This window comes from Suricata suricatta, chromosome 9, assembly GCF_006229205.1.
Source record: "Suricata suricatta isolate VVHF042 chromosome 9, meerkat_22Aug2017_6uvM2_HiC, whole genome shotgun sequence".
NCBI classification, from domain to species: Eukaryota; Metazoa; Chordata; class Mammalia; order Carnivora; family Herpestidae; genus Suricata; species Suricata suricatta.
In genome coordinates, this window is record NC_043708.1 from 130,317,727 (window position 1) to 130,387,901 (window position 70,175).

Sequence of the window (70,175 nt, forward strand, 5' to 3'; positions counted from 1 at the left end):
TAATGGAAATATGTGACCTCTCTGTCATTTGGACAGCAGGCAGCATTTAAAAATTAGCAAGGTTTCTTTGTGTCCAAGAAGAGATTTGATTACTTTGGGATTTTTCTAAATTCGGGTTGCTTGCTCCTTCATAAAAATCGGGGAGGGGAGCTTGGGGCTAGACTTTTTTTTCCCTCAGGCCTGGTTAGTTGATGAACTCAATTTGAAATCTTCAGGCTAGATTCACAAACATGATCTAAAGGTGAGAATATATTAGCAAAAATGGAACAACGAGGAGATTAATTCTTTTGTAACTTTCTCCTTGATAAAAGAAAAATACAGTTAACAAGGAAAGCACAATTGTCCATTTCTGTGATCCTTGTGCTTTTATACTTTTTTTTAAATTTTTTAATGTTTTATTTATTTTTGATACAGAGAGAGAGCATGAGAGGGGGTGGGGCAGAGAGAGAAGGAGACACAGAACAGGCAGCAGGCTCCAGGCCCTGAGCTAGCTGTCAGCACAGAGCCTGACGCGGGGCTCGAACCCATGAACACATGAGATCTGACCTGAGCCGAAGCCGGAGGCTTAACCGACTGAGCCACCCAGGTGCCCCAGTATAATTTTTTAAGTTTATTGGTTTATTTTGAGGGATGGTGCGGGGAGGGCCAGACGGAGGGAGAGAGAATCCCAAGCAGGCTCCATGTTGTCAGCATGGACCCCAACTGGGGGCTTCATCTCACAAACTGGGAGATCATGACTTAAGCTAAAATCAAGAGTCGGATGCTTACCGACTGAGCCGCCCAGGTGCTTCTGGGAACCTTGAACTTTTAATGTGAAAGGGACCCTTTAAATTCAAACCTCTTGGTATATATTATGATGTCTCTTGACTGCAGATACAAAATGCAAGTGTGTCTCAGGTTGCTTCATGCAGCAGGTTTTCAGAGTACAAGGCAATTCATGGGTATCTTACAGCCCCCGCTTCTCTTCTCTACAGAAGTGGCAATTATCTGCTAGCTATTTAAGAATCCTATTATATTTTATTGATTTGAATTCAATTATATTCAATTATATTGTAAACTCAAAGAAGACAGAAATTGGCGAAATCAATTGCTTTCCAAAAATTAGTTAGAAAATGTAATGTACTAAGATCCCATGATAATAGCAAATTATAAAGTACTTACAAAAAGCTTGAGGAAAATAACGTAGATCTATGTGAGGAAAATGATAAAGCTCTACTTACTGCAGTCATAAAACAACATCCGAAAAATGATGCAAATTGCATTTCTGGATGGGAATACTCAAAATTCAAAGATACACAGTTATCTCAAATTGATCTATAAATTCAGTGCAATTCTAATAACAATCTCAATGGGATATTACATAAATTTAAGTTAATTCTACATTTATCTGGAAGAGTCAATGCATAGAATTAGCCAACATATTTTTTAAATAAATTTCCATGATTAATAAAACCACAATACTGATGAAACAATGTAGACAAACAAATAAATAGACCAAGCTACAAATTCCAGAAAGAGACCCATGTCTCATTTGAAACTTAGTGTAAGATAAAGATGACAATTCAGTTTCAGTGCAAAGATGGATAACTTATTGAATAAATTGTATTAAAGTAACTTACTGTATCAATTATTAGATTGGCATAAGGCTACATTCTTATCTTACCATGCATTTAACTAAATACTAGGTAGAATGAAAATGTAATGTTTACAAATGTGTTAGGAAAATAGGAACTTATTTTCCTAATCTTGGAATAACAAAGGCCTATTGTAAACATTACCTAAACCTGAGAAACAGTAAAAAAAAAAAATTGACATATTTAGTTATCTTAATAAAAAATTAATAAGTTAATTTAGCAAGGTTGCAAGATACAGGGTTAATCCAAAGTATATCTATATACTCTTAGCAAACAATTGGAAATTTAAAGTTTAGCAAATTCACTCACAATACTGTCAAAAAAATAAAATACTTTACTTGGGGAAAGCTAAAAGATATTAGCAGTACCCTGTACACTGTTAACCACATAACACTGCTGAAAAAATGAAAGAAGAAAAGGTAGAGAGACATACCGTATTCATGGATTGGGAGACTGAATATGATTATGCTGTCTACTTGCAGAACACATTTGGAGGACTTAAAGTACCCAGCTTTAAGACTTACTATAAAGCTGTAGTAATTAAGATGGTGACAAAGTTTGACAAATAGATAAATAAAATAAAATATTTAATTTTGACAAATCAACCAAAGCAATCCAATTCGGGAAGGAAATCTTGCTAGTAAATATGTGGTGAAATAACTGATATCCATGTGTAAAATAAATGAATTTCAACCCCTATCTCATGTTGTACATCAAAATCAATGAGAAATGCATCAGAGACCTAAATGTAAACCTAAAACTTGATTAAAGATTTGATTAAAATTACTAACATGCCATCAACCAAAAGAAAATATTCGCAAAACATATTCCTTATAAATTACTATGATCCAAGATAATGAAACATCAACATCAAACAATTCTCTAAAAATATATTGGGAGAAATACATATTTTTTAATTTTATGTTTATTTATTTTTGAAGGAGAGAGATGGAGGATGAGTGGGGAAGGGGCAGAGAGAGAGAGAGGGAGACACAGAATCCAAAGCAGGCTCCAGGCTCTGAGCTGCCAGCACAGAGCCCAATGTGGGGCTTGAACTCACAATCCGTGACATCATGACCTGAGCAGAAATCAGACACCCAACCAACTGAGGGGCCCCAACAAAGGGGAAAATATAAATGGACAACAAGTATCTGAAGGTTTTCATCATGGTTATTCGTGAGGAAAATGCAAACCATACCATCCTGAACTATCACTCCACATCTACCAGAATGGCTAACATTAAAACAAACACCAGATATGAGCAAAGATGTGGAGTAACTGGAATTTTCATACGATATTGGTGGAAATGTAAAGTGATATAATCACTTTGGAAATAAATTGAATTTCTCCTAAAATTAAACACATACCTCTATTTGACCCATCCATTCCTTTCACATGATATCTACTCAAAAGATTTGGAAACACATCTCTACAAAAGTACAGATACAAAACTGTTTATGGTAACTTTTGTTCATCATATCCCCAAGATGGAATCACCTGTCCATCCTCAGGAGAATGAATAGAGAAAAACTTACAGTATATACTCATATAATGAGCATCCTGCTGTTGCATAAAAAGCAACAAACTATTGATACATGCAATGTCAGGGGTGAACCTCCAAAACATTATGCTACTCAGCAGCAATTTTACACAAAAAAGTACATCCTGTGTGGTTCCATTTATATGAACTTCTAAAACAGGCAAAACTAATCTATGGTGGAAAAAAATCAGAATAGTGGTTACTTCTTGGGAGTAAGGACTAGGGGTGGGTGTTGACTAAGAATGGACATGGGGTCATTACAATATTTTATATTTTGGTAAGGGTTTAAGTTACATAGATTATGCATTTCTCAAAATCATGGAATTAAAATTTGTGCATTTGGGAGTGTGTTAATTTTTTAAATTACTGTGAGAGGAAACAAACAAATAATGGATTCTAGTTAACGAAATACAAGTTAAAGAACTCATCGGGAAATGCACTGGTGTCTGAAACCTGCTGTGAAATGCATCCGAAAATAAAATTTATTGAAGATGGATGAAAGGACAGTTATGTAATCGAGTATATATTGTAAAATGTCAATTGTAGAATCCACGCAGGAGATAATGTGTTTCTTCTTCACTGTAAAATTCTTCCAACTTTTCGGCATCCACAAAAATTTTCATAATACAATGTTGAAAGAAAACTCCACTGAAAATAATAAAGAGAAAGAAATAGAAAAATAAATATTTTTGACCTCAATAAAACAAGGAAAGAAGGACAACCACAAACACAAGTATGAAACATGATTGAATCTGTGGATCGAAAGGGCAAAAACTTTCCCAAAAACTGATACCAAAAAAAAAAAAAATACTGAGACATAGCTTCTTGAATTTCTGAACATCAAGGATACAAAACCAATCTTATGGTCAACAGGGTAGAAAAATCCTGTCACATCAAGGAGGAAAAAATTCAAGTTGACCTCATACTTCTTCACCAAAACAGCTCATGCCAGAAAACAGTGCAGTGATGTTTAACGTGGCCCAATTAAACTTTCAGGAAAACAGACCAGACCAAAATGAACAACACAGACATTCCCAAGCAAATAAGAACTTACTGTTTACTAGACTCCTGGGCTCTTAAACTGATTGAATCTGGATAACAAAGAGAAATCAAAACATGGATGGAAAATAAAATCTCAATAAGGAAGAGGAAATGGTACAAGAACTGGTGGAAATCTTGAATGTATTATGATATGAAACCAAAAGAAATAAAAAGTAGTGCTTGAGAGCACCTAACCTGACTAGCTTATTCAGATTTAGAATTTTACTTCATTTTTTCGGTATTGAATAATAAATACAGTCATGAGGGATAAAAATCAAAATTGTATCAAAGTATCTATTAATTTTTGCTTCTCTCACTTTCTTCATCAATCCTACCCTGATTCACTTAGAAAAATCACTTGTGTTAGTCTTTATCTTTCCAACATTTTTTTGTATAAAAATTGGAAATGCAAAACAAAGATTATTTTTACTTTATCATTTTTAGTCATGAAATAAGGATACACCTATGAAATCATCACCACAGTAAATGCCATAGATGTATCCATCACCTCCAAAAGTCTCTTCCTGACCCTTTTGGTTTTTGTATCTTTTTAGGTTTACTTTTGTGTGTGTGTGTGTCAAAAGCACTTCACATTAAGATCTAGCTTCTCAGTAAATTTTTAGGTATACAAAACAGAATTGTTAATCATAGTCCGTGTCATACAGTAGATCTCCAGAACTTATTTATCTTGCATACTGAAACTTTCTACCCTTTAACCATCACCTCCCCTCTACTCTTTGCTTCTATTAGTCTCTTTTCAATTCTTCATATAAGTGATATATTGTGGTATTTGTCTTTCTATTGCTCATTTCCTTTAGCATAATGTCTTCCAGGTCCAGCGATGCTGTTGCAAATGACAGAATTTCTTTCTTTTTTAAGGTTGAATGACATCTCATTATAGGTATACACCACATTTAAAAAATCCATTCCTCCATCAAGGAACATTTTAGATTATTTCCTTGGCTTGGCTATTATGAATAATGCTGCAATGAACCAGGGAGTGCAGATTCAGATTTCAATTCAGTACAGATTTCTGATTTCAATATATATCCAGAATTGGGATTGCTATATCAACTGGTAGTTCTATTTTAATTTTTTTCTGGAAAAGAATCTTTGAATTGTTTTCCTTTTAGCTGTACCACCAATGTACATTCCCACCAACATTTCACAAAGCGTTTCTTTTCCTCCACCCTCCAGCCAACATTTGTCTCTTTATTTCTTTGATAATTGTCCTTCTAATACATGTGAGGTGATCTCTGTGGTTTTGATTTGCATTTCCCCATCGATAAGTGATACTGAGCACCTTTTCATATTCTGTCGGATTTTCCTGTATTTTTGGAGAAATATCTATTCAGATCCTCTGCCCCTCTCGTAATCTGGCTATTTGGGATTTTTGCTCTTGAGTGGTAGGAGTTTCTCACATGTTTTGGATAATTAACCCCTTATCAGATAAATGGTCTGTAAATGTTTTATCCATTCCATAAGTTGCCTTTTCAGACAGTTTATTGAAGCAACTGACCTTTGCCCCTGTGTACCTTTTGCACGCTTGTTGAATATCAGTTGACCATGTATGTGTGGGATTATTACTGGGGTCTCTATTTTGCTCCATTAGTGTCTGTGTCTATTTTGAATGCCACTGCCATACCATTTTATTGCTTTAGCTTTGTAATATGTTTTGAACTCAGAGTGTGATGCCTTCAGCTTTGTTCTTCTTGCTCAAAATTTCTTTGGCTCCTTTAGGGCTTTGTGATTCAAAATAAATTTTAGTGTTGTTTTTTCACTTCTATACAAAACACCATTGGGGTTTTAGTAATGATTGCATTGACTCTGTAGATCACTTTGGAAGTATGGAATGATTATAATCCTACATTTGATGAGACTTGTTTTGTGACCTACCATGCGATCTATCTTAGAGAATGTTCAGTGTGAACCTCAGACACACTTTATGAATCACTCCAGATCCTCTTAGCCTCATTCGTCTCTAGGACTGTTATCCATTTTTTCCAGGCTCACAATTTTGATAATTAGTTGTCATACAATCAAGTTCACAAGTGCACAACTTAGAGATGCCTTGCCTACAACCTTCTATGATGCTTCCTGCCCCCAGTCCTCCATGTTAGCTGGGGCTGGGTTGCTGCAAGAGAGGTGGGTGCCCAGGGATGCACAGCCTGTAAATGCCTGGAATTAAACCCTGTTGCATGAACGTTTGCCCAGTGGGTGACAGGAGTCTATGGATTGAGTCTTCTTACTTTCTCTTTCACTTATTCCCCTGGAACTGACCTAAGATGCAGGCATCATTGTTGAATTACAGAATTATATTGGCCTTACAGGACCCAGCATCAAGAAAACACTCTTGACGTCAAGTGATGCTGGTTTCATTAAGCTCCTTCATTTGGAATCTATCTTCTTTGCCTCACTTCACATTTTTGCAGCAGGTTTCACTCTCTGGAGAACTCAGTCAAAGATTAATAATTTATTTAACTAATGATTTATTTAACCATTTATCTGGGCTGCCCCTGGCCACACATGACTATTCAATGCTTGAAGTCTGGCTAGTCTGGATTGAGATGTCTGTTGTGTGTAACAGACATTGGATTTGGAGAACTCAGTATGAAAAGAAATAATGAAAAATATCTCATTGATAATTTTTTAAATCAATTGCATGTCAAAGTGAAAATATTTTGTCTCTATTGGGCTAATATATTATTGAAATAAAGTACCTGATTACTTTTATTTTTTATTTTGAATGTAGACACTGGAAAAGTAAAAATTACAAACTGACTCACATTTTCATTGGACAGCACTGAGCGAACATTTGATAAGACTTGCACCCTTGCTAATTTTTTGCTGTAACAAAAAATGTGTATGAAAGAAATTCCCAGAATTAAAATTTCTGAGTCAGTATTATCTATCCTGAAACTTTTCTCCACAGGAGTAATACCATTTTTGACTCACTCCCTCCTTGTATGTTGGAGCCTGTTTACCCACAGCCAATCAACAGAATGTGTTATCAAAGTGTTGGATTTTGTCTGTCTAATTGGTAAAAAAAATGGTATCTCTTATTTGCTTTTTTCTTGGGCTTGGTTATCTTGAGCATTTTTTTGTGTGTTTAGGGACCATTTTTGTCTCTTTTTCTGTGAATCGTCTGTGCACATCTTCTGTCTGTCTTTTCATGGGGAAGAATAGGCTTTTGTCTTTGATATGAATTGCATGTTTTCCCCCTGATTTGTCATTTTTCTTTTGACTCTGCTTATGGTGTTTATATGTACTTTATGTGGGAGGATTTATCATATTTTTAAAAATGACTTTTGGATTTTGGAAAGGTGAGACGGTACACAACAAAGGGACTTTTCATGTTAGATCTTCACCAATACACAGTTTATCTGTATGGTTTAGAAAAAGCAATTACAGTGGGTTTTGTGGGGTTTTTAAAGAACACACAGAAATCTCTTACTACCGGGTGGGAAATTAACAAGCAGTGCCCCATCCAGAGACAGGTTTCTTTTTTTTTTTTAATGTTTTATTTATTTTTGATACAGAGAGAGACAGGCTCCAGGCTCTGTGCTAGCTGTCAGCACAGAGCCTGACGCGGGGCTCGAACCCACGAACGTGAGATCTGACCTGAGCCGAAGCCGGAGGCTTAACCGACTGAGCCACCCAGGCGCCCCCAGAGACAGGTTTCAAGTGCCATGGAGCTTGCAGCTGCCAATAGATTCAAAGCCTCTTGGGATTGGGCACCTGTGCAGTGTGAACCATATTCTTCATATATTTGAACTAGGAACTTTGTACCATGTACATGCCAGAATAGCTCATCTTACCCAAATCTCTTCTTTTAAATTGTTCACAAACTTTTGGAGGTGAGACTTTTCCTTGGGTCCTTTGCCCAGGGAGTAGAAAGAGGCACTCTCTAGAGCAGGAGTCCCGAAATCTACTAGTAGTGACCCCCTTGGTGACATCTTGTTGATCTCCTTGACATCTTTATGGAATTATGAGCAAGAGCCACCTGAGGCCAGTCTTGGAATATTCATCTTACTGAAACTAGGAGAAGCCAAATAGCTGTACAAGACAGATTTCCAGTCGTTCTCATGCATGTACTTACAGAATAGAACATTAATGTTTGGAACCTTGAAAACATAAGAGAAAAAAAAGTAAGTGAGAAGAAATGTACAGGTACAAATTATTTCATCTTTCATTATAGCGAGAAGGTAGATACGACCTAAGATAAAAATGTTCTTTCAATGTATTTATTTCTCTTTATAGGTTTACCATAGATGTTGATTTCCCAAATAATGATTTTGTTGGTTTTGCAAATGTTTCAACTTCCTGTAATTATATGTGTTGTGGTACTCCATTATTCTTCAGTCACTTGGCTTTTTCACTAAATTGTGAAATTTTCTATAAGCCCATTAATTAAGCATGTTAATGTGTTGATCAAAACTTTTAGTCTTCACTGATTTTTTTAAATGTTTGTTTATTTTTGAGAGAGAGAGAGAGACAGAATGTGAGTGGGGAACGGGCAAAGAGAGAGGGAGACACTGCATCTGGAACAGGCTCCAGTTTCGAAGCTGTAAACAGAGCCAACATGGGACTCAGACCCATGAACCGGAAGATCATGACCTGAGCTGAAGTCAGACACTTAAGTGACTGAACTATCCAGGTGCCTCTTCACTAAATTTTCTTTAGTTGATCTACCAGTTACTAACAGGGTAGCCTAGTTTTGACAATTCTCCTCATAGTTCTTTCAATATTCTCTTTTGTATATATTTTGAAGTTAAATTGTGGGGTTCATACTACTTTATATTTTAAATATCTTTTCAGGAATTCAACCTTCGATATTTTGTAATTGTCAGAGGTTTTTGTTCTGTTTTGTTTTTTCAGTAGGCTTCATGCCCAGTGCAGAGCCCAACATGGGGCTCGAACCCACAACCATAAGCCCAAGACCTAAGACATGAGTCAGAATTACTCGACTGAGCTATTCAGGTTCTCCCTTAAATTTTATTTTATTTTTTCAAGTAGGCTTCAGAGCCCAATGTGAGGCTTGAACTCATGACCCTGAGATCAAGACGTAAGCTGAGATCAAGAGTTGGACACTTAACCAGCTGTCACCCAGGGGCCCTGAAACTGTCAGTTTTATTTACATGAATGCCGCTGCCTTAAATCCACCTTACGCTGCTATTGGTAGAGGTCAATTGCTTCCTATTGTTTAGTACTTAACTAATTCTTTTTAAAAAAATTTTACTGACTTAGAATATGTATTTGAAAAATTAGATGAATCTAATGAATACTGATATTTGTTGGCTGCCTGACTGAACAGAACTTTTTTTTAAAGTTTTTATTTTAATTTCAGTTAGTTAACATACAGCGCAATATTAGTTGTAGGTATATACAATATCGTGACTCAACACCTCTGTACATCACCTGGTGCTCATCCCAAGTGCACTCCTGAATTCCCATCACCTGTTTCCCCCATCCCACCACTCACTTCCCCTCAGGTAACAGCAGTGTTTTCTCTGTAGTTAAGAGTCTGTTTCTTGGTTTTCTTCTCTCTTTCCCTCCCATGATAGTTTATTTTGTTTCTCAGGTCCCATATAGAAGTGAAATCATATGGTATTTGTTTTTCTCAGACTGACTTATTTCACTTAGTGTAGTACTCTCTAGCTCCATTCACACTGTTGCAAGATTTTCTTCTTTTTTATGGCCAGCGTGTGTTTTTTATTTCAGTGTGTGTGTGTGTGTGTGTGTGTGTGTGTGTGTGTGTGTGCACAGCCACATCCTTATTTATTCGTCAGTCGATGGACACTTGGGCTTGCGCTTTTTCCATAATTTGGCAATTGTCAATAATGCTTCTATAAACATCGGGGTGCATGTGCCCCTTCAAATTAGTATTTTCATATTCTTTGGATAAATACCTAGTAGTGCAATTCCTGGATCATAAGTAGTTCTGTTTCTAACTTTTTGAGGAACCTCCACACTGTTTTCCAGAGTGGCTACACCAGTTTGCTTTCTCCTTTAACTTCAACTTCTCAGAATTTTTATGTTCTATTTCTTGTTTAAACAACATTTAACTATATGATTTTGTTTTTACTTTTTCTCAATCTTCTTAAACTAGGGAGGGATTTGTTGTCATTATATCAATTATAATCACTGATAAATTTAGATTTATTTTTAGCCATGTTATTTTGCACTTTTCATTTGGCCCAGCTCTTGAATGTTCATTTTCTTTTCCTTTCTGGATTTCAATTAGACTGATGGGTATTTCCTCTCATGCCATGTTTTCCCTTTACTTGTTGGACGTTATATACTTGCTTTATATTTTAGAAATGTTGTGTGCACACTATGTTAAAGAATACTTCAGAGCAGTTGAGTGGCCTCAATTGGTTGAACATGGGCTTTGGCTTAGGTCATAATCTCATGGTTCGTGGATTTGAGCCCTGTGTCAGGCTCTGGTGCTCACAGCTCGGATCCTGGAGAATCTTTTGGATTGTGTCTCCCTGTCTCTATGCTCCTCCCCTGCTCATTCTCTCTCTCTCTCTCAAAAATCAATTTTAAAAAATTTTAGGACTATTTCTATCCTCTAGTGTCCATTATGCCTCTTTTCATTTTATTAATAGATCATCTGCATAATTCTGGCAGTTGTGTGTCCGTACCATTATTAACATTTCCCAGTTTTTGTCTCCACTAATTAAATTGGCCATGTGCCTGGGTAGCTCAGTTGGTTGAGTGTCTGACTTTGGCTCAAGTCATGATCTCATGGTTCGTGAGTTCCAGCCCCTTATCAAGCTTGCTACAGTCAGTGCAGGGTCTGTTTCAGAAACTCTCCCTCTCTCTCACTGCCCCTCCTCTACTCATGCAATCTCCCAAGAAACGAATAAATATATATATGTATTTTTTAATTGGCCATGTGACTTGGTTTTGGTCAATGAGATATGAGCAGAAGGAATAGGTGTGTGTAACTTTTACTTTGTATTCTTACACACAAAGCTGCTTCATCTTCATGTGCTTGTCCTGTGTCCTCACTGAGATGCCGACATGGGACAGGTGAATTCAACCCTGTCAAGAAAACAGGACAGGAGCAGCTGTGTTAGACCCAACAATGAAGACACATGTGAGTTTCCACCTCGGGTCACTAGATGACCTTGTACAGTGAACTCTGCCCTCTCGCCTGGTCTGCCCCATGGGGAGGGGGGGAGGGGAGAGAGAGAGAGAGAGAGAAAGAGAGAGAATTACCCCCATTTAGTCATTATCTTTGGATTTCTTTGATACCGTGTCTTGGCCTCTGTCCCCATTAGCAGAGAAATATCCGAATTAGGGTGCTGTCAAACACAAACTAAGATATCTCGCGTTGAGTCAGGCAATAACAAGTGAGGAAACGGATCTGAAGGCTAAAAAGCCCGATGATTCTTCTTTTTTGTGGGCAAATGTCTGGTAACTCTTGTCAGCATTCCCCTGAATGACTGACCATAGGCTGTGAAGCGTTCACATGCGAGAAAATGGTTGGAGAGCCAAAACGTGAGTGCGCACTCACGCTTCTTGTCGCTCTCAGAAAGTGACCGTAAAGACAAGTGATGGACTATTGTCTCCTTGCACCCATTTCCCCTTCTTGCTTTTAATAATAGGACACAATATTCTGGCAAGGTATTTGGGTTGCACATGTGACCAGTCAGCTAGCGGCTACATTTCTCAATTTCTGTGGAATGTAGGTGCGGCCATCTCACTAGGTTTTGGCTAATGGTAGAAAAATATAAATGATGTTTGTGAAGTCTACTTTGTATCCTTAAAACTGATGTTGTGATCCTTCATATTCATCTATTTTGTTTTGTTTTATTTTACTGAGAGGAAATTTATGTAAAATAATTATTTTTTTCATATTTTATTTTTATCGAAGTGCAATTAATGTGCAGTGTTATATTAGTTTCAAGTGTAGAGTATAATCAAAAGTTCTACACACAGTGCTCATGATAAGTGTACTCTTAATTAATCTCCTTTCTCTATTTCCCTCATCCCCCCAACCACCTCCCCTTTGGCTACCACCGGTTTGTTCTCGGTATTTAAGAATCTTTTTGTGTGGGGTCACCTGGGTGGCTCAGTAGGTTATGTGTCTAACTTCAGCTCAGGTCATGATCTCACGGTTTGTGGGGTTTGAGCCCCGTGTTGGGCTCTGTGTTATCAGTGCAGAGCCCGCTTTGGATCTTCCATCTCCCTCTCTCTCTCTGCCTCTCCTCAGCTAGCATTTTCTTTCTCTCTCAAAAGTAAATGATCATTAAAAAAAGAATTTGCTTCTCTACTTTTTCTTTATCCATTGGTTTTGTTTTTTAAATACCACACATGAGAGAAGTCAAACAGTATTTGTCTTACTCCATCTGTTTTGTTCATTTAGAGGTCCATCCAAGCTGCTGCCAATGGCAAGATCTCATTCTTCTTTATGGCTGAGTAATATTCCATGCCAAAGGACAAGATCTTGTTCTTCTTTAAGGCTGAATAATATTCCATTTATGTCAATATTTCATCATATTCTATTGGATATATTCCAATATCCTGTATAATGGATATTATATTAAATATATAATTATTATAATATATTGGATATATTATATGTAGAATGTATTATATATAGGATATATAATGGATATATATAATATAATATATATTAGATATCCCAATATATTCCATTATATTCCAGTAGTACTCCATATTCCAATATGGGTGAGTAATATTCCATTATATTCCAGTAATATTTCACACACGTACACATATGTATATGTATACATATATAAAATATTCACTCACCTAAAGATGGATAGTTGGGTTTGGAGGTTGCTTCCTTATCTTAGCTATTGTAAACAATGTTACAATAAATGTAGGGGTGCATATGTCTTTTCAGTTTAGTGTTTTCATTTTCTTTGGGTAAATACCTAGTAGTGGGATTACTGGATCATATAATAATTCCATTTTTTAATGTTTAAAGAACCCTCAAAAAATCTGTTGAAGGAAAACCCTGTTTTCATAGTGGCTGCACTAGTTTGTATTCACACTGACAATATGTGAGAGTTCCTTTTTCTTCACATCCTTGCCAACACATGTTATTTCTTGTTTTTTTGATTCTAGCTATTCTGTGAGGTGATGTCTTGTGCATGATTCTTGATTTGTGTTTCCCTGATGATTAGTGATGTTGAGCATCTTTTTGTATGTCAGCTGGCCATCTGTATGTCTTTGCAAAAATGTCTCCTTAGGTGCACTTCCCATTGTTTAATCATATTATTAATTATAATTAGTCACTTTAACATTTAGTGTTAAGTGGCATTTAGTTTATTCACGATGCTAGGCAACTGCCATCTTTTTTCAGTTTCAATTTGTTTTAATCATAAAAACACTCTATGCCTTTAAAGTAATCACACTCAATTTTCCCCTGACCTCCAATCCTAATCTGTTTTCATTCTCTGTGGATTTGTCTATCCTAAATATATCATGAAAAAAGAATCATACAATACATGATCTTCTGTGTCTGACTTCTTTCACTTCACATAATGTTTGTGGGGTTTCATCCAAGTTGTAGGTCATTTCAGTACTTCCTTTCTTTTCATGGCTGAATACTATTCCATTGTATCCCTAACAATTTCTCCATCATAATTCCATTGGCAGCAAATATTTTTTTCTATTTTTATACTTTCCTAGATCATCAGACACCACACTTGGACCTGATACAGAGGGCCACATTTCTCTCTCTGGCCCTTGAGTGAGGTGCATCCCCTGGATGAGGCATTGGGATGTCTCCTTAGGAAAGAGGTGATGTGTTCTGTGTAAGAAAAGAAGGGCACGTGTAGGTGCAGAGAAATAAAAAGGGTAGGCTGTGGCTGAAGCTGTTCATTCCTTGCCAGACATCCATGGTCTTCCTTCCTTACTTCTGTCTTATTAATAGAATTTGGGTTTTATTACACGAAGCAGTATGCTCAGCTAACATACTATCTTTCCAATCTCCCTTACAGGTAGGAGTGGGTAATGAAAGGCAAATGGAAATCATTGGTTGAGGCCTCAGGAAAAGCTTTCTGAAGGCAGCTGATCTAGTGAGAGAGGGTGCCTCTTTACCCTCTCCCTTTATTCTCCTTCCTTTCACCACTTGGAATGTTTCAGCAGGACGGAACATTAGCTAATTGTCTATTGGAACTCCCTGTAAGTGTGTCTTCTAATAGTTCAAAGACTGGTAAGCTAAAAATGATTTCCCCCAGGGGTACCTGGGTGTCTTAACCAAGTCGGTTAAGCAGTCTGACTTGGGCTCAGGTCATGATCCTGCAGTTTGAGTACAAGCCCCGTGCTGGGCTCTGTGCTGACAGCTGGGAGCCTGGAGCCTGCTTTGGATTCTTTGCTTCCATCATTCTCTGCCCCTCCCCTGCTCACACTCTGTCTCTCTCTCAAAAATAGATAGAATTAAAAAAATTTTTTTAACGAATTTCCCCACATTTCCTTGCAACTAAATTTCTGGACATAGTAAATCCTCAGCCCATGTGATGCCTGTATGAAAGATCTGGAAGGCAGAAGTAAGCAGAATGAAGATGTGCTGTTTCTACTGTTTATACGGGCAAGCCTCAGTGGGTGGGATCCAGTGGTGCTGGGGAAGCATTAGCTCAAGACTTCACTTTCGGTCACTAAAGTCGTGAGTGCAGACTGAAGCAGAAACACCTTAATTCTGAAAACACCAGCAGCGACTCCAACTCTCCAATCATTGTGGCTTTGCGATCAGGTCACTCCATGGATTGGGTGGCTGTAATTGTGCTGTACCCATGTGGATCTGGATCCAGCAAGTGAACCGACAGCTTTCTGACCAGCCGACCAGCTTCTTGATCACAGAAGGGACAGCAGGACCCTCAGTGGCCCATTTTTTGGTGTGTGATTTGGGAGTTATTGCTGGAGTCCAGCTCCAGCAGGTCCAGGGCTCCCTGAAGGATGGACGGTGTCGGCAAAAGGGAGCCAGTAAGCCTCGGCTTTCTTTCTGCTCTCCAGCAGGCCTCTCTGCATAGACTCAAGAGTCAGCTTTTTTATTGAAAAAATGTATGGAGTACCAAACAGAAGTGGCAATTGCCTTAGACAATGGTTTCTGATGACAAATTCTTCGGTATGTACAAATTTTCCAAAGCATAGATTGGTGGAAGACTCCTGCATAATCTTTACCAATAGAGATTGAAGTAGGCAACTAGATGTTTATCATATGGGGAAGGAAGGAATCTTTAGCATTCAAATACAAAGTTTCTAGCATAGCAAAGGCAAGAGTTAGGTCTTTTGTGAGCAGGGGTCAATTAGCTTGTTTTCCAGGCGAAGAAAAACAGGTTTTCTTAGGAAATGTAACATTTGCTCCTATAATCATAAAAGAAAAAACTCCTAAAACAAGTTTTTTCACAAGGTACAATTCACATATTTTTAGCATAAGAAGGCAAGTCACTCCTGATATCAGTAAGTCAGGTGTCTTGGGGGTCGGTGTTCAAGCAGAAATTGAGTGGGGGTTGAGTGGGGGTAGATGCCGGTCGCCATCTGCCAGTGGGAGGCCTTGCAAACCTGCCTTACTTCAGAAATGGCTCCCAGCAGCCCCCGTTTGTCACTCATACTGATCAGCCAGCTGCAAATCAGAGTTTCCAGGACCCCCACCTTAAGTTAAATAATTTGATAAAATGGCTCACAGAACTCAGGGAAACACTCACTTACATTGATCAGTTTATTATGAAGTACATAATAAGGGACACAGATGGACAGCCAGAGGAAGAGACACATAGGGCGAGGCTCAGAAGGGTCCATGTGCTGGAGGCTCTGTCCCCATGGAGTTGGACTGTGCCACTCTCCTGGCATTTAGATGTGCTCACCAACCCAGGAGCTCTCCAAACCCCATACTTTTGGGATGTTTATAGAGTCTTAATCCTGGGATCATGATTGATTTTTAACTCATTTTCCAGCCCATCTCACTCCTGGAGAATGACAAGATGCCTCAGAGAAATTCCACGACCCTTATCATGGCTTGGTATTTCTGGGGACCAGGCCTTATCCAGGAGCCCCACCAAAACTCACCTCATTAGGACAAAGGATGCTCCTGTCACTCGGGGAACTACAAGGGTTTTGTGAGCTCTGCGTCAGGAACTGGGGTCACCGATGACCAATTACCAGGGACAGGGGTCAGAGACCAATATATCCTGTTATTTCAGAGTTACTTAAAGAACATTGTGCCTCAGGACAAGTTCATGCGTGCAGTTATGCACAAAGCATATTTATATATACCTGCAAAACATGACTTGTCATCTAGACCAAATGAAAATAATACAATTGAGACCATTTAGATACGTCTTAAATAATTTTTCTCGCTCTCATTCCAAGTTGCCTTGTGCCTGTAAAAAGTAAAGCAACGGCTGTTCATGTGGCAGTACAATTAGAGAAACCAGCACTTTGCGAACATGAGATGCTTCAAGTAGAAGATTAGGTTGATCCCATAAGTGGTGCAATTTTTTCACCCATTTTATGAACTTCTAGCAAAGCTTTCTGAAGCTCATCCTGTGACGAAAGCAAAATGCTTCTGAAATTATTGTAAATGTGTTGTAAATTCAATGATAACTCAACTTTAAAGGTTGTTCAGGGGATGATAATGCAAATACACGTTGTGGCGGAGGTCAGCATCATGAAAAAAATAGTGTTCTAAATTACAAAACCTATGGAACACAAGTACTGTTGAATTGGTTGCAGTGAAAATAGTCCATAATTGCACCCAGATCAGCACTGATACTCTCTCAATCAGAAAGAGGCTGGTGTTGACAAAATTTATAAATATTTTTACATACATTCATAGTTAATAAGCCACATAATTTTGAGGATGAGGTCGCTGTTGAATTAAAATATATGGTAGGGGAGCCTGGGTGATTCAGTCGGTTAAGCATCCGACTGGGTTTTGGCTCAGTTCGCCATCTCATGGTTCGTGTGTTGGAGCCTCTGGGGCCAACAGTCTGGAACCTGCTTGGGATTCTCTCTTCTCTCCTTCTGAGAGAAGAGAGAATCCCAAGCTGGCTCTGCACTCTCAGCACACTCACAAACCCTGAGATCATGACCTGAGCCAAAACCAAGAGTCAGATGCTTAACCGACTGAGCCACCCACACACCCCTCGGAATTTTTTCTCTTAACTAAGTGAGATGATCTAAAATAGGCTGAAGCATTTTTTTAAATGAGTTTCTTAATTTTGTTTGTATTACTTCTGAAGACTTACAATTTGCTCATCATGTCTACTTCAGGTTGTCACACTGCACCCATCCGTCCAAAGCTCTTACACCACGAACTGTGCACAGTCTTGACCAGTTTGTCATCTTGCAGATATGCCCTAAAAGTATCCACTTGGAGGGCACCTCGGGGACTCAGTCAGTTAAGCCTCTGACTCAGGTCATGGTCTCATGATTTCATGAGTTCGAGTCCACTGTTGGGCTTTCTGCTGGAGGGCAGCTTGCGATTCTCTCACTCCTTTCTCTCCCTGCCCCTTCCCTACTTGCCCTATCTTTATGTATCTCAAATAAGTAAAAAACTTAAAGTAAATAAATAAATAAACAAACAAATAAATAAATAAATGTATCCAGCTCAGACCCTAAAGCCTGATAAACAATCCTTCTCCAATTTCCCCCCTTGGTGACACCATTAAGACTTTGTGGCGGTGGTATTCTCCCTCACTGCACAAGGTGTAATTAACTCATCTTTGCAATTTTAAATTGCTTTATCAGTTTAAATCAAACATGCTCTGATTTTTTGGGGGGTATTTTTGTCTCTCTTCATCTATTCTGGTACCATCGGTTTGACCCATACATTTTGACTTCTTTTGTGATGACTGTTTTCTCTGAAAATTACTCTCACTACCTTTCCTTCCATTTTGCAGTATCAACTGAAATGTTAACAGTTTTCTTTCATCTTTGCCCTTTCCAGGGCAGGTAAAGGGTTTAGAGGAATAGGCTTACGGTCTACCAGCAGCTGAGCTAGGGAAAGTGCAGAACTATTTGGCCTTTATTCACCTTTTTTTTTCCCCTCCTTACTGCTCTCTCCTTTCTACTTAGATTGAGTATAATTGTCGTGAGTCTGTAAGAATAGGAGAATCGCTGGGAGGGCTTATTTAAACACACATTCTGGGCCTTTTCCCAGGGTTCAGACAGCAGTGTTTCTAGGGTAGAGACAACTAATTTGCATTTCTAACCAATCTCCCAGGTAATGCTGATGTCGCAGGCTTGGGGACCACACCGTGAGTACCATTCTCTCTAACACATCTCCAAGTAAGTAAAGCAGCAGACATTTTCTGGTTCTTCTTCCTCTTAAATAAAACAGTACCTAAGCAGTAGATACTGCAAATTCACGATAGCCAAGATCCAAAAACAACCTAAGCGTCCAACAATGGATGAATGGATAAAGGAAACGTGGTATATGTATATAATGGAATATTATTCAGCCACAAGAAAGGATATCCTGTCATTTGCAACAACATGGATGGATCTGGAGAGCCCTGTGCTAAGTGAGATAAGTCAGAAAGAGAAAGACGGATACTATGTGATATCGCTTACACATGGAATCCATAAAAACCAAATGCGTAAAAAAAAAAAAAAAAGCAGGAGAAAGCAGAGCGGTGGTAACCTGGGGCTGGGTTGTTGAGGGGTGGTGAAGAATAGGTGAGATATTAAAAGTGTAAAGTTATAGTTAGTAGATAAATTCTGGAGATCTAATGCATCTAATGCATTTGTAGTCAACAAACCTATAGAATAAACTTCAAAGTTGCTAAGAGACTAGATCTTAACTATTTTCACCACAAAAAAGTAATGATAATTATGTGATGTGAGAGAGGTACTAGCTCATGCCTCAGTGGTAATCATATTGAATATATAAATGCATTATATCAACACATTATATACCTTAAAGTTATACAATGCTATATGCCAATTGTACATCAATTAAAAAAATTAGGTAATAGAGCAACATTAAAAACCCAAAGGATTAGCAGGTTTATCACAGCTAAGAAATGCCACCATTACCTGCACTTTATATCCTATAATCAGGGTGCCCAGGAGTGCCTAGGTTCTGTTCTAAAGACAATGAAGAGAATGATCTTTCTTGGGGGCACCTGGGTAGTTCAGTCGGTTGAGTGTCTGACTTTGGCCCAAGTTATGAGCTCAGTTTGTGAATATGAGCCCCACATTGGGGTCTCTCCTGTCACTTTAGAACCTGCTTTGGATCCTCTGTTCCCCTCGCTGTTTCTGCCCCTCCCCCGCCCCTCGCACATGCTCCTTCTCTTCCTCTCCCTCCTTCCTCTCTGTCTCTCTCAAAAATAAACATTTAAAGAATGATCTTTCTTGGAGTTGCATAGTGGTGTTGTAATATGATGTCAGACCTGAGATTAAGGTTTGATGTTGACATCTGGCAAAAATGGGAAGGTCCCAAGGGGTGTAACAGCAAATTCTCCCCACCCCCACTCTGTTCCCACGGATGAAGTCTTCTAGCCAACAACCTTCCCTATTCAAGGTGTAAGATTTAATATGTGGAGGCAGAGACGAGAGGAAAGAGAGAGACCAAGTTGTGGAGCCAAGAAAGCCTTTTTTGGGGTCTGTGGCCCCCGGGAGAGGTTCTGTGACTCGAGTAGGGGTTGAGTCAGGGAAGTCGTGCCAAGTATAGGAGGGCGAGGTGTTTTATGGGTGAAAGAGTTCCGGGTTTGGCCTCGGGAGGGCAGATTACCAAGTAAGGACATTTTTGGGCCATGGCAGGGTGGCATTGGTTGCCTCCTTTGTCGGGCTGAGGGGAAGCTGGAGCTTCATGATTGGCTATTTTCAAACAGCGCGGGACATTCCAGGTCTGCTGGTGAGGGTTGTTGGTGCAGGGAGCTCTCCCCCGACCCACAGCCAAATGACAGCTCGGTAGCCATCTTAAGGTAACTCTTACACAAGGGACCCACTTATTCTTGAGTATGGGCTTTTGTTTCCTACTGTCCCGGAGAATTACTCAAACAAGCTGATCCCATTCCCCTGCAGGAACCAAGAGATGCCTCATCTCTTCATCCTACAAAACCTCCCTGTCTCCACCCATGGTTGTTCACGCCGCTCCACAGAACAATCCTTGCATGGCCCTGCATGGCGTGTGGTGTCTTTTCCAGGGCTGAGAGCACATCCAACTAAAGAGTCACTGTCAATCTCATATGTTCGTGTCCAACCACCCCCACAACCCCGGAGCAGAAATCCCCCTCACCACTGGGATGAAGAGGAGGCAATTAAAACATTTCCCATTACAGATGGTAAGGTTTTGGGGGGTGACAGTGGAGTTCGTGGGGTCCAGCACCAATGGCCAAGAAAGAATTCTCAAAGACATCTTTGGTGCATAAATGGGATTTTATTGAAGCACAGGGACAGGACCCTTGGGCAGAGAGAGCTGCCCCAGGATCATGAGGAGAGACTGGTTATAGACTATGGAGTTGGGGGAAGTAAAATCCAGGGGAAGTTTCCAGTGAGATTTTCATTTGCTAAAGAAAACTCCCAGGATACTGGAGGCCTGGCTATTGTCAAGCTAGGGTTGTTTTTCTCTCTAGCAATGCATCAAAAAGACACTAAAAAGTTCCTGGAAAAACATGTTACTCTGCTTCCCTCAAGTATTTGCCAATGGGCTGCAGGTTATAAGAAAATTGAGTTCTATCTGCCATTTCCTTCTGCCTTTCTTTCCCACATCACTAAGGAGGAGTGATGGAGACTTAGGTCCTCCAGGACTGTGACCTCTATCAATTAACCCTTTGTTTTTTCCCTTTCCTTTGTTCTTCGGCAGCCAGGAGTGCCAGAGGAATATCACACATATCCCCCATGGGGGTTGGAAGGGGAGAATATTTGCAGCCTGTCAGCTTGCCTTATGCTCCCTCATCAATGGATAGGTTTCTTAAGAGAGGAAACGAGGCTAGGGTTCTGATGTGAAATTAAACCCAAAGGTACTGCCCCACCCTGGTATCTAATTACACCCAACCGGCTCCAAACCCAATACTGAAATCCACTGTAGTCTTGAACGCAAATACCGCAATTTCAATCACTTGAAATCCATGCCCGTTGTTAATCGCAATTCTAAAAGAGACCCCGGAGATAGCAGCAGGCTTTCAAAGCAGGCAAGAAAGCCTCTTTTGGTGCACCACAGGCTTCGGCAGTTCGTCTGAGTGAGACTGTCTTTAAGAAGGGACCCTCTGGGCTCAGTGTGCCCCTCTGCCCACCTCACCATGTCCTCCTGTCAACCGCACCCCCTTCTGCACCCACCTACACATACTCGATCCCTGTGGCACATCTTAGGAGTAAGGAGACCTCCCAGAGTGGCAAGTAAGCCACGAGAGATCTCGATTTCAGGGATCCTTGCCACAAATTCTCTCTGCCACTGTGGGTAAGTGACTGAGAGCGAGGCCCTCTTGCACAAGCGCAGAGGATGCACAGCTTCATGAAGCAGGTTCCCAGGCTCTGCCACAATTGGTCTCCCGGGTGTCTGGCTCTCCCCCTCGGTGCCAGAGATGACTAAGGACAGGGGTGAGAACTAACGGGCGTAAATATGCTTCCTCTGTGTCTCAGAGACACTTGAGAATGATCTAAAAAGCACCATGACTTCTGGCCTCGGTTGTGCTTTCTGAAGGTTTAAATGCATTCTCCAAACATGGGCTACCGTATTCAGCAGCAGTAAGAGGACACAGGCAGATTCTGTTGTTATGCCCAAGATTTCAATATCTTCCCCCAAACCAGAGACCACCGGGGAGACCGAGTCACGCATGCAAAAGCAAAGGGCTTTGTTATTATTATGGGCTTATAAGCTCGGGCTCACAGACTTCACCGGCGTGGTGGATCCATGCTGAGAGCCCCGAACAAAGGCGGGGAAGGGCTTTTTATGGGGTTTGGGAAGGGGGAGTTACAGGAAATTGTGACACAGGTAGTGACCTAATCACTATCACTTATTATTATTGGCAGTAGAGTATTGACCAATTACAGAGTGGACCCAGGACCCTCACGTAGGGCGTGACAAGCCTTAAGCAATAAGCGATTATCTATAGCGTCTATCTTTAGGCCTGCCCTTAGAAATGTTAAACGTATTAGCTGGCCTTTCCTGACTGGGTGTTACAGGGGTTGTCCCTCCTTCCTTGGGCAATGTGTGCCCTTCTATTGTCTAATGATTCTGAGAAACCGACACCTAGGTCTCCAACGTCAGAGGGGAAACTTGAAGCCTGTCGTGGAGTCAGTTTGATTCAGACCTGCGTCCTTACACTGTCCCTCAGTGCACGGCTATGGAGCTCAGTTTCCTCACAGACCTCCAGCAACTGCCCAAGGGCATGAAATTTCTCTGTACAGGGTAAATCTCTGAAGAGCTGAGATAAAATTGCTTCCTTAAAACTGTTCTTGGGGCACCTGGGTGGCTCTGTCAGTTGAGCGTCCAACTTCAGCTCAGGTCATGATCTCACAATTCATGTGTTCGAGCCCCGCATCAGGCTCTGGGCTGACAGCTCAGAGCCTGGAGCCTGTCTTTGAATTCTATGTCTCCCTCTCTCTCTGACCCTCCCCTGTTCATGCTGTCTCTCTCACTCTCTCAAAAATAAATAAAACATTTAAAAATTTTAAAAATGAAAAGAAAAGAAACTGTTCTTGCCCCAGGGCACCTGGGTTGCTCAGTTGATTAAATGCCTCACTTTGGCTCAGGTCATGATCTCGTGTCTCCCTGAGTTTGCAGCTCATGTCAGGCTCTGTGCTGACAACTCAGAGCCTGGAGCCCTGTTCAGGGTCTGTGTCTCCCTCTCTCTCTGCCTCTCCCCACACTCTGTCTCTGTCTCTCTCTCTCTCTCAAAAATAAAGAAAAAAAATCCAAGAAACTGTTCTTGCCCTGATATGTAGGAAGATGGCCCCAGGGCTAACCCCCAGCTGTGTTTACTAAAATTCATTCTGCTGACACATCCTTCCTATTGTCTCTGGCTCTAGAATAAGTGTTTCTGTCAGTGTTACATAAAGAAAGAGTTTTAAAAATACAGATTCCTGGCCCTCCAGTACGACCTAGCGAGGTGCTGAGGATAGACCTGTGAACAAGATAAAGTGTTCACCCCTACTAATGACAGAGAAGGAGGACTCAGTTAAGACAGGGTGGCAGTGCTGTGATAGCACTGTGTTTGGAAAAAACTAAGGGTACCCACTAGTAGAATGAAAAGTAATAGGCTGTAAACCTTAAGAACCTTAAGAGAAAAAGTAAAACAAAGGGAACTTAAATATTTAGAAAGTCAATAAGTAGAAAAAGGATGAAACTTAAGTTTCACACACACACACACACACACACACACACACACACAAAAGGCAGCAAGAAAAATATCTAACACACCAATAATGACAACAGAGTTTAAAAAACAAATTCTCAGGGCACCTGGGTGGATCAGTTGGTTAAGCGGTCGACTCTTGAATTTGGCTAAGGTCCTGCTCTGACAGTTCATGGGTTTGAGCCTTGGGTCAGGCTTAGTGCTGACAGCATGGAGCCTGGTTGGGATTCTCTTTCCTGCCCCTCCCCTGCTCAAGCTCTCTCTATATATCAAAATAAATAAATAAAAGAAAATTCTCTTCGATTGGATAAAAATAAAATCCCACCATAAGCTGTTCATAGAAATATACATAAAGTAATTTGATGCCAAATTTGATGCAAAATTAGCTGATCAAAATACTTCAAACTAATATAAACAAATATTAAATGTGAGCAATGCAACATTAAGCAAGGTAAAATTGAAGTAAACTGGGTTCAAAAAGAAAAGAGAAATATTTTAAATTCATCAAAGTATATTTCACCAAGATCTCAAAACCACAATGAACCCCGAAGCATCAAACAACCTTTCATTAAAATGTGTAAGGCAAAGCTGTTAGAAGTACAAGGATTCTACAAAACTGTAATTAAGGTGGGAACATTTGAAACATCTTTCTCCAAATCTGACAGATCAAATAAACAAAATTAAATAAGTTTGAAGATATACTTCATTTAGACCCAATTACTATGAACTGAAAGCTTATTTAAAATTAATTTGTCCTAAGAAAAAAAAAAGGAAAAGAAAAAAAATCCAAAAGTGAGCAAGGGACTTGAATAGACATTCTTCTAAAGAATATATGCAAATAGCCAATAAGCCCATGAAAAAGTGCTCAACACACTAGCCATTTGAGAAATGGAATTCAAAACTATGAGATACCATATCACACCTACTAGAATAGCTATAATAAAAATAATCAGTGAATAATATGTTGATGTAGACGTGGAGAAACCAGAATGCCCCAACATTGTTAGTGGGAATGAAAATGGTACAACCACAATGGACAGTAATTTAGCAGTTCCTACAAAAGTTAGATATAGAATAACCATATCATCCAGCAACCTTATGCCTAGGTATATGCCTCAAAGAATTGAAATCAGGAACTCCCTCAGATACTTATTTACCCATGTTCATTGAAGCATTGTTCATGATAGCTTAAGGTAGAAATAAACCAAGTGACCATTGACAGATGAATAGATAAAGAAAATGATTCTACTTATGTAAAATATCTAGCAGAGGCAAAATCATAGCAACAGAAAGTTTATGAGACATTACCAGGGCTTAGGGGGGAGGGAGGAGTCAACAATGGGAGTTATTGCTAATGGATACAGAGTTTCTGTTTGTGGTGCTGGAAAAGCTTTGAAAATAGTGATGGTTGAACAATATTGTCAGTGTACTTACTGCTACCGACTTATTCAATTAACATGGCAAATTTTGTACTATATATTTTATCACAGTAAGAAAACAATTTTTAAATAGGCTCCACGTCCAGTGTGGAGACCAACTCAGGCCTCGAACTCACAACTCTGAAATCAAGACCTGAGCTGAGGTGGAAAATTGTATGCCTAACCACCTGAGCCTCTCAGGTGCCCAAGAAATACTCTTTTTTTTTGTTTTGTTTTACTCATTTTAGAGAGAGTGAGAGCATGAGTCAGAGGGAGCGAGAGTGAGAGCAAAAGCGAGAGTGAGAGTAAGAGCGAGAGGGAGAGAGAGAGAAAGAGAGAGAATCTTAATCAGGCTCCAGCACAGTGAGTGAGGAGCCTGATGGAGGGCTCGATCCCACAAACCTGGGATCATGACCTGAGACGAAATCAAGAGTCAAACACTCAACTGACTGAGCCACCCAAGCATCCCCCAAGAAATATTTTTTAAAAAGTAAATTAGTCCTTTTTCAAGAGATCAGGTGTTTTCTGAGAAAAGGATTAGAAGTAAAGAGTAAAGAAAAAAATAGACCAGCTTGATTTTAACACTAACTCAAAATCTGCCATCATGTGCCATAAATTAAATTTCCCAGGATCAAGAGCTCCATTTTTCTTCCCTCACTCATTCATTTTTCATTCTTAGACAACAAGGGCTTATAAGCATTTCATATGTTCAGATCCTAGACCTTTCACACTTAATTATTGGACTTACTAATAAAAGCAAAATAAATACATAAATAAAACATTTGTCAATAAAAATATTATTTGAGTGTATGTCAATTCTTTGGAGATCCCTGGGAGCTGTAGCTTGCTAAATTCTTTAGTCCCAGAGAATTCTCATGAAGGACAAGGAAATGAGCTTCCACTTTATTCCAACCACAGCAATGAATGGTTTACCAAAATCTTCACAACCTTTTACTCTTAGGATTCATGGCCTTCTTTTCCAGGTGAAGAATCACACACAGAGAAGTCAAGGGAGTTGCCCAAGGTCCCACACTCAGTGAGCAAGTGTCAGAGTCAGGGTGAATCCAAATTTACTAACTCCAAAGTCCTGACTTTTCCAACCACATCATGCTGGTTCCCTTGGCCGGAAGGAAAATCAAAGAGACAAAATTTGTTAGATGTGATGATAGATGGTAATAGGAATGGTAATCACGTTAAGATAAAGAGAAGGAGGACGAGGAGGATGAAGATGAGGAAGGCAGCCCCTTGCACCTAACACATCACTACCGCACACCCATGCATCATCTCAATTCATCCTCAGAAAGACCCTCTGATGTAGAACAACTATTACCTTCATTTCATAGATGGAAAAATAAAGACTTATCAAATTCAAATAACATGCCAAAGTCTCACAGCTAAAAAGCAGGGGACCCAGAACAAGATATTTTCATAATACATTAAAAAAAAAAAGTTGGCAATATTAAGAAATCCCTTAGACCTTAAAACAAACAGGTCAGAATTAGTTTTTTGTTTTGTTTTGTTTTGTTTGTTCTTTTCTCTTCTCTCAGAGACCAGCAGCTCTAGGGTGGCCTTAGCATTGTTTCTCTGGGTCTCCTGTTCCTAGATGGCCACTGTGTAGAGTGACCAAGAGGCTGTATCACCATCAGGTCTGTGAAGGCTTCGGGTAGCAAGACAGACTAGAAGGAAACTTTAGACTTTGCTCTTCTCCCCAAGGTGCACCGTAGAAACCTCAGAACCTTGACCCAGTGATGTGAGCTTAACAATAACAATATCTACATTTATGGAGGCTACCACTGGGACTGACCAAGACTGCAAAAACCTTCCAGAATCTGTGCTCTCTTTGTCTTCATAGGCATATTGCTAGACAAACTTTTCCAGGCCCCTGACATCTAGACATAGCCATGTGATGAGTTTTTGATGATGGAACAGCCACAGAAGTGATGTGTGGTTCAGGCTGGTGAGTCTTCTCCGTGTTCCCTCTTTTCCTAGATGCCTTTTCCCATCTACAGGCTGACTTCAGAGGATGATATGGCTCTAAGAGATAATGGAGACAAATAATAGCAGGTGTCTGGAACCTTGAATGACCACATGGTACTGAGCCCTGCCCCCACAAGTCATATTGGACCAGACATGAGAAATTTCTCTCTTTGATGGGGCATGACTATATTTCTGACTGGCCCATTCACTGTTATTCTAGCTTCTTCAACATTTCTGCTAATGTTGAAAATTATAATAATTCTTAGAACTGTTGACATTGATTACAAAGGAAAAGTCAACAAATGTAATTCTGGCACTTACTGGTTGTATATTCTGTTCCAAACTCATAAACTCTGGTTTCATTTTTCTCCTGGTGAAATGGAATTATTGGTGTGAATCTCTGAGACTGCCTCATATCTGGTGAGTGGATTTACACCTGAGTATTAATGGAGGATATGACCGGAAAATGTAATGGGAGGTGGAGAGTGGGTGGGAGTCTAGTATAGGGAAGGTTCCAGAACACAGTTCACACAGATTGCCTGCCTAAGGTTGACTCTTCCTTCGGCCAATCTCATGGTATTGTTAAGAGTTCCAGCCAGTTAGTGACTACACAGTCCTTCTATTTGGAGTACAACACTTGCATCATTAATCTTTTTCAAAAGTCATCTAACAATTTATTTGAGAGACCAGAAGGAAACAATGCAGGCAAACGTTTGGTAAAAGTCTCAGCAAGATTTTCCAGCTGAGACCTTGACATCAACCATACAGATCCTCCTTGCAAGTCTCATACTTCATGCTATGATGTGTGACTCAGAGATTTATTGTATCTTTTCTCCAGGTCCTTCCTGGCTTCCTTTGATAACATATGTAATTAGCTCTTTCCCTCCCATATTAAACTCTGCATATTATCACCACCATTATGTTTCAATCACTCACAAAAGGCCAACATTAATGAAATAAAGACTGGGAGATCGGTCTTCATTAAATTAGAAACAGAATAACTGAGAGAGTCAAGATGGAAAAATAAACTTCAGTATAGGGAGGCTGATGAGAATCGATTGCTCAGACTTACAAGGCAGTTAGTATTGAATTAAAAGCATGCTATATTTTGCTATTTCAAATTCTTCTGGAAAATGTTTCCACTTGTGTACATGTTCCATCTCAGATTTTGACCATGATCCATCAGTTTCATGTCTTGGAGTTGGGTGTCTGAATTTCTAAAGTTGCACGAGAAGGATTTCCACTTCATGTTGCAGAAATAGAAGTTGACTCAATATCTTCTTCTAATTTCACATTAGTGGAATAGACAGTCACAATCCAAGCATTATTTGCCTCATTTGAAGCTGCTGCAGAAAGTTGGTTTTATCTGAGATGAGTAACTCTAGACTACAATCTTGTGCTGGGAAAAGTGGGCTGTTTGTGCTTCTTCCCTAGTTTTAAAAATGTTTCTGTATTGCATTGGTGACATGTGCAAATAAAAAAGTATGTTACCCATCAAATCGGCTCCCAATGGATAGCAGCTAGCCCAGCAAAAGTGACCACTTGCCAAGATGTAAAGAAACAAAAAGGCCTTAACTCAGGGGAAATGTCCAATTTGAATGCTTCTAGGTCCTGTCCCTTTTCACTCTTCTTGGCTTCATCCATGAGTGATGTGTTTAATTGGAAGAAAGGGATATTATACGGATGCACACAAATTAGCAAGAGAGGGCAGTTTAATTACATAAGGCAGGATTCTTATCAAGAAATATTGATGACTATGTCCTAAAAGTTTCCACCTCATCTAAAATGTATTGGAACTGAAAACTGAAGAGGAAATACAATGGATGTTCTACAGCAGCCTTAATTTGGAAAACAGAAAGGTAGTTCAAATGTGTAATGTAACTTCTATTTAAGTGCTATTTCTGCTCATGACTAAAGACATTTTATAATCATTTTCTCCATAATGTTCCTTCAAAGGCAACTTTACTAATCAGTTGTAGAAAAAAAATGTCAAGATCAGTCCCCATGCATACTAACAAGCTCTGTAATCTTAGGAATGAAATTATAATCCACTGATCATGAAGGAAAAGCCAAGTATTGTGCTAACTGCCATCATTTCAGTGGACATGCATTGATTTTTCCTTTTATAACAGGTAGCGGGGTAAGCCCTGGAAATGGGAAAGACACAATCCTTTAGTTCAAGAGACTCACAGTCTAGGGCCAAACATAAAATCAGTCAGGGGGATCAGTGCTAGATAGATAGAGTATAAGTTATGGGGGGAGGTTCCAAAGGATGGAGTTGTCATGCATCATCTCTTTGAACCCTCCTTAGTTGATTCCGAGCCTAGTTTAGCCGACTAGGAAACCAAATGTATGGGACTTACATAATATTGGAGATAATCATATACTTCCAAAGTTTAGGCTTCCTCTACTACACCAAGGGAAAGAAAGGGAAGGGAAGCTTTAGACCTCATTTTCTACAGAAAACTGATGAGAATACAATCTTAGGGCAAAAGCACGTAGGTTGGGTAAAAAGGAAAAACACTAGTACTTACCGAGCACTTACTAGCTTCCAGACACTGTTTTAAGCCCTTCCCATGTATTCAATTATTTTGAAAAGATACAAGGTTTCAGGGTTTTCCAACAGGAATCCTCTTGGTGGGGGCAAAGAGACATGAGGCAGATTCTTTCTGAATTCAGGTCCATCCAGGACATTCAGCCCTGACTGTACATAAAGCGGGGAGAGTTCAAGAGCTCACTAGTCAGAAGACTAAGGAACACCCTGGAAAGACAGCCTTCTAAGCAAAGAAGGAGTTAGAGGGGCATCATTGGAAAGCAAGGCTTAGTGTAAACTGCAAAATACCTTCATTCTTGGCTCTTAACTCTTGGCAGGGCTCTCCTCTTCTTCCTGGAGAAGACTGGGTGTTATGGAGGGAATGGACCACCACGTGCCTGTTAGCCTGGGGAAAGGGAAGCGTTCACTTCCAGAGTGCTATGAGTTTGGGGAAGAATTGGTGGTTCACTGATCTTTCACTGCTGCAGAAAATTCACCAATGCTGCCATGTCCTCAGAGCCCAACCACTATGGGACAATTTTCCATGCTGCTCTTAAGTGGCCAGTTCATACACACTTCTTGTTAAGAAGTTATTTTTACCTTTACCAAAGCAACCACTTCATTGTGGTTTTTTCAGAACTCCAGTTTTAGCACAGAAAGTCCCCTGTTTCAGGAAACCCCTCAGTAATGGGCCAACCAGGACCTTCACCATATCTTACTGGGACCCCATCCCGTCTCTTGCCGACACACAGGCTCTGTGTGTACATTTCATCACTGTATGCCTCTGTGTCAGGTGTGCAAACCTCAAAGTTCCTTGTCCTCGAACTTCACCAGATGTGCCTCCCCAACTCCAGCCTCTTAGAGGCTAAATCTATTAAACACCACATATGCAATGTGACTTATAATGCACAAAGATCTTTCTCATAGAACTTTCCAAGAGACCACAGAATAGGCTGGGCAGGATTTAGAAATATCCTGACTTTCCAGATAATAAGATAATGGTTCAGGTGGAGATGTCTTACTAAAGATAGTGGCAGTGGGGTTTGTGACATCCTTCAGAGCTTCCCACATAGAACCTGAAACTGGCGCCCATTCTCAGAGGTCAGAAAGAGACCAACGAGAGAAGCAGGCCACTCCAGACAGGAAGGTGGCAGGTTTCATAAGCAAGGGAGTTTGCATACAAGGCTTGTCTTGGGTGGCCTCAAAATGAGTAGATCTTCTCATTTGCCCACCAAATTTTAAAAATTTATACAGAGACCTTAACTATTTTCAATCATGTACACAGTCCAGATGGTCTCAAATCCGCATCACTCTCTCAAGGCTACATCCTTGCAGCAGCTTCTGGGAGCAGGGAAGCCAACAAAGTGTACATTCCAAGGACAGGGGAGGAAATGAGGAGCCTTTCATTGCTGGGCTCCGGCTCATGCATCCACTGGCAATCACATCCTCTCAATAACCTTCCCCAACAAGCAACATTAGCCCATCCCTTTGCAGGATCATGGGCTTAGAATCTGGCTCACATTCGAATTCCCAGGATAGCCATTTACAAGCAATGTGCCTTGTCACAAGTTATATTGTTGTAGGTTAGCTCATAGAATGTAATGAGTTAAATATCTTATGAAATGTAATGGATTAAACTTCTTATGGAATGTAATGGGTTAACTTCTTCTGAAATGTAATGGGTTAACTCAAGGAACATACTGCATGATTTGTTGCAAACCGTTCCCCCACCCCTTTTCTATAGTCTGATCAAGGCCACGCCTACAGAAAAATTGCTTAGTCACTGTCCCACTATGATTGGTCATCCTAGAAGAACAAAGAACTAAATTGATAAGTTCTCGTCAAAACTGGTGATCCCGATGGGTCACAATGTAATTGGCTATCATGGTATCCCATGTATGTCTATATAATCACACTGTAACCTTTGTTCGGGGCCATTCTCTGCTCCTTACCATCTGGAGTTCAGGTTTGGTCCGGCTGTAATTAAAGTTTGCCTTCAATTCAGCTTTTGGTGGTCTTTTCAACATCAGTATAACCTTTTCATAACACAACTACTCATCTGAAATTTGGAACAGTAACCCAGAACTTACTGAACTCGGTGAAATCATGTGTGCATGTGATCAATGCTTAGAAATGATAGCTTTTAGAGTCGTTTGTAATTGTAATTGCAATTGTACACGACTGTTCTTCCTTCTCATGGGTAGGAGGATCATGTGACTTAAAGGATTCCTTGTCAGAGGAAGAGGGTTTAACCTTCCCAACTGAGCTTGAATGGGTGAATTAGTCACAACAAATGTGGAATCCAGGATGGAGAATGAACAGTACCATAGGGGGAAAAGATGCACCCCTGTTCAGGGTAAGCTGGGAGCCGGAAGGAGAAGAGAGAGGGAGCAAATTCTCAGCCCCGAACGCTGTCAGGGCATTGGTCCCTACATGGCGCCCCCTGCTGTCCTTCCCCCGTCACTGGTTGACCATTTATTTACATCACACCATTCAAAGGAATCCATTCCCCAGCGGCTTGTGGACTCCTCGGGAGATTCACAGAGCATCCACAGTTCTCTGCACGGAATTCTTACCCCCACCGGCTCAACCAAAGGTTTATATTTCCAAAACTTTCATGTATAGTAACAAAGCCAGTGTCGGTGAAGCTGAAACACTTTTGTTTCCAAAAAGATCACGTGGTAAAGGCTGGCATCTTGTAGTAAGCCAGGCATGTTTATATATCCCCGTAATCCCATCAACCAGAACAGCGGCTAACACACACATGGCTACACTTTCTCCCAGTATTTTTTTCAGTTTGTTTAAACACATCTGTGGATGTAATTGAGTGTATGTGTGAACTCCTGTTTTTCTGAATAGCCCTGTGCTTTACTCCCTCTGATAATAGCATAACCACCTTTGCTTTGGAGAAGCAACCCTTCCCCACCCCCACCACATAGCCGCCCAGCACTCTGCTTGTCAGAGGACCACAGCCCCCCAGACTCCACAGTGACTGATGCACAGATGGTCGTGTGACCCAGGCCAGCCCCATCTGAGTCTGTCCCCAGGAACTGAGTAAGTGCCTGTAAAGGGCGGCAGCAGGGGGAGTTTCTTTTTCCACATAGATGGCTGAGATAGAATAAGGTCCGCTCATGTTTTAAGCCCTACTCATAAATTAAGTTGTTTTCCAGGTTTAAAAAGATTTCAAGGAGAATTCAGGGGCACCTGAGGGGCTTAGTTGGTTAAGCGTCCACTTTGACTCAGGTCATTATCTCACGGTTCATGGGTTCGAGCCCCACATCGGGCTTTGTGCTGACAGCTCAGAGCCTGGAGCGTGCTTCAGATTCTGTGTCTCCCTCTCTCTCTGTCCCTCATCTACTCATGATCTGTCTCTCAAAAATAAATAAACATTAAAAAATTATTAAGAAGAAGCCAATGAAATGAAACTGACTAATAGAGTACTCAAAAAATGTCCACAGCACTTACTAATAAGGTCGTGATAATACTATCACACCTCTAACAACTCTCATGTCATGTAAATTCTTCTTAAACATGATGTTTATGTTTCATGTTGGCCCTAATAAATAAATGCTGCTGGGCAGGACTAAAACTTTTGCTTTATTAGATTCCAGAGACAATTGCATGTTGATGTTCTCAAAGCTAATTTGCATATGCAATGATCAGGATATTTTGCAAACTTTCTGATTTAATGATTCAGTAGAAATGATCAACTTACCCTCTCACAGTCACCTTCAAAGGTAAATCCAACGATCTCCATTTCCATCATCTTTTGGCCTTGCAACATACACCTGGGTCACACTGTGCCTGAAATTTGCTCTTTGGTGGTTTGTGGGAGTGAAACAGTTGCATCAGAAGAATTCTTTCTAAAGCCCTGTTTTCTAGGATTGTAACTGGACATCAAGGATTTTTAAAAAGTTAATAAGATCTATATTGAGGATTCTGATTCGCTGACGTACGCTGATGTTCTCAAGTAATTATTAGGTCTCTGGTGTTTTGTTTCTTCACTTCTTTCCTTTCATGTTGTTTGTAACAGGATGTTAGCTGTTTTGCCTTAGAAGGACATCTGAACTTTTACACCCTGAGGTATATAGGCTGCCTCTGTTTCTTTATTGACATGGGGATAGCATTTCCACCCTTTGACAATGCCCACCCGGGGCATTCACCTTTACTTAAAGAAATAAAATCTCCTAGAAGCAATGACCTGGTCCTATCCTCTGCTTGGTAGTTCTCGAAAAAGTTTGCTCACCCTGTGTGTGTAAAGAATGCCCATCACATTTTTTGAAATAAATTTTATATGGTTGCTATCAAGAATGTGGAGCCATAAATACCATCAGAGGCTATGAGTGATGGTTTGAAATATTTTGGATCAGACAAGATGTAATATTTTCCTGAGAGCTGATTCCACATCAGCTAGCAAAAAGGATACATAACTGATCTTTGCTCCTTTGTTCCGGGGGGAGGTGATTCTTCCTGGGGTGGGTAACTGACAGAATTATCAAAGAGACGTCTGTAGTCTTAGTCAATGTAACATCTATATTGGTTTCCTAGGGCTCCTTAACAAATCTCCACATGCTTGTAGCTGAAAACAATAGAAATTTCTTTTCTCACAGTTCTCAAGCTCAGAGGTCCAAAATCAAGGTTTCAATAAGCCACATTTTCTCTGAGGCCCTAGGGTAGAATCCCATCTTCACCTCTTGAAGCTCCTGGTGGCTCCAGGCCATCCTTGGCTTGTGGTTCTGTGCCACCAATCTCCACTTCCATCTTCACGTGGCCCCCTCTCCTCCTCCGTCTCCAATCTCCCTCTGTCTTTCTCTTGTAACGACACTTATTACTGGATTTAGGGCTCACCTAGATAATTTGGGATGATCTCATCTCTAGATCCTTAACTTAATGACATTTGCAAAGATGCTTTTCCCAAATAAGTTTGTAATCATGGGGGTGCCACCATGCAACCCACCACAATGCCTAGTACACTTTTATTTTTAAATGGAACACAGTAAAACCTTGGTTTGTGAGCATAAGTCATTCCAGAAACAGGCTTGTAATCCAAAGCACTTGTATATCAAAGCACACTTCAAGAACCGTTGGCTTAGTTGTGATCCTGTGACATTCAGCATCATGTACGACTTGTATCACAAGACATCTCTCGTTTATCACGTTAAAAGGTATTAGAAATGTTTGCTCCTCTTGTGGGACACTCTGGGTTTTACTGTACTTGCAAATTGACCTAAACCAATGTAGTTATCCATCACTGCTAGGTCCTCCCCGGCAGTTATTGGTAACGTCCAGTGGTTGAACGTAGGTAAGAGAACGTAGGTTGGAGAGAAGTGTCCTCTCCAGCCTGTTCACCACCTGGCCATATGTTACAATGCAAACAAGTCCCAGACCACATTTGGGTGCACACACAAATATTCTTAACTCCATCACACCCAGAAACAGATGGCCATCTGTCCTGTAACTCCACAACTCCTTCGCTCCTAGCCCTGTCAGGCCCTCTAACGAGTACCTTGCAGGAAAGTCTCACTATGGCATTTGCAACAATAGTCTAGTGGCAGGATACAGCTAGCTCTGTGGGCTAGGGTTTTTAGAACTGTTGTCTGCATCCCACTAGGGTGTTGTGAAGTAAACGGAGTTGATTGCAACCAGCAATTAACAAAACGAAACATCGTAGAATTGAATCAGATAGGAAATAATAGAATGCATTACATAAAGTGAGGGTAAGAAGTCTTTTGTCTGGAAACTTTCCCTTTTATTTTTAAGTTTATTGATTTATTTTGAGAGAAACAGCAAGTGCTCGTGGGGGAGGGGCAGAGAGAGAATTCCAAGCAGGTTCTATGCTGTCAGCACAGAACTCAATGTGGGACTCGAACCCCAAGAACCAAGAGATCATGACCTGAGCCCAAATCAAGAATTAGACGTTTACCTGACTGAGCTATCCAAGAGCCCCGAAACTTTTCCTTTCAGTGTGCATGTGTGTGTTTTAGGTTATAATGTAAAAACTATTTACCACTGTGAGCTAAAGAGAACAAGAAATTATGTCCTAAGGGAACGCGGGCATAGAATTTGCTGGAGTCCTTTGACCAGAGTACCACTTCAATAGTTATTGCCTGACTGGGACCCTAGTCTCATAATTCATATGTGGAAGGGAGGTTGTTTCTCTAGAATTATTTCCAGTGGGTCTACATAACTGAGATAGCTCATTTCTAACATCATTCATGCTAATCAGCAATTGTTCTAAGGATAGGTGAAAGCTTGGAATAGCTTCCCCTAGAATGTGAGTTTCTGGTTAAATTCATTCAAATACTAATTACCTCTGGAGTGTGTATCCTGAGAGAATACCTCAACTGTTACCTATCCATCGCTATAGGATAAATAAAACACTAGCATATTCTGTATGCCGTAGTGTGTGTCCACATAAAACAGCCAGTATTAAAGTTATCCTCCCTGTCACCTAGGGCTGATGGAAAGCTTGCAGAGAAAATAGTCACATTAAAAAAGAAGACTGTAATCTAATACATAGCACAAGATTGTATTAGAATGGTTGATGTCCAAGGTGAAACAGACCACAAGAAAATCTCACCTGACACCGAGTTAACGGACCTGTAAACCAAAGCTAATCAAGGGAATTAGAAGGATATAATCCCAAGTCTGAACGTTCAGTCGTATCTCAAGCTGTGGTTTCAGGTGTTTCCTCTTCATATGGAACATTGTCAGGTCCCTAAAAAGGATGAGTAGTTACCCATTACCTGAAACATAGTACACATGTGACAACAAATAGTCAAAGGCAACCATTGAGTGCAGACTCTGATGTCCACACTCTGCTTTTCCCTTTCTAGGAGCCTGCCGTTGGAAGCTCGTGTCTCAAAGTCCATGAGAGGAATGGCCCTGAACCTTTCCGCGTGGTGCCCAAAGACCGAGCGTGGGAACTGGTGACAGTGAAAAGGAAATAAAATGAAAATGGGGCCTCTTGTCCCCCCAAAGTGGGGAGAAGCTGTTTTTTCCTTCTTTGGGTATCTGTCCCTTCAACTTGGCGTCATGGTGTTTTTGTTTTTTGGGCTTTTTTTTAGTTTTTGGGTTTTTTTTTTTTGTTTTGTTTTTGGTTGATTTGGGTTTTTTGGGTTTTGGGTTGTTTTTGTTTTTTGTTTTTTGTGTTTTTTTTTTTTGCTATTTAATTTTGTGTCCCCTTCATCGCAGGGCTGCCCAAGGAGTGAGCGCTGACCTTAGCAGGTGCCCAGGCCCTGCCCCTTGTCTCGGTGCACAGCTGCTGAGCTCATCCCTCCCTGAGCCTATCAAGGCAGCAGAGACCCTTGTCAGGGAGGGGGTGAGGCTTCCAGCCTCTGGCGCATGCTCCATTACCCTACTGAGCTCCATGCATATCACACAAATTCAATGATGAAATTATTAAGAATTTCTAGGCGGCACCCATGAATCACTATCTGTAAGCACAGTTTTGCTGAGAGCAGAGCCTTGCCAAACCCTACTGGCCACACGCTCATGACTGTGGCCTTGATGGGTATCTGCCTCTGTCCAGGACTCTGGTTTCTGGGGGCTCTTTTCAGCAGTGATGGCTTCGAGAGAAAATGTCCATGATTCTTTATAATACCTTCCCCAGAGTCAGTGAGGAAAAAAGGTCTATCATCATAGTAATACCAACAACAGCTAAAAATTCCACAAAACTTCCCGTGTCATAACTCAGACAGTCCTGAGCTCAGTGCCCAGGACTCTGGAGGTGAGGCTCCAATTTACTCTTACACGTGTTAGGTTGAGTCCCGAGAGACTCTCGATATGTTTTGTTTTCCCCAAACCAAGCAGCACATTTACAGAGAAAATCAGAGTTCAACCCAATGTGTCCCTTTCATCCCCTTCTGGACATCATTCTCTTCTGATTACACACTTTTCTCAAACTTCTCCCCAGCCCTTCACACAAGATGTCATTGATTAAACCACACAATGGGCCCTCTTCCTGCTTTGTCTTTCCCTCTTCCTGGGGGACTGGCTCACCTGCTTATGGTTACAACTCAGCTTCTGACACCAGCTTGCCAGAAAGCTCTTTCTCCTCCTATACAAGAGCTTCTTTTGATCTTTGCATATCTTCTCATTTTTTTAAAAAGAAGTGTTTATTCATTTTTAAGAAAGAGAGAGAGACTGAGCAGGGTATGGGCAGAGAGAGGGAGACACAGAATCAGAAGCAGGCTCCAGGCTCTGAGCTGTCAGCACAGAGCCCGACGTGGGGCTCAAATTCACAGACCATGAGATCATGACCTGAGCCGATATTGGACCCTAAGTGACTAAGTCACCCAGACGCCCCTGATCTTTGCATTTCAGCCAACGATGACTGATGCCTCCATAATGGAAGCTGCATGCATTAACTGGGGTCTACCTGCCTAGGGCTTGGTAGCATCAATTGTAATTTTATCAGATATTTTTCCCAATAAGAGTCCATCAGCCTGACAGTGAAGGATGATACTGCCAGCTCCCCAGGGACATTAAAATACTACCAGAGCCCCAGGCTTAGCAATATTTTCACTTACACATTTACTGTGTATGAAGCACCACCCTGGGTGTTACACAAGGACACTCAGGGACTTGGCCACTCTGAGGAGGTGATGTTTGGTATGTAAAGGATGGCTGTAGAAGACAGAAATGGTGATGGGAGAGATCCTTGGTGTTGGTGGGATCAGCAAAAGCCTGCTATTCAATGCTGTGCCCTCTTGGGCATGGGAATAGACCTCATTGTGTCCCCATGCACACAAGAGCGTGAAACCAAAATAGGGGACTGCAGGAATGCAGGATTTGGGGCTTTTTTCACCCTATTTTTTTTGGAGAGAAGAGACCCCCATTTCCCTGAGCCCTTAGGTGGGTGTTCATTGGAGTCATGGAGCTTCATGGTTCAACATGTCATCCCATTCCATCTCACTATGGGCTAATTGCCCCTTTTCTTACTTGAGAAAATTGAGGCTCAAAGACGTACATGACTTGCTCAAGGCCAGAGAGCAACTAAGTGGTTGAGTTAGGAATCAAGGTCAGCTCGGGTTTCTCACTGTGGACAGAGCTGAGTGTCACAGACTGAACAACCCTCACTTCAGCTCACTCTAAAGTTGGCAGTCAGCCACGTGGCACCTCCCGAGTCCTCACTGCAGGGACACAGCTGGAACTCAGCGATCCTGCCCTCCCACACCCCTTCAAAAGCCAGCATTTGCTTTGTCTACACTGCAGGGAAATAAGGAGCCACAGAACTCCATAGGTGGGTGCCTGAGGCTCCATTTGGTTCAAATCCTAGCCTTCTATGCCATGGATGATCAGGTCTGTCAAATCCAGAGACAGACCCCTTATGACCAAGGAGGATTCAACTCCTTGTGGGAGACCAGAGACCCTTACCCTGTTTCTATCCACAGACCCTCTCTTCTCTTTGAAGTTTACATTGAATCTCAGAGGAGGAAAGGGTTGCTTTGGGCACAGAGCTCTCTCTTCCCTTCCATCCCCTCAGGGTACCTGCTGCAGAAAACAGTGTGCAGACTCCTGAGTGTCTGTCTACAGCCAGGAGGCAAGCTAAGTAAACACAAGAATGCTTGAATAGTGGAATAGCGGAATAGCAGGAGGCTCCCCCACCTCTAGCTAATCGCTCTTTGGTTTTTTTTCACCTACAAATTCTCCTCTGGGCCAGTCACCGCTTTCAGAAAGGCTGACAGCTCTTTGCTTCTGTGCTTGCTCCGCTCCCTCCTCCCTCAGCGGTAATTGTGATCCACTGGGCTGCCGCTCCCCCACCTACTCAAAAGAACAGTTTGAAAGATCCATTTGAATGAAATGGCTTGATTACATCAAGGAGACAATCCGTTGAATAAAGTCAATTAGCCTTCCAGTGACAGGTGCCCACTTTGAAGTCTGGGCACCTGCTGGCATAATCACTGAGGCTGACATTTCCAGGTCCTTATTAAAAAGGGAATAATAGAATGCCAGGCCTGAATTTTTTTGGTTGTTTGTAGGGTTTTTTTTTAAGCGGGCCAGAAGGGTAAGAGTGATCTGCAGCTGGTGGGCCATTACCTTCCCATTAGCAAACAGAATCACGAGCAGGGCCCTCCGATGCCGAAAGAGCTGTGAGACTTTCTACCCAAGCCGGTGCCATCTGGGGATGTGGGAAGGATAATGAACTCTGGGTAGCAGACCAGCAGGACTGTGCTCCCAGCACTAAGACACTTAACCACTCAAACCTGAAAGTCATTGAAATCTGAATATTTAGCAACAGGAATTAGGGGGGTTGTGGCATACCTTATTAAGCCAATTAGGGAGGCATCATCTAAGGGGCAAGAAAAGATGATTTCTTCCATGGCAGGAGAGCATTCACATAGCCCTCAGTGTCCCCGGCAGCCCATATCCTCAGCCACGTCTTCCTCCTGGCCCAGTCTCTTTCCCTTAGCCGTATCCCACTATACTCCTTTTCTGCACTCAAATGGACAAATGGACACTGTGGTTATTAGAACAGCAGGGCTAGAGTATGAGTGGGTGGTGGTAGAAGAGGGAATGTCTGGGGACCAGGAGGTGAAAGCCATCTTGTTTATTCAACTAAAATATATCACTGAGCTGGTTATGTGCAGAACAGAGTAAGTTAAGCACTTGCTCCCTAGGAGTTCATAATTGCACTTACAGGACTGGGCAGGTAGTACAAATGTGTGCAGCCAGCTGATGTCTAATAGGGGCCAGTGGAGACTCTGGCAAACTAGACAACCACTGTCCCTTCGAAAAGAGGGCACCTCCATTCAGCTCCCACAAAACTGTGTGAGCGCAGCATTGCCAGAACTTCTAATGGCAAGAGAGAAGTTGGAATCTGGATTGTATATGACACTTTCTGATATTTTTGAGCAATGTGTTGGCTTACAAAACACTTGCACACTCTGACCCCAGTCCAGAGGAAGTTGACTTCACATTTTGGAGAGGCTAAGAGGCGGTCATGATGACTGAGTACTATTTATTAAGTCTGGCCATGCACCAAACCCATTCATTATGTCATTCAACCCCATACTCGATGATGAGGGCATTATGTTGTCAATTTTACAAATGCGAAAACCGAGCTGATGTGATTTCTAGCAATCAGATTACAGGCAAGAAACAGAAGAGACACTCAAACTTGGAAATTAAGGGGAGTGGAAATTAACTACAAAGGAGGGGGCAAGATTTGGAGAACTTAACAAAACATGGTGTGATACCCTGGGGCAAGCAACAGTGGAGAGATGTTTTTACCTCTACATCTGAAGATGCAAGGAGAGAGTGGTCACACAGTTCCCTGGGAGCGGCTATACCGAGAGCATCATTGGTCAACAGCAGTGGCCGTTAGTGGCCACCGCAGTATCCATACAGGAAGAGAACCAAAGATGGAAATATACTGGCCTCACTCTCCTCCCCTAATGTGCTGCCCATGTACCCATTGACCCAACCAACTGGAAGCCCAGGGGTAGGCAGGTAACAGAAGAAACCTTCTGTTATGATCTGAATGTTTGTGTCCCCCTAAAGTTCATATGTTGAAATCCTAACCCTCAATGTGACGATAGTAGAAGATGGTGCCTGTGGGAGGTAATTAGGGCTGAGGGTGAAGCCCTCATGAATGACATTGGTGCCCCAGAGAGTTTTCTCTTTCTTTCCACCACGTGAGGATACAGTGAGAAATTGGCAGTCCACAATCCAGCCAAAAAAGTTCTTACCAGAAGCAGACCATGCTGGCACCTTGATCTTGAACTTTCAGTCTCCAGAACTGTAAGAAATACATGTGTAACGTACATGTAAAATACACGGTCATTTGTTACAGCAGCCAGAACTGTCACAGACACAGTGTAGTACAGATCAGCCTCCTGGGACACAGAACAGGGTAGAGAAGGGCAGAGCTTGCCTCTAGAGAAGCAACGGCACATAGCCTAGCCCATCACTGAGTGGAGGCTCCAAATCTAGTAAGTGTGAACCCAGTTGTACCTGGCGCTGCTTTGTCTATTTTTTCTATGAGACCCAACTGTCCCATTAGTACAAAGACTAGGTCAGGTTCTCTATCTAGCCGTAGTCCTACACTTAGATGGAACTAGTAACTTAATTTGAACTACTTCATAGCTAGGTTGTACTGTGTCATAGCTAAGATCCCAACCATTCTGGAATCAAACAGTACTGGGTATGAATTCTAAATCTACCTTTCACTATTAGTAGGAGTTTACAGGAACCACTTAATTATTCTTTTTAAAAATATTTTTAATGTTTTTATTTATTTTTGAGAGAAAGACAGCATGAGCAGGGGAGGGTCAGAGAGAGAGGGAGACACAGAATCCAAAGACAGGCTCCAGGCTCTGAGCTAGCTGTCAGCACAGAGCCCGATGCGGGACTCGAACCCACGAAATCGTGAGATCATGACCTGAACCGAAGCCAGACGCTTAGCCAGCTGAGCCACCCAGGCACCCCACCACTTAATTATTCTTGGCATCAGTTTCCTATCATTGAAAATGGGGACAATTGTGCCAGACATAGAGAATTTTACATACAATGAAACTATATAAGTAAATCAATTAGTACAATGTTGAACTCATTAAGAGAGTTCAATAAATGATCATCACAATAATTCTGATGATATATTGGAAAGAAAAGACATTTTCTTTTAATAAGATTCTTAGCTCACATTCTCATCATAAATCCACATCACATGTTCCTCTATTCTGCTTTTCCAAAGCAGAAGTGGATTTCTTTTTTTTTTTTTTTTTTTTTTTGGCAATCCAAAAAAAAGGCCTTTAGGAAAAAAAAGGATATCCTGCAAAATGTGACAACAGGGAGGAATCTTGAGGACATCATGCTAAGTCACAGAATAAGCCAGCCACAGAAGGACAAATACTGCATGATTTCATATATATAAGGTTTCTAAAATGGTCAAACTCTATGCTGCATTTCAGTGGGAGAGTACCTTCAATGTTCTGAGAGAAACAACCAACCTACAACAATTAGACAAGAATGAAGATGAAATAAAAGCAGTTTCAGAAAAAGAAACACTAAGATTTACCAACACATCTTATCCTAAAAGAACTTCTAAAGCATGTATTTCAGGAAGGAGAAATTCCCAGAACAAAATTCTGAGCTGCAGGAAGAAATAAAGAGCAAAGACACGTACATGGATATGTCGTTTAACCCAAACAAACACTGACTGTATAAAACAAAATGAGAATAAAATAAAGTCAAAGTCATAGAAGCCAAGGATAGGATGATGGTGGCCAGTGGCTGGGCGGGGAAGGGAAATGGTGAGTTGTTAATCAAAGGGTATAAATTTCCAACTGCGCAAGCTGAGTAAGTTTCAGAGAACCCAACATTGTGCCTGTACATCACTGTTGTGCACACCTAAAACCATGTCAAAAGAGTAGATCTAATGGAAGCATTCTTAATATGATTTTTAAATGGGGGGGTGTGTGTGGGGAGAATGAGATGCACTGGCTGTCAAAAGGGCTACAGGTTGGATTTCCCTTCTGTTCTGCATTCAAGCTGAGTTTGCTTCTGTCATTTTGTTTGGAGGAGGACACTAAAAGTCTGGAATACGCCCAGAAAAAATATGACCATCTTGGTGAGAGGACCTGAAATCATACCATGTCATTAATGGAGGAAGGAGCCATCTTCGTTTAGATAGGAGACGATGTGGGGAACCTGGGGGTTCAGTCAGTTCAGCGTCTGACTTCAGGTCAGGTCATGATCTCATGGTTCAAGCCCCGCATTGGGCTCTGAGCTGACAGCTCAGCCTGGAGCCTGCTTGGGATTCTGTGTCTCCCTTGCTCTCTGCCCATTTCCCATTCATTCTCTCTCTCTCTTTCTTTCTCTCTCTCTTTTTTTCTCAAAATAAATAACTATTTAAAAATAGACTGGAAAAGATGCTTGGTCAGGCATGCAGGGCCTTCACATCCTTGAAGAGAATGAGGACTAGTTTGTCAGAACCTGGACCAACAGAGCTACTTCTTTGCAAGTATGAGGGGGAGTCTATAAGGAAATACTTTCTGCCCAGCATTTGAATGTCTGCCTCAAAGAATACCAGTCTTCCTACCCTAAAGGTATCCAAAAAAATCTCATTTTGAAAACACTGCTTATTAAATATAGATGAGCATTTCAGTGGTGTTTATATGAATGATATTTATACAAATAGGAGGCTAATATGTAAGATCAGCTGATGACTCGAAGTATACACATTGGTTTTGATTTTCCAAAGGCCAGGCTGAATTTCCCAAATGCTAACAAGTCAGTGCCACACTGATGCATATGTACATGGAAAATCGTGTAGATCACTTCTACCTTTCCTTTAGCCCATCATGGGTTTCAGAATGGGACACTGACAGGATGGGAAGCTAAACTCAATTTCTGTTATCACATCTTCAGTAGACTTCCAGTAGACAGATTGCTTCCTTTATTCATGGGCTAGTTTTTCCTTCTCATTGTACGTGTCAGGGAGAATCCTATTGCAACCAGAAAAACTTATTTGCCAAGACACAGTATTAATATTTGGCCATTCTATCAATTACCATCTCCAAATTTTTAGATGTCACACATCATTTGTCAATAATTTGTATCAAGTATTTTCTTTTTTATTATCGTTTTATTTTTTTATTATGAATATAATTTATTGTCAAATTGGCTTACATACAACACCCAGTGCTCATCCCAACAAGTGCCCTCCTCAATGCCCATCACCCATTTTCCCACCCAGCCACCCTCAAATTTTTCTCTGTATTTAAGAGTCAGTATCAAATATTTTCTAAGTTTGGTTTTATAGATTTATTTTTTGGAGAGAGAGAGAGAGAGAGAGAGAGAGAAGGGAGGAGGCAGAGAGAGACTAGGAGACAGAGGATCCAAATCAGGCTCCATGCTGAAAGCACAGAGCCCAGTGAGGGGCTCGAACTCACAAACCATGAGATCATGACCTGAGCTGAAGTTGGATGCTTAACAGACTAAACCACCGAGGCATCCCTGTATTTAGTGTTTTCTGTGTGTGAAGTTGAATATCAGCCACTTTCAGGCATCTGGGTGGCTCAGTCAGTTGGGTGCCAGACTTCAGCTTGGGTCATGATCTCACGGTTCCTGGGTTTGAGCCCCACCTCTGGCTCTGTGCTGACAGCTAGCTCAGAGCCTGGAGACTCCTTCAGATTCTGTCTCCCTCTCTCTCTACCCCTCTCCTGCTTGTGCTCTGTCTCTCTCTCTCTCTCAAAAATAAATAAAACAGTAAAAAAATGTTGAACAAAATATCAGCTACTTTTTTACACACTCGCTCTTAGTGATTCTGAAGCCATATTCTCCACCACCACGGAGCTCCAACAGACCATGTGACTCCTGTCTGCTGCCCTGAGAGCCTAACAAAATACAACTTTCTTGGGAAATCAGAGGTCTTGAGTTTGGGAGTGCACATGCAAAGAACATGCGTGGTGTCCCCGCCTCTGCCTGAACCAAACACTGTTAACTTTGTAATTTTGCCACGATTATGGATGTTGATACGGCGGCCATTCTCATTACCGCAATCGCTTTTAGTTTGGGTTGGAGAGGCTCACTTGGAGTGACAAACACTGATGTCAGCAATACACCCTGTGAGTCCCGGAAGTGGTTTTCTTGTGACTATTCTTGGCAGTGACTGACCCAGGAAGCCGTCCTGGATGATGACTGCAAAGCCACGCGCCCCGGTGCGATGCTAATGTGCTAACGCAACAGGGACGTGAAGCACACCTGGAAATTGACATATTGAATCTTTCAATGCGGAGACCTGTGGCCAGAAACTCCACACTTGAGAGAGTAGGAGTCCGAGTCCTGCTCTTTCTCAGCTGACAATTCACAGACCAGGACGGTGAGTTTGAAATCCCTGGGAGGCAGAAGCAGGCAGCAGAGCAAGACCATGGGTGTCTCCTACATCCCTGCAAGCTTGGTCGGACGTGGGCTTGGAGTATGTTTACTGTGTTGCAGAGAATATGTCGGGCTCTGGGGAGGTAGAGAAGATAAGCTTACTTTCTGTCTTCAGGAGAACTGACTAATGGAAAAGCAGGAGCATAAAAGGGGGGGGGAACCATATCAATAACATACTACGAACTAAGTATATGATACAAACAATCAGTGCTATGTCCCTGTGGCCCTTGATGTAACTTTTTTATGTTTATTTATTTTTGAGAGAGAGAGAGAGGGAGAGAGTGCAGAGTGCAAATGGGGGACAGAAAGAGAGAGGGAGACACAGAAGCCAAAGCAGCCTCTAGGCTCTGAGCTGTCAGCACAGAGCCGGACGCGGGGCTCGAACCCACAAACCATGAAATCATGACCTGAGCCGAAGTCCAACAGTTAGCCAACTGAGCCAGCCAGGTGCCCCTTATCTTTAAAATGAGGGTGTGCTGCTAGGCTTTCCAAAGGAATTGTTTTTGAAAACTATGGAGTATTTACAAGAAAAGAAAAAATGTAGATAGCTAACAAATTAATGCCGTGGGTCACTGGATTTCAAGATTTAGAGAGACCTTAAGTGCTCATCTAACAACTCTCTAATAGATGATTACTGTGTGCTTTAAGTTTGGTGATCACTGAGCATGTAATTACTGGTCTAATGTGTGTGGTGTCAACCACAGCAGTAAACAAGACAGATATGACCCTTGTTTTCATCGCATTTATATATTCTAGAAGAGGAAGAAATAAAATAAAGAAACAAAGAGGTGAAGAACATAGCTTCTCGTAGTGACGAGTACAATGATGGAGATTTAAAGGCAGCATGGGAGACTGGAGAAAGGGAGACTCCAGCTCTTCTTCCATTGGTGAAGACAGGAAGACCTCTGGGAACCAAACACAGGGACTTGTTTAATAAGAAGACCTTGTCGGCACAAAATGACCAAGGAAGAGAAATTTGGTTTGGAGGGTTTTCCTCATTTCCTTTACTCTTCTGCCATCCAGTCTGAGCACCTGGTTTGGCCTCAGTTCTTGCCAAAGACAGTGATGAATGCTATGGGCAATGGTGTGCATGGGTGTGTTCCTTGAATGTTGGTGATATATCACTGATGGCTCAGGGACTGGCAGGTCAGAAAAAGGACCAAGGTCCAAATATGTTGAGTATTTGCAAATACTCATCCTTGCTAGGGGACGGAAATTTCTTCTCCCTTCTGTCCAGATGCTCTGAAGAGCCTATGTCTGAGAAGGACTAGACATATGATCCTGGTCTAGTGACATGCACTCCCTGGAACATCACTCTCCAGTCCAAAACTCTAGGCACCTGTGTTGTGACCCAGGAAGCAAGAGCTTCGGGGAGGCAATGAGTTGTTTAGGCTTCTCTTTCTTACCTCCTCTCAACCGCCCACCTCTTACCTATATCTTAAAGTCTTCTGAACTTGAATCACCCAAACTAGGTTTCTCCCAAAGGAAAGAACAATGCATCCTTGGCCTAGAACTTTCTACTTTGGACAGATTGCCAACAACTGCATGATGTTACATGGTGTATCCTGCCCTCTCCCAGACAGAGAACCCTGAACTTCGCATTTCATGGGTATGGAAAATCACCTATCAGATAGTTACAAGGTCATCCTGGAAATGTACATAAAAGCAATAATAATTGAGTTTTTACCATTTGCAAAATTAGAAATTATAACCTAGATCTACTTTGAGTAACTTACAATCTGATATGTGAGTAGTTATTTTCAAAATTGGGAGGGGTAATAGAATGAAGGGGAGGGGACTTTTAGAAAAAACATATCCCCCCCTACCATCACCATCACCACACACACACACACACACATACACACACACACACACACACACGTGCGTGCACACATGTCCTAGAAGCTATGGGCCCTAGGACTCAGAGGTATGGTCACTTACGACAAAGGTTTTTTCTTTCAGAATCTTGGGACATTTTATTGGCCACATAATACCCCTCTCTCATGGGGAAGTGCAGCAACTCCAAACTCCTCACTCCAAATCATGCACAAGAACAAACATCAGATCCCGAGAGGCCCTTCCATAATTATTTTATAAACTAAAATTCCTAAATCCCATCCCCCCAGTTTGGCTCCATCCCAACAGAGCCCTATGCCATCTATGTGACAAAAGGAGGGCACAATTTGGAGAGCTGGGGACATCTGCTCTTTCTCCAGAGAGTCTGCCTCATCCATTGATATTCCAAATATAGCGGCCATGGTGCCTTACATCAAACACCTCAAAATTCTAAATTCTAGATTTTATTATATACCAGAAAGATAACTATGCATTCTTCATCCTTCCTAAGACCTTTATACCCACAGAGACCTTACAGAAGCTGTGCTATCACTTATTACAGTACTTGTAGGAGGGTGAGCTGGATGGGAGAATTTTTGTCCAATTAAATAGCACAAAAGGAACACACGGTCATGGAGAAAATCTCTTGTCTTCTGGCACCATCCTGCCCCCAGGAGGAATGACATATGTTTGCCATCTCAGACCTGCCAATGGTTAACATCAGGCCTCTCCTTGGTGCTGGTGCTGGATGAGGCATGGGGGAGGGGTGCAATGGGGGAGTGGCTTTTGAATGCTCTCCTGGCCACCTCCCCAAAATAATGAGAAATAGTAAAAGATGTTATTGATGGTAACAGGTAAGGCCTGTTAAATGGGTAGGCAGATAGATACAGTTGTGAACCACTGCGTAAAAGTAATCAGATGCTAGTTAAGTATTAATAAGTACTATTTTGGAACAAAACCATGAGATCCTATGTGTACAAATGAGCAGTTTCTTTCAAAGGAGTGAAATATACAGTTATTCCAACATTGCCACCATTGATCAAACTATTTCCGGAATTATCTTTCTCTTTTTTTATTTAAAAAAATTTTTATAATGTTTTTATTTATTTTGAGAGAGAGAGAGAGAGAGAGACAGTGTGAGCAGGGGAGGGTCAGAGAGAGAGGGAGACACAGAATCGGAAGACAGGCTTCAGGCTCTGCACTAGCTGTCAGCACAGACCTGACAGGGGCAGGGGGAGGGGAGGAGGCGGGGCTCAAACCCATGAACTGAACCATGAGACCATGACCTGAGCTAAAGTCAGACGCTTAACCAACTGAGCCACCCAGGAGCCCTTAGAACATTATCTTTCAAGCCAGTTTACTAGTCACACCAGAAAAGGTCCTCATTTGACGATCTTATGTCATTTTAAGTAATCAAAACCAACCCTGTACAGTTTGAGTATCTCTCAGAAGGTTCCAGAGTTCCCTTGGGAGGCAGGAAGGGACTGGCCTGGACTTGGGCTCAGTTGGGGGTCAGCTGCTGAGGATGTCTCACCCACAGGGTCTTCCATTTTAATTGCCCAGTGTGGATGCTACCCCCACACCTGGGATCCCCCATCTCCCACCTCATCAGTGAACCAATGATTGTTTTGGCTTCAAAACAGCTCTGACTCAGTAGGTGCCTCAGGCTCCATATTGTTTGGCTGTAGTTCTTCCCTCTCAGTTAATAACTCTCTTGGTTATTTTGGATATTGTGGAAATGTGCCTCAAAGGCTTCCATCAACAGTTAACAGCTGCGTTAATTATCCAAGGGCTCCAGCTTCTGTGCTTTGCATGGACATAAAGCCTCCTCCACTGGCTACTCCCAGCCAATCACAAAGCAAGGCAGGGGCACCAAGGAGATATGGGACTCCTCTGACGGCCAGTGATGGGTGAGCTTTGGTTCAAGGACTCCCAGTAACCTCTCAGACCTTCCTTAGACTACATCGTCATCCAGGAAACTTCTGCCCAACCTTCCCTCCTTTTCTCCATCACTGGGGATCAGGCTTGTATTGAGGTCTGATGACCTTCCCAGCCTCCTGTGTCCTCTCCTATAGGTATTTCCCCTCTCCTTATCCCAACACCTGCTTCTCAGAAGACTTAGGCTGACACAGTCCTATCTGTGTCCTCAGTTTTACCTATGTCCAATCCCCAGCTCTCAAGTGTCATTAGCCCTTCCTCCCTAACCAGCACATTCAGTACCCAGAGACCCTGCCTGCCAACTGTAAATGTCCATCCTGGCCAAGCCCTGTTTGGACACTCAAAGGGGACTTCACCTCATCCTCTTAATTCATAATGATAGAGTCTATTTAATTTCTAGTTTCTTGTTTCATTGGGTTCTCTACAGCAGACAATGTGCAGATCCTGAGAATATCCTAAAATGACACAAAACCTCAGGAGGTATTCCCCAGAGGTATCCAGGGTCCCAGTACTACCCTGAGCCCTGAAAACATCATTGGTGTAAATATCTAGTATCTGATAAGAACTATGTCATAGGCAACACCATTCATTTTGAAGTATATGATCTTATTTGTTTGTTAAAAATAGTAACGGTGTAGTTTCACAGCCTCCCTTTGTGCACTAGAAATAAATACAGCTATACTTGGATTGGGAGAGGGGGAGTTATGGTTGATACAAATGGCCATCTCTGAGTTAGAAAGAAGCACCCCAAGTGTCCTAGATAGGAACACAAAGGAACCACTACTCTAGTTTTCAAAGTCCAGCTCCCACACTTTCTTGGGACTTCAGGACCTAGGGTTCCATCACAGACACTAACGTAGCCAGAGGGTACTTACTGGGAGCCCCATAAGGAGAAAGTAAAACATGTAGCGCCATTCTTGGCGCACAGAACATGTTCAGTTAACAAGATTGGGTCCTTTCCACCCTTTCTCGAACTCATCCCTTGCTTTCAGGTACATTTTAGAAGAATCACTTAAAGCCATTGCCGTTAGAAAAATTTACTAAACTGGGATATATTGGCCTCTCCTCATCATTTGATTGCCAAAATGGAAAACTTTGAAGAGGGGTGGGGTGAGCAATTACATGCTTTGATCCAGAAAATATGTGAAAGATGTTTGCATTGTTAGAAACTCATTTCAGGATTTTAACATGCCTAGCCAGAGCCAAAATTTCTGGGTGATCCGCCCCTGCACCACCTGTGTTCAGAGACTACAGAAAATAGAAAGAGGAGCCAAGTATGGCCTCTCTGAGCTTCACATCTTGAGGTTTTCCCAACTGAGCTCTTAAATTTAATCCAGAGAGATTTTGTTTTGTGAATGCTTAGCACCAGGAAAATGGGGGGTGGGTGGGAAAATGTATGTATTCAGAGCAAATGGCAACAAATAGGGCCACAAGACCTAAGAACATTCTAGAGCTTGAGAGGGGTCATTTCTGAGACCTTAGAATCTACTGAATAACAGGACAATGATGCTTTGGCATTCCATCTCCAAATGCTCCCCACCTACCACCCCCATTGAACCGCTTAAAAACAAACAAGAAGACAAACAAACAAAAACAAGCAAAATCCAGACATTCTTGGATCATCGAATTCTATCAGACACTTTGCAGTACAATGTTCTGGACTTCCTGCTTGAGAGTGAACTATGTGGTAAAGGATTAAGAAGTATATATTATCAAATGGCTCTCATGAAAAAGAACGAAGAAAGTATGGTTAGAGTTCTAACCATTTGAAAGGAGATCCTTCAAAAAGAAAATAAGAGGAGCCTCTTCTCCCTTCCTGGTGTTAATCACAAAGGTGATTTGGACACGAGCCATCCTGAAGTGTTGGTATCTTCTATCTATATCTTGTTATGTTATATCTGGATGATATAATTGTGTTTTTCTTTGAACTATCCTTCCACTAAACTACCTAGGAGCAAGAGCTGTGAAATTAACCCTTGTCCGATAAGTCAGTTCTGTGGCCTCAGTTAAATCTGTAGGGCATATGGGATCATGAAAAAAAGAATGAATGGACAACAGTCCCCTAAAACCATTACAATTACCAGTTGGCCCTGTTAAAGTGAATTAAAGACCTCCTAAAGTTTGGTGAGTATTTTAGGACATTTGGGGAAAAGAATTCCATTTTTCCAAAACCCTTTAATTGACATAACCTTGAAACTTCAGTTTTCACTGGGAATACAAACAAGGAAGTGGGGAGGTCCAGGACCAGAGAAGAGCCCAGTCTCTCAACCCTAATCACTCTGTGGGTTTTCAGGCTTCAAATGTGGCCAAGCGATCAGGGGCCCCAGTGGCCTGATTGGTGCATCGTTTGCTGATCCCACTGACCCTTTGTCTGCATTTGAACAGCAGATCTGAGGACCTGCAGATTGATCTATAGTAGGTTCAGAAAGCCCCTAATTTCACCAGCAGACGTCTGCCTGATAGTAAGACTTGACATCCCATTCACAAACTGCATTCTCTGCACTAACTTGAGGAACCAGTGACACAGCTGGTACTTTGCTTCAATGTGGGAAGAGTTTTTCTTTTTTAAATAAAACTCCAGATGAAGTAATTCATTTGTGTTTGGGTTCTCTTGTATGAAAAAAATATATATCCTTATTTTTTAAATATTTTGATAGAGAAAGAGAAAGAGGGAGTGGGGGAAGGCAAGAGAGAGAGGGAGAGAGAGAGAATCCCAAGCAGGTTCCACACTGTCAGTCCAGAGCCTGGTGTGGGGCTTGAACTTACAAACCATGAGATCATGAACCATCGAACCCTTAGTTGACTGAGTCACCTAGACACCCCCAAAATATATACCTTTAAAAGCTAGAGTACCTCAGTGTGAGGATTCTTAACTATGTGCAGAGTAGGGGACAGACACCCCCAGAAAGAGCAGGAGGTTTATATTACAGGTTGGAATATGCATTCCTTGAAAGAGATCAGGGTTAATCAGTCACACTTTTCACCCTTGTTATTTTCCTTGCTGAGCAGCAATAGTCGAATTCATCCAAATTAAATTTCTGTGGAGCAGGTTTGAAGTTTACAGACAAAATTAGATGTGTAGGTATAGAACTTAATTTTTCTGTAATGAAATTCTTTTATTCATCAGGAAATGCTAGCTCTAGTAACAATCCCCAAATCTCAATGGCTTAAAATAACAAAGATTATTTCCCACTCATGATACATGTTCAATATGAATCTGTCGTAGTCACTCACAACCCCAGGATGATAGAATCTCCATCATTTTATGACATCAGCACCTTAACAGAGGTCTTCAGGGCTTGCCAGAGCAGAAGAAGAAAATGGGAAAAATTGTTCATGCAGCAGTCTATAAATGTTTCCAGACTGAAATTATATATGTCATTTCCATTCATATTTGACTGTTCAAAGCAAGTCAGACGTCCCCCCCACCCACACACACATATAGGAATATGTATCCCAAAGGAGAAAATGAGCAGACATTGTCATAAGCACTAGCAATGTTTATGCACCCTCTTACCTTTGGAGCTGCCACTTTCCCTAATGTCTAGTGTTTCTTAATCTTGGCACTTAAAAGGGGTCACTAGAAGTTCTATGCATGTCACATTTCATAGTTCCCGAATCTCCACTGACAGAGACTCCATCCCTCCCAGTTTCAAATTGTCTCTTTGGGATAATTATTCAATTGGTTCAGGCTTTAAACTCACTCATTCGAGTTAAAATTCTCTATCAGGGCTGGAGTCTTCTCTCATTGCATGCCACGCCCCCACCATGGCCCCCACCCCCCACAAGCTGGAAGATGGCCCAGGAAAATCATCTCAGGGCCCAAGGAATTTCCCCTGATTGTGTTGGTCATCTGAAGAGACAAAGAACCAGTAATGAATGCAACATTTTTGGGGTTGGGGTAGGAGGTGGGATGCCATGAGATCTGAGGACATCATTTCAACTGTGAGAGTAAGGCTCAGATCCTACAGCAGCATAACTTTCTAACATGGGAAGTTCATGTGGAAGTAACGCAGATAGCTCAAGTTATGTGTGGAAACCTTTTTTTTTAAACCTATGAGCTAAAACCTTGGGAATACATGTGCGGTGATTTATCACTTCAATCGTTATGCAGAATCTTATCCTACTAGAGACTCAGGGACTAGAGGTAAAAATAAAAACCCAAGGCCTATTGAGATAAATGTTCCTCTCATTTCAGTTTCCTATGGCATTCACTCTGATTATGGAAGGACATTGAGAGTCCACTTCTGTGTGAAGTATTCCACTAAGTTGGAATAAAAATGTCTTGGATCATACCCTGTTCCCCTCAAAGGGACCTTCAAGTGAAATATTTAACCAAATAATATTTAGCTAAGAGCATTACAGCCATAAAAAAATATTTTTAAAATAAGAATAAACAACGAACTGGTAATATTCCCTCCATGTCTCAGAATAGTTATCTGTTCCATGTTTGAGCAGGAATGGAATTATCCATTGATCTCTGCTTTGAGGTATAAGAGGAAATTGAGGGATTGGGAAGTCTCCCTCAGTGTAGAGCCCAGTGAAAAGGCAAATCTAAGAAAGTTTTCAGTTAGCTACATTTCAGCTCTCTTTAACAGTAACACACAGGTGTAATGTCCACACTTCTTCCCAAAAGGTATCAAGTACAAAACTAAACATACCACTACCATACAATCCAGCCATCATACTCCTTGGCATTTACTCGAAGGAGGTGAAAACTTATATTGACACAAAAACCCACGCACGGATGTTCCCAGCCATTTTATTCAGAAATGCCACAATCTGGACACAACCATGATATCCTTTGGTCCATCCAGACAATGGAATGTTATTCAATACTAAAAGGAAAGAAATTATTTCAGCCATGAAAAGACCTGAGGAAAATGAAATGCACATTCCTGAGTGAAAAAAGCCAATCTGAAAAGGCTCCATATTGTGATGATACTAATTCTATGACATTCTGGAAAAGGCAGAACTATGAAGACAGTAAAAGGATCAGCAGTTGTCAAGGGTTAGGGAGGAAAAAGGGATGAATAGGTAGAACACAGAATATTTTCAGGGCAGTGAAAGTACTTTGCATGGAACCATAATAATGAATACACATCATTATATAGAGAATGTACATCATAGAGTGTGCAATCAAGAATGTACAACATCAAGAGTGAAGCCTAATGTAAACTATGGACTTTGGGTGGTAATGATGTTTCAATGTAGGTTCATCAGCTGGAACAAAGGTACACTCTGCTGGAAGATATTGATAGTGGTGGGGCGGCGGGGACCATGCAAATGTAGACATGTGGGTGAAAGGAAATCTCTGGCATTTCGGCTCCATTTTGCTTTGAACCTAAAACTGCTCTAAAAAATAATACCCATATATTTTTTTTAAATCTGGTAATAAGTTTAATTTGCGCCAAGCACGGGACCAGAGGAAAACTGCCCCCATTCGATGGCATAACAATGAGGGATGATATAACAGATTGGCTGACTACCCCTCAGTTTGCCAAATCAAAAGGTTCAAAGAAATGATTTATAGCTCTCAGGAGACTGGAAGGAAAAGCTAATGTTCTGCCACTAAGCCTGGAAAAGGGAAATTGGGGTTTTTAAAACCCTTTGGGAAGAAAGAGAAATATGCCATGTCAAGCCTCACTGGAGGCAGGGTAGAACACGGTCATGCCTCAGTTTAGAAGCCTACACTTATGACACCCGACTGAGGGGCCAACTGGCCCAATGACTCAGGACTTAAACTCTGACAAGTGGCTGTGGAGCCAGTTGATTCAGCACTGGATACCCTTGGGAAGTGTCAAAAATCAAAGAAACAAGAGACTCTATGCTAGAGGAATTACAGCCAACACAAAGGAAGACCCTTAACTCAGAATGATCTCTAAGTCAATGAGTAACAATTAGCAAAAGAAGACACCAGGTTTTGTGGAGGAATGTGCCCCATGCACACTGGTCCTAAGGACCAGGCAACTGCATTTCAGCAGTGACATATAACCTTCCCTCTATCACAATAGTATGAGGCACTGATCAGTGGCCCCAGTTTTCTTTTTACAAAATTTAATTCTATCTAGGATTGATGCACTGGACTGTGAGCACTCTGGGAATCCTGGGATTTTCAAGGAGAGGCAACTGTAGAAGTTGAAAGATGATATTCTTGCCAAAGCTATATGAGACTTGAGCCATTTATTGACAGGAATAAAAAGATATTCCCTTATTTTGAAGTCCCAACTCTGTTGAGGCAGAACATCTCTGTAGCAGAGCCACTCTGTTATAGAGTGCTTTGTTCTCTTCAACTAGAATTTGAGTTGCTGGAAAGTAGGAGCCATGTTTATTCATCACTCTGTATCCTGGAATATATTATGATTCTTTGCAGCAGACGTCAACCAACTTTCTCTATAAAGGGCCAGACAATAAATAATTCAGTCTCTGTGGGATATGTGATCATTACTACTTAGCTCTCAATGTATTGCAAAAACCACAGACAATACATAAACAAATTACTTGAACTGTATTCCAATAAAACTTTATTTACAAAAACAAGTGGGGGGCCACAGCACCATAGTTTGCTGACCTTGCTTAACAAGACTTATTTCAGACTCTAGTTGTGTCTCTCACATTACCTTTCAATCGGTTTCCTTTGCTGAAAAATGGAGGATGATAATAGATTACATGGGTAAATGAAAATGATGTGTATGAGAGATCCTGAGAATATCTGGAACTTAAGAAACTACTCAGTAGATGTATTTTCCTAGGAGATGCAACTATAAGCTCTGTAACTGGAGAATTTAAATTTGAAGATGTTTTTCTTTCAGCAGTCTCTTGACCAATCTTTCCTAGAGAGCTCTTTACATCTCTTCCAGAGGTCATGTTTGCCATTGAGTCCAGAAGAAAGCCCGTGCAATCAGAAAGCTCAAATAGCGTTTGGGTTATAATTCTAGCGGATATATGTTGATTTAAACCTTGAAGGCCAATGTAATAACTCATAAAACTGAAAGGAATAGGGGAAATGGAGGCTTCAGACTTACTATGTGATTAACCCTCAACACACACAGAGAGAAAGAACATAACAAATGTGCAGCATTTGCTACATGCTTTTGATGGTGAAATTAAAAAGAAATGAGAGTCTCTCCATGTCAGGGGATCGTGCAAGACACATCCTCTGATGAATTCCATAGTGATAGCATTTATCGACCTGTGTGCTGGAGAAAAACACTGCATGTGAAGAATTTGCCCTAACCCATGTGTTTAATGGGTAGGACAAAGCTGATTTGGGAATACACTTTTATTTGCCACGGGTGTAAACAAAGTAAGCAAACTGTTTTCTGTCTTCACGCCTTTGGTGGGGCTCTGCTTTGAGCATGATGCTCTCACCAGAATGATTACCTGCACAGAGTGCTGTGTGTTTCCAGAGAAAATGGCCAGCATAGTGAGCTCTGCCATTGCCTTACTCAGGCAAACCCCAAAGCCTTTCACGTCTGTGAATATCTGTTCCCTCAGGCCTATAGAGCAGGTAAGGGTCAAGGACGTCTGTGATATCGCGGTGGGTGCTTCTCTTCTCTGATGTTTGGCATGAGCTGGGTGGGTCCTCTTGCAAATCGCTCCTTTTCCCTGGGAATATCTATATTTCTACTTCTCCCTCTAACTAAGAATGGTGATAACATTTGCAAATTTATTTCTGAAAATCACACTGGGGGAGATGGGTGCAGAGGCCTTGATAAAGCTGTCATTGATACAAGGCAGGATGCAAAGAGCATGGCCCCGGTGAATTCTCACTCTGAAAGACCCCTAAGGGGACCCCACTCGTGCCATAATTGCACTTGCCATTGAGGGTCAGCTGCTTCATTTCCCAGTCTTTCTCTCCTCCTTAGAAAATGAAAGAAAAGCAACTAGTTTTCAGGCAGTAGGAATTAAATAAGACTGAGTATAAAGCACATGGCATGATATCAGGGGCATAGGATTGATAAACAGAATCTAACTATTGTTATGTACATTATTTTTTTTATTTACCCAAATCAATAAATTACTTTTTTCTTGAGAGAATGAATTAGCTGAGGAAAATTAGCAGTAAAACTGCTAAGAAAAGAATACAAAGAAGAATGTCTGTAAATAGAGTTTTGCATCAAGGTGCCTAACCAAGTGTAGTGATTGAATCACACTTGGGTAATTTGACTGGACACCACCATCATTCTTAGGCTTTGTAGATTCCAAATCAGGCCGTGGAGAGCCTCTCAACTATCTTAATAAGAACCAGATGGAAGAAGAAACAGAGGCAATGCATATAATAATCTAGTTTACATCCTCCCCCAAGGACAGACAGAGGAATTAACAGGTCTTCTCAGTCTGTAGTTTAGTGACTCAACAGGAACAAGGCTACCAGGACAAGTGGGACTGCTCTGCCTCCTGGGCGCAGGGTAATTTCATATGAGCAACCTTTCCAACAACAGAAGTTACATCGGTGACTCAGCACCCCAGGCAGGCAACAGACTAAAGAAAGTCTCTTTGTGCTCTTCTGGACTTTGGATTGAAGGCTGCCTATTTTATCTGGCCTCCTGCTTTCACATTACTCCACAATTGCACCAGGAGTCCTGTAACAGCCTTGGCTCACCCTGCACTAATGCCATAATTGCACTTGCCATTGGGCATCAGAATATCGATGTCAAGACTGTGGTTGATGGATGAAGCCCTCTGTTGAATGAAGCTCCCTTTCTGCCTGCCTAATAACACATGCAGGGTGCACCTGCCAAGCATGACCATGTAATGTTTGGATTGGAGGGGTGGCCTTTGGGTGCCTCTTCAGTGCTTGGGCAGCAGGGTTCAACTTCTTTCCTGTGCATCTTCTGTGAACAGGCTGAGGAGGTCAATGGTCTCTTATATGTCTTCCTGAGCTGAGTATTTTTTTCTCCTTGGAATTGGGTTTCCATAATGAAGTGAAAGAAGGAAAGAAAGGAAGAAAGAAAGAAAGGAAGGAAGGAAGAAAGAAAGGAAGGAAGGAAGGAAGGAAGGAAGGAAGGAAGGAAGGAAGGAAGGAAGAAAGAAAGAAAGAAAGAAAGAAAGAAAGAAAGAAAGAAAGAAAGAAAGAAAGAAAGAAAGAAAGAGAAAAAAAGAAAGTCGGTCTAAGCCATACCGGGTCTCAGAAAACCACATGTGGCAAAAGGCTGCATCAATTTCCAACAAGGACCCTTTGGGGAAATGTGCTGTGTGATCCACACCCCAGCCCACGCAGCTCATCTTCTCCAGTTAAGCTGTGCACAACCTCCCCAGTGAGCAAGGTAGAGCTGAGAATGGTCCTCCGAATAGAGAAAACATCTGGGACTTGATCTTTCCTTTGAACCCAATTCTTGAGTTCAAAGACATCAGCAGGGATGAAGGAAAGCCATGTCTGCATCATCGACAGGTTTTCTGGAAGCTACTGGTTTTGGCTGGGTTCATTCCATCCTTTATTAACCCTCCCGGAGTCATTTCTTCTTGGTTACAAGCTAATTTCTATGAATACAATGGTTTTCTATGAATACAAAGCACAAAGCATGGAAGACATGAGCAGTGAGTTGTATGCCTGCAAACTGGCTTTCTGGAGGAAAAATAAAGCCATATTTACAGTCTTGTTTTATATTTATAGCCAATTTATACACAATTTCCATGGTGTATATAGACCTTTAATGGCCAATATTGAGCTAACAACAGTTTAACAACGAGTTCTCAAAACCCCTGAGAAAGGTTTATTTCCAGTCTTTTTGCTGCCTTTTCACACAGCTATGCTTATTCTATAAATAAAATATTATATTCTGCTTTTTCCCAGTGCTTGCTTTTTTTGAATTTATTCTATGACCATGTTTTATTTATTTTTATAGAATGCTTAGGTAGTCCTTTTTTTTTTTTTTTTACATGGAAGAAACTGCCCAAGCCTTGGAGGCAAACAGCTAAGTTCAAATAGTGGTGATAATGGGAACATTTTCAACTTTGTTCAACTTCATTTCTTTACTGTCAGGGTAGAGGTAACAAACAACACCCAATGCACAGGGTAAAAACAGTTAATATTTGTTAAGTGATCATAAAATCCTAGCTTCTTGCTTCTCCCTTCCACCCCTTTGTAAGTAATTGCTTGGTTCTTACACTAAACATCGGTCTTGCCAACATCGAAAATCCTTCCTGGCTCCCGCCTCATGAGAAAGAAGGAGATCAGTATTATTGTACAGAGTAGCCTCTATCCAGACCTTAATTAGTTCTGTAGAGGTTCAGACTGCATGACCTTAAGGTCCTACACTTTTTCCAAGTGACTCGCTAAGTGGATTGACTGCATTCACAGACTGGCAGTCAAGAGGACTGTCAATGCATCGTAGAGCTTATTTAACTACATGCATTCAGAGAATGTCATTGCCAGAAAAGACCTTGTGCAACAATGAGCCTCAATCTTTCTTTGTTCTTATGAAGAACAAAAACTTCAAATAAGAGTGGAAAATATTAAATATGTGATTTTATGAATGAATATCATATCAATAAAATCTTATATCAATAAAATCATATTATCTACATATAAGGTGTGTGTATGTGCACATGTGTGCAAGATTTGATATAAATAAAATAAGCGTGGCTGCTTTCAACATTTTCCGGGTTGTGAAAGGTTTACCATGATTATCGGAAATGTGGTTTTAAGCTACATTAGTGGAAAAATACAAAATGCTGTCCTTCTTCCAAACCACAGTCAGTAAGCCAAGGTTATAAACCACGCCCCCTTGACCTGCTCCCCTAGCTTCTCCAGTAGATGGTCATGTCCTATTGGCTTGTTTTCTCCAAGTGACCTGGAACCAAACCACTCCAACAGACCCGTATCCACCTGGGACCGACTCCACACTTTGCACTTGCTGAGACAGCTGGCTTATCTATCGCTACTGCACCTCAATACTGTCACGAGCATGGCCAAGGGAATCTCTACAGTGGGAAGGGATTCTAACCCAGGCTCCGGGACTGGTGCAACAGGTGGCCCTCCTAGGCCCCACTGCTTGGCTAACTTTAGAATACTGTACCGTGGGAAAAAATGCGATCTACAATATCAATGCTATCGGTCTTGGCAACATTCAATGGACTTAGTACCATGCTGGTGAATTCTTTCTGTTGGAATGCACACTCTAACTAGAATAGAAAAAAGACTTCTATTTAGTATGGCCAGTTTGGATGTTTCTCCCTTTTCTTCCATTGGGAGAGATGATACAGCACGAAATCCCACAATTAGGTCTAAGGAGGAAGAAGCACTAGAACAGATCTGTCCTGCCCATCTTACAAACAGAACCTCCAGCTTAAGTAGCCTGGGTCCTTGAGGCCAGCACTCACCTACAGAGGGTGCTTGGTCTTATTATATGTAAGGGAAAAAATAAATTTCTATCTTGTTTGAAACTACTATTATTTTGGGTATCAGTCACATGCCATCAAACTTAATCTTACCTGATATCCCATGTAATCCACATCCTAGAGACCTGAAACCCCAAGTATGTGGCTTGAATGGATTTAAAGAAGTGAGAAGTACCATCAGCTGCACGAACGGCATGGGATTATTACAGCCATAAAAACGGCCTGTCAGTGGTTTTCTGGTTATGTGCTGGGCAAGGTTTGTAAACACACAGTTATTTAACTCTGGAGCAGGTATGACTGTCCTCATTTTTCTCAGAAAGAATGGGTCCCAGCTGTCTTTAAACAATTGGCCATGGAGGCAGAATTCAACTGTAAACTTGTCCAACTCTTCCAACTTGTTACCAGCTCTTCCAAAGAAATCAGAAATCTTGCATCTTTGCTGCTGGGCTCTCAACAACCCCAGACCTTCTCTAAAACTTGCAAGCATCTGTCAGGTCTGCAGTCATTTCTACAGCATGAGTCAAAAGGATGAAAAGTCATTTTGATATTGGTTTTAAATTATACTGAAGTTAGCCTCTAAACCGCATCTGCTGAAGATTCCTATTGCTACTGAAAATGTATGCAGACTTTCAGAGTCCTGCACTCTTCATTTCCTTCTGCATTTCGTTTTCTTATTTGGTTGTTGATTTTTGCTGGACAATGGATGATCATTCCTTTAGAATAGCTCACCTTCTCCTGATTCCAATTTTTCTCTTGAATGCATCCTCCTCTGATTGGAAGAGAACTCTTATTCCTCTGACAACAAGGCCAACATCCTTAACCCCTCTGGGGATTTTTGAAATTTTTTAAATCCAAGCAGATACCCTTTGCCTCAGAATTGGAATAAACAGTGGAAACAGGTGACTCTATTTTTAAAACATGTTTTCCTCTGCAAATGGTCCCTTACCATCAGGTTAGGAGAAACATTCTTCACAACCTCCCCTCCCCCTTGCCTTCAATTTTCTTCTGAAATAATTGTTGTTGGGGAAATTACAACCTGGGCTAATGCTTTATCAGAGGGGCCTGGGCACATGGCTGTCCAGTTCCTGGGCCACACTTTGTTTTGAGATAGGGTGGAACCATCCCTCAAGGCCAGCTGGCTCCTTTCAAAGATTCCTTGGAACAGATCAGAGATGTCCAGGGTTAACAGAGAGAGGCCGCGTACATTTTAATAAGAGCAGATGCAAGGAGTGTCTGAGTAAGTAGAATCAATCATCACACTTTAACATCTTTGTCCACCAGCACGGGGCCCTTGACTGCTGGCATTTTCAAGCATCAGACCTCTAAGAAATTCTCCCTGGGGCTGCACCAGCCACCAAATGCCAGGCAGAATGGGGCCTGGTTGATGGGATCTTCACATCACTCAAGCTCACTATGACAGCCTGTGGCTTCCTGAGATCCCCCTAGTGCAATCCCTCATGGCCCCCAGTTAGAATCCACCGGATATCTAGCTCCTGAGGGATGTGTGTCCAAAGTGCCTTGTTCCCCATCTGTCGGCTCACTATCAGACAAGAGAATGTTTTTCATCAGGATTGCACATATGTTTGCCGAGGCTCCTTCTTTCAGATGCTATATGGAGGGGAGCTTTCCAGTCAGACAGTCTCTCACTGTTGCCTTCCAGATGATTCTTCAGCATGTGCAAATCTCAGGGATTAAAAAATACCTACATCATAAGATGGCTGGTGAAATCCTGGCCACCTGACATTAGAAAGTGGCTCATTGTTTCATAGAATACTTACACTTTTAATTTTTAGTCAGTAAGTGCTAGCTTCTCATGATCATTGCCATGACCATCTCTATTATTATTTCCTAGTCAAAAATCACAGGCTTTGTAAAAAAATGTTTTAACATTTTATTTTATTTTTTGAGAGACAGAGAGAGAGAGTGTGAACAGGGGAGGGGCAGAGAGAGAGTGAGACACAGTATCCAATTCAGGCTCAAGGCCCTGAGCTGTCAGCATAGAGCCTGATGTGGGGCTCAAACTCACGAATGTGAGATCATGGCCTAAGCCGAAGTGGGGCGCTCAACTGACGGAGCCACCCAGGCACCCAGAAATCACAGGCTTTTATCTGACGTTCATGGAAGTCCACTCTACTATCTGAGACTTGAGGGAAGCTTAAGTTTTTCATTAACCTCTTCAGTCCTAGGTTGTTTTTGGTTTTTTTTTAGTTCAGCACCTTCAGTTCGATCTTAGTGTATCAGGATTCATTTCAATGTAGAAATAAGACGTTAGTGAAAAGACACATGCTTGGATTCAGAAAGCCCTTCAGTTAAATCCACCACACATCTGCTGGTGCTGTGAGTGTCATAGTGGCTGGCCTCTCTGGCAAATTTGAAACAACAGTCATTTCTTTATGTAATTAATTTACAGATAAGATATCTTATCTACAGAGCAGATAAGGTATATGGCAGTGCCTGGTAAGGTGCCTCACATAAATATTAGTTCCTTTGCCCACTGCTTCCTCACCATCATCACCACCACTACTAGGCGACCAACATAATGTTCAGAGGGCATTCCTATTGAAGCTATTACATTACTTATGACTGCAAAATAAACCAGCCCCAAACGTAAGGACTGAAAACAACAATAATCTTTGATTTTGTTCACAAATCTGCATTTGGGGTAGGGCCGGGCAGGAACAGCTCATCTCTGTTCCATGCAATGTCTACTGCTCTAGGGGACTGGGGGCTAGAGGGGTTGCTTCCAAGGTGGCACCCACAGGTGGCTGAAAGGTTGGTGCTGCCCGTTGACTGGGAGCTCACCCAGGACCGTGGCCAGAGAAATGTGATTTCCTTTCCATGGGCTTCTCTGTGGCCTGCTTAGGCTTCTTTATAGCGTCTCGTGGGCTATAGAATAAGCATTCTAAGAGAACAAACAGAAGTGATGAGTATTTTACAATTCAGCCTAGAAAGTCACTCATTTCAGGCTGTTCATGGGGGCAGCTGCAAAGGTATGCCCAGGTCCAAGGGGAAGGAGATAGACCCACCACTCAAGAGGATGAGTGCCGACGTCATCTTCTAAGCAGAGCACAGATGACGGGTAGGACTGTTGCAGCTCGTTTTGGAGAGTGTGGCCTGCCACCAGCACTGCCTGGACTAATGTGTGTTGGGACTCACAGATGGGCCCACCAGGAATGCCGTGAGGCTGATCATGTCCTGGTTAAGTCCTTAGAGTCAGAGTGCTTCACAGGCAAACTCTGCCATTTGCTTACCTACGTGACTTTGAGACATTGATTTTAACTCCTTGGCTTCAGTGCTTATCTATAAAATAGCAACAGTAATGGGAGATCACCTCATAAGATTGTAACAAAGAAGTGTATGAATGTGCCCAACCCACAGTCAGCAAGTTAATCATTATTTGTATTACTTGTTACATGTATTGCTTCTTTTGATAGAAAGAAAATTTTTCTGGTTCTTGGTAAAAGAGTGACAGCTTTTCCAAAGGAAATCTGGGAAACGATCGGGAGAAGGAAACAGGGAATGTGACACTTCTCAGCTCTTCTTGTGAAGAATAGAATGGAAAATGATGTGGGTAGTAGAGTTAGATGGACTTTGTGTGTACCCTGGCCTCCTTCGTAGCACCATTGTGACATTGGAGAAGTCACCTCGTCATTCTGAGCCTCATACACATAAGGGAGCCAAGGGTTATTATGAGCACAGAATTAAATAATGTGCACAATGGAGTATTTTGTACTACTCAGATGAGAAATATTTTTGGAGTAGAAATAGCCACCAAAGTTGGCTAATAGCAATGAAATGAATCCCAAGTACATACACATAGGACCATCCAGGTCAAGGTGAACTTGAGAGAACTTGCACAACGTTTTGAAATCTTGGTGGAGTGACCTGGGTGTGCACCCTGGTAATACACACTTCCCTCATGAGATGATATAATGAGGAAATCTACACAACAAGAAAGTCAATAGAACTGGAGGCAGAAAAACACATGGTCAACTCATCTCACCCTTGTTGGGAGATCTGAAGAGGTGTTTGCATGTCACATCAAAGATGAATTTGTAACAGACAGTTGCATGAAAAATGTTATTAAGCCTTCATTCTTGGGTTCTACAGTATGTCAGAATAAACAGGTTCACTTTGTGGGAGTCTCCCCTTCTACTTTACATTCTAACTGAATTTCTCACCTTGATGGGGGGGGGGGGAAGAATAATTTGTTAGGACGCTTGTGCTCTGAGGGTTGGGTTTTCTATCACCTGGAATAGCAGCAGCTACAGGGACTGCTAGCCATAGATCATTAAGAAGTAGTGTTCCTGGGGCACCTGGGTGGCTCAGTCAGATAAGCATCTGACTTCAGCTCAGTTGATGACCTGAGCTCACGAGTTCAAGCCCTGTGTTGGGCTCTGTGATGACAGCTTGGAGCCTGGAGGCTGCTTCCGATTCTGTTGTTTCCCTCTCTCTCTGTCCCTCCCCCAGTCACGCTCTCTCTCTTTCTCAAAAATAAATAAACATTTAAAAAATTAAAAGAAACAAAAAGAAGTAAGCATTCCTTCCAAACACATACCTCCAACAATCTCTTACCCAGTGGTTAAGTTGTAAAGTGGCCATTTAGCAGAAAGTAGGCTAAACCCAAACGAGTTCCAAGAATACCGGCTTTCCCTGAACATCAAAGACCAAGCAAACCAGTATCTCAGAAGTATGGCTTTAATTATTTCTACTGTTTCATTGTAAGCACATAGTATTCCTCCCTATTATGAGCCAAAGTGTTTTGGGAGGTTATTCTAAAAACACACCAGCGTAAGACATTGTTTCCAAACCTCAGTCACTTCCAAGCTCTCAACAATTGAATTAGAAACAAACTTTCTGATCAAAGGAATCTTTTCCTTCTTTGGGGGCAGAATGCTTATATCAACCAGTGTATCTAACAGGTGAGAGAGACATGATTGCGTGCTTTTCCAAGTTTTTAGGAAAGTTTCCAAACATATGCACTTTGCTTCCGTACTTTGCAATTCTATATGCACCTTGCTTCTTCCTCCATTTTCTCCATATTTTCTCCTCTCTCACTACTGTAGCATCCTCTGTGCTCACTGTTGATGCTTCTCCACCAAGACGCCTTTACCAATTTCTGTGTTCCCCCTCCAAGTTTCAGTGTGCTTTTGTCTCCAAAGGCCTGCATCTGGAATTCCTTTTCCAAAGCCTGTCTGTGGGCTCTGGAGCTGCTTTGCCCAGGTGCTGGGAGCCACACCGGCCTTGCTGGATGACACGGTCACAGTCAGGGAATGGCAGACGTTGCACGGCTCCTGCCGCAGGTGACGGAAGCTGGCATCTCCTTCTGCTACTGATTGCTCGTGTAAAATTAAGCCTGTTGCTATTGATTAGGCCTCACAATGTTCCAAGTCAGACCGATATTCCCCAGATATCTCATGGGAAGAAGCATATTCCCACCTCTATAGAGAGGAAGTTAAACAAAGCACTGCAGATGTTTGTCAAAAGGCTCTTCTATTGAGCTTCACAAACTTAAGACATGGATAACAAAGGGGGTTAAAGAACACAAGAATAATATTTACTCTGGCCCTGAGAAAAGGCCTAATTTAGGAATAAGAAACAAACAAGAGTCAGGCATAAGTTACTGTGCATATACATGCTAATTGGTGCCCATTGTGAGGATGGGTAAGAGTAGTTACAACTTAAACTCATACGCAAAGGCCGGCTCTTCTAGGGTGCCAATGGTGCTTACACCCTCAACATCAAAGAACAAGGTTGACAAAAGGTTTACTTACTAACCATGCCGAATACATCCTTCCTCTTGTGAGCCAAATAGAATGCCTCCTAGCCCTGTTTCTGCCTGAATTTTAGCATTGTTATAAAATGTGTTTGCTATCTGCTTCTCACTGAAAACATCCTGCTATCTTCTTAGTTGTAAGATTTACTACCAGTTCAAACAAATGTGTATGTTATCTGCTTTTCACTGAGAATATCCTGATGTGTAAGTTACCTCATTGTAATTAGAATAGTTCTGAAGAAATGCCTCTGTAAACCTGTTTCTGCACCCTTTTCAAAGCATCTTTATCACTGAGAATTATTTGTAAAAATTCCACTTTTTGATGTCATAAGTCTATAAATAAAGGCCCAAAACCTGGCAAGAAAGGAGATAGAAGAAGAAGATGATGCCAAGAAAGAAAGAAACTGCGGGAATCTCTCTTTCCCATCCGCCGCTACCCCTTCAGGGAGCCCTGGACCAGCCAGAGCAGGCCTGGAGCACCCAGGCAGTGCCTGGAAGCTTAAGTGTTGATCTTTAGCTATTAAATGAATGGGTGGGAAGTGTGACAGCCAATTTCCCGGTTTCTGTGCAAAGCAGTGTAACTTATATGGTAGATTCCCCTGAGGGTTGAAACTGAAGGTGCCCTTCAATAGACCCGTTTGAAATCAGTGCCTTGGTAGCCTCTTCCTTGTCCTGTCCTGCTTCCCTGCCCACTCCCCGCTAACAGTCCCTTCTGGAAACACTTCTACACTGTGTGGCCTGCATACAAATCCTGATTATCAGCGTCAGTTTCTGGGGACCTGAACCGAGACAGGGAGTGTTATCAGGAAAATCCCAAGTATCTAATTTCACCCATATTTTTCAGTGTGTATAATTAACCAAGACTTGCTTCTTTCTTTTCTGAGTATAATGACTACATTATTATTACACATAAAATTTATTATAAATCCTTAATACCATTTACCAGAGTCTCAGAAATCTTATTAAGCTTAGAGTCTTACCATTCAGAATTCGTACACTGCACACATTAAGTGAGATTGGTATGTTTCTTTTAAAGCTCTTCCTCTTCTTAAAGCCACATACTTGTTGAAGAAATAAGATCATTCATTTTTAAGAGATTCCCCATTACAGTTTTGACCAACTGCATCTTTGTGGCTTTAATACAAAGCTACTGCTAGGGATTTACCCAAGGGATACAGAAGTGCTGATGCATAGGGGCACATGTACCCCAATGTTCATAGCATCCCTTTCTACAATAGCCAAATCATGGAAAGAGCCTAAATGTCCATCACCTGATGAATGGATCAAGAAGATGTGGTATATATATATATATACAATGGAGTATTACATGGCAATGAGAAAGAATGAAATCTGGCCATTTGTAAAAATGTGGATGGACCTTGAGAGAATCATGCTAAGTGAAATAAGTCAGGCAAAGAAGGGCAGATACCATATGTTTGCACTCATAGGTCTAACAGGAGAACAGGAGTAATCTAATGGAGGACCATGGGGAGGGGAAGAGGGAAAGAGAGTTGGGGAGAGAGAGGTAACACAAAACCTGAGAGACTATTGAATACTGAAAACAAACAGGGTTGAAGGGGCAGGGGGAGGGGAGAAAAAGGTGGTAGTGATGGAGGAGGGCACTTGTGGGGAAGAGCACTGGGTGTTGTATGGAAACCAATTTGACAATAAACTATTTTTTAAAAGTGAAAAAAATACAGTGCTAATCCTTTATCATTCCTGTAAACCTGTGGTTAGATTTAGAAGCTTGATTAAATTCAGCTTTGGCTTTTTCTTTGCAAAGCCTCTTCATAGTTGAGGATCTGTTCTTTTTATCACCTTACATCAGGGGGCCCATGATATCTGGGTCTGGTTTTACCAGCCTAATATATCCACTATAAAATTCACCATCAACTTTTCCGATGAGTGTTAACTACAAATACTTTCATTATGAGTTGCAAAACAGTGAATTCTAGCTCTATCACTCCTCTAAATTTCTTTTATTTAAAAAAATTATGTTTTTTATTTATTTTTGAGAAAGAAAGAGAGAGTGCAAGTGGGGGAATGGTAGACAGAGAGAGAGCGGGAGCGAGCGAGCCTGAAGCAGGCTCCAGGCTCTGAGCTGTCAGCACAGAGCCCAACGTGGGGCTCAAACTCGTGAACCATGAGGTCATGACCTGAGCATAAGTCAGACTTTTAACCAACTGAGTCACCCAGGTGCCCCTATTCTTCTGCACTTCTTAGCTGGAATTCATCTGTAAAGAATATTCTTGAAGAATGAGAAGGAGAAGGAGAAAAGGAGGAGGAGGAGAGGAAGAAGAAAAAGGAAGAAGAAGAAGAAGAAGAAGAAGAAGAAGAAGAAGAAGAAGAAGAAGAAGAAGAAGAAGGGGGAAAGGAAGAGGGGGGAGGAGGAGGAGTTTCTCTTACCAGCTATTTGCTTACCCAGAAATATAATCTGTACAGGAAAACAAGATAAATTCTTGATTTCTTACTTCTATTTGCTGGCTTTTAGAATAGTGACTTGGTATCCTAGCAACACCCAGAGGTGACCAATTAAGGTAGTATTTTTATGAAATTCTTACATATTTGATATATTTTAATCCACTGAGGTCATCATTTTATTTTATGCTTAATTTGTACCCAAAACTGAAGCAATCCAAAATTCATTTTGATTGAATTCACCAGCCATAATCAAATAACAAAAACAAACAAAAAGGCTTGTGGACAACACAACCAGCTAACCCTCTTGATTTGATAAATTTACCAAAATCACAGTGGACTTCAATTCAGTTGACTCTGTATTGTGTGTGCCACTTAGGTAATAATTAGGCATCTAGATATCATTTCTGCTGAAACATCCATCTGGTGTTATCATCTGTAAGCACAAAGATGATGGTATATTATTCTGGCCGGTAAAGAAGAGCAATTGGAACAGGGGTATGCTTCTGGGGAAAATTCAAAGGTCTGATGTGATTCAACTGACAAAGACCAGCTGTTTCTCAGGTCAGCAGAGAGGACCTCATGCAGAACATTAAAAGGAAAGGGAGACGGTGGACAGATCACACAAAGCCACACATTAGGAAACCCTCAGTGACACACACTTCTAAAACAGAAGTGCCTTCACTTCCTTGCCATTAGAAGGTATTACCACGTTTTCCAGGAAAGTTCAGATGACTGAAAATAAAAAAAACATAGATTCTTCTCACTTTATATTTGTCCCAAATTCTCTGAGTTGTCCCTCCAGGCAGTTCTGAACATCCATACTGCGGTTTCAGGCCTGTTTCTGCCTCTATGTGATGGTAAGAAAGCCTAGTGGCTTCTCCAATCCTCAGTCTCCCTGGCTTTAAGGTTAGATGGAACCACTTTTAAAAGTCACTACCCAGGGGCGCCTGGGTGGCTCAGTTGCTTATGTCTCTGACTTCAGCTCAGGTCATGACATTATGGTTCAGTTTGCTATTTCGAGCCCCCGCGTTGGGCTCTGTGCTGACAGCTCAGAGCCTGGAGCCTGTTTCGGATTCTGTGTCTCCCTTTCTCTCTGCCCCTCCCCTGCCCATGCTCTGTCTGTTTCTCTCAAAAATAAACATTGAAAAAATAAATAAATAAAAATGAAAGTCACTGCATGCAACTTGAAAGAAGGAGAACATGCACAGACAGGGATGGGTGCAGGGCTCAATTTGCATTCCAGTGTTAACACATTCCTGAGACCCAGGAGTAGAAAGAAAGGGTGACTGGAAGTAGGATTCACTGAATTGGCCCTGTTTCAGATCCCGAAAGACAAAGGAAACGAGTGCACCCTCGTCTGGGTGCCCTGGTTCTGGAGAGGAAGAAAGAAGGTAGTACAGGAAAACTACACTGTTGGTGGGAATGTAAACTGGTGCAGCTGCTCCGGAAAACAGTGTGGAGGTTCCTCAAAAAACTATCCCTAGAACTCCCTATGACCCAGCAATAGCACTGCTAGGGATTTACCCAAGGGATACAGAAGTGCTGATGCATAG

The 70,175-nt window shown here is 41.5% G+C and overlaps 1 long non-coding RNA gene across 1 annotated transcript; it reads left to right on the forward strand.

Moving 5' to 3' along the window:
• The first annotated feature begins 18,421 nt into the window (after positions 1 to 18,421).
• On the forward strand, positions 18,422 to 36,323 carry LOC115301059. The gene is made up of 3 exons (XR_003912959.1): positions 18,422 to 18,486; positions 20,227 to 20,486; positions 36,263 to 36,323. It is a non-coding gene; the product is annotated as an uncharacterized LOC115301059 (long non-coding RNA).
• Positions 36,324 to 70,175: the final 33,852 nt, after the last annotated feature.